Source organism: Chiloscyllium plagiosum, unplaced genomic scaffold (genome assembly GCF_037043375.1).
Source record: "Chiloscyllium plagiosum isolate Xiang-an unplaced genomic scaffold, Cpla_swu_hap1 HiC_scaffold_2, whole genome shotgun sequence".
NCBI classification, from domain to species: Eukaryota; Metazoa; Chordata; class Chondrichthyes; order Orectolobiformes; family Hemiscylliidae; genus Chiloscyllium; species Chiloscyllium plagiosum.
Window position 1 is genome coordinate 136,758,775 of NW_028270140.1, and position 72,089 is coordinate 136,830,863.

At 42.5% G+C, this 72,089-nt stretch overlaps 1 protein-coding gene across 2 annotated transcripts; it reads right to left on the bottom strand.

Annotated features, from left to right (window-relative positions):
- Positions 1 to 642: 642 nt before the first annotated feature.
- Positions 643 to 44,427, bottom strand: neil3 (nei-like DNA glycosylase 3). Of its 2 annotated transcripts, XM_043704855.2 has the most exons (10): positions 44,256 to 44,424; positions 37,677 to 37,801; positions 35,294 to 35,428; positions 27,988 to 28,201; positions 24,211 to 24,285; positions 21,259 to 21,425; positions 15,535 to 15,704; positions 14,445 to 14,892; positions 9,224 to 9,395; positions 643 to 1,174 (listed from the first exon to the last, which is right to left on the bottom strand). In XM_043704855.2, exons 1-10 carry the CDS (start codon positions 44,346 to 44,348, stop codon positions 992 to 994), a joined length of 1,782 nt encoding a protein of 593 aa, XP_043560790.2. In that variant the 5' UTR covers positions 44,349 to 44,424; the 3' UTR covers positions 643 to 991. The 2 variants fall into 2 exon arrangements, with proteins under 2 accessions (XP_043560790.2, XP_087829891.1); XM_087973765.1 differs by lacking the exon at positions 9,224 to 9,395 and having other exon boundaries at positions 979 to 1,174; positions 44,256 to 44,427.
- Positions 44,428 to 72,089: the final 27,662 nt, after the last annotated feature.

Here is a 72,089-nt window from a genome sequence, read left to right on the forward strand (position 1 = left end):
GTTCTGCAATACTCCCCAGGGACCTACCAATAAGTGTACAAGTCCTGCCCCAGTTGCTTTACCAAAATGCATCACCTCACATTTATCTAAGTTAAACTCCATCTGGCACTCCTCAGCCCATTGACCCATTTGATCAAGGTCCTATCGTACTCGGAGATAATCTTCACTATCCACACTACCTATTTTGGTGTCATCTGCAAACCTTACTAACAATGCCTCTGATAGTCAGATCCAGATCATTTATATAAATGACAAAAAGCAGTGCAACCAGCACCGAACCTTGAGGCACAGTGCTGGTCACAGGCCTCCAGTCCAAAAAGCAGCCCTCTACTACCCCTCTCGGTCTCCTAACTTCAAGCCAATTTTGTATCCAATTGCCGAGCTCCCTCAGATCTTATGTGATTTAACCTTGCTAACCAGTCTACTATGCGGACCCTTGAATGCTTTGTTGAAGTCCGTGTAGACAATGTCTACCTTTCTGCTTTCATCAATCTTCTTTGTCACCTCTTCAAAAATCTGAAATCTACAGACCTTATTGAGGTACATAATCCTTGGATTAAGTCAGAATCTGAAATTTCAGTTGAGGAAATTCACATTCTTTTGCTTATTACACCTTTAATAACCTATAAAATCAAGTGTGTTTAAAAACAGATTCTCCAATTTATTAATCTTTATTACAAAGATACACAGAAAAAGCCAGGTGACAAGGAGGATCTCATCATTTACTGAAACATATTACAGAATGATACAGAGATAAAATAAAGAAAAAAAGACATTACTTAAAAATACTAATTTTGAAAAATTCACTTGACATGGTCAGCGCTAAGGGAAAAGTTAGGAATGATGGGAGGAATAAATATAATCTTGATTCAAAATAAAGATTTCAGAAACAGTTATACATTTTTATAAACACTTAAAATTGTAATTCTAAGATTTCTTCATTTTCCAGTCCTATTCCAAAAATGCTTGCCTCAGCAATACTAGTGGAGTTTCAGCTGTCTGGCATGATCTTGATGCTTGATCCATTCTCTGCCCATTGAAAGAAATTACACTGTTTTCCTATTCCTTGTGAGCACACATAAAAGTTACGTCCGTTATTGGGGCCAAGTTTCAGCACTGTCCTCATGATGCATCGCTTTCCATGTTTGCAGAATGGAAAATGTAAATCAGCCCACTATGAAATACAAAGTAGAGTTAATTCTCAAGAATTTGCACATAATTGTTTACTTCAAGTTTACAAAATCAGTTTCAAATACTTCAAGTGCTTACTGCATTTCTTTCCACATTGCAGTACAGAAAATGAACATAATTGTATGACATAAGTGAATATTTGTGAAGTGTTTGCAATTTTCAGCAAAACAATGATGACCTTTTCATCAAAGATGAAATCTCAAGTGATATGTAAAGCTTACAATATTTGCTGTTTACATTTAACAATAATACCCAGGATCCAAACGCTCGCTGACTTACAATAGTACTATGTCCAACAAAACATCTTTTTAAAAGAATCATCCCTACTTTCAATTTATAGAACGGTTACAGCACAATTATACCTCATTCAATCTCTCACATCCCTTCTGGCACTCCAGAACAACAATTCGCTTTATCAACCCCACCTAAGTCTTATCCCCATTGTTCTGAAAAGATCTCTCTTTGGGTAATTGTTGAAGTTATAATTGAATCACCACACTCTCAGGTGGTACAGTGTGGAGCCTAACCACTCAATACTGTTACAATCCCGGTGGGACTGAACCACAAAACAATTTAATCATATTTACTAAAGGACCCCAACAGAAGAAATTACCACAAGATTCCAATTACTTCAGTACTGCTGAAAATAAAGGCATTTTGTCAAAGCCTTTCACATACTGGAAGCTTTGTAATTAATGCACAGAGACTTGTTCTTTGTCTTCAAACAACATGTGCACACACTGCCTTGATTTCAACTCTGATTCATTTCTCAGAATCAACCTGCCTGGTTTAAAATTCAGACAAATCTTAGCAATTAACTGTCAGTCATCATTTAATTGTTGTATTTTCTAATGATAATGCCTCTACCTATCAGAGTCCACTTACCAACCAATCAGCGCTCTCGACTTACACTGTAGAAACATTGTTTTCTCTTTACTTTGGTATATCTTGTAAATTCCTTGAGTGTAAAAAGCTTCCACAAAATGTGTTTTTATTCAGCATTCCACTTCCTGGTAACTTACCTTAATACCAATCAGAACCATGCAAATTAAACATGAAATAACAGCAAAGTATAAAAGACAAAATTTCACTTCAAATAGCCTATACAACAAAGATGCATCTTAAACGACCTACATTACTGGTTATTCAAAAAGTATCACTGCATACAATTGCACAATAGCTGTCCAACTCAATTCAGCTCCCAATTCACATTCACAGGCAGATGCATTCCATGTGAAGTCCTTGACATGATTAGCACTGACATGGCACATTACTATCCGGCCTTCTCTTAGTCAGATCATGAGAGTCTTGATGGAATAGCCTTCCAGCATTACCTTTCAACCAACCCTAAGATTTTATCATGGTTAACCCACTTAACCTGCACATCGCTGCACACTATGGGGCAATTTTTAACATAGCCAATCTACTTAACTTGCCCATCTTTGGACTGTGGGAAGAAAACCCACACTGACAGAGAGAATGTACAAACTCCACACAGACAGTTAGCCAAATTGAACCCATCGTCCCTGGTGCTATGAGGCAACAGTGCTAACAGTGTGCCCACCCGCCTTTAGCTCGCTTATACATCGTTTCCCCAAATGGAGATCCTGAAGTTCAATTTTCCTTCTTGCCAAATAGAAAATCGATCTTTTTGTGGTATTTTGCTGGTTGCTTCTCACACAAACTCCTTGTTCCACTTTATGTCTGCCAGTCACTTTCACCATCCAGCTCTCCTACCTGTGGCTTTCACTATGGTCTGATCTATTTCTGATCTTAATTTCTTTGCTGTTGTGCAATTTCTCAGTCAAACATCACCAGATTACATATACTAGTATTTCATGCTATCCAAGAAAATTGAAATCGATTCGTTCGCAATTGCTGCAAACTCGTAAAGGTCCTTTTCACACATGCTAAAAAACTATTACAGACTCTACAGACATTTTAAAGAAATCTCCAATACTAATCTGGTAATGTTTCTGCATCAAAAATCATCACTCCACATAACAGACTATTCTTCCCCTTGTCACTTAAGGTAGGCTCGCCAATTACTCGGCCTTGCACTCCCTTGTCAGGTCCACATCTCCCCACCAGACAACCCTTCCCTCCCGGTACCTTCCCCTGCTACAGCGGGAATTGCAAAATCTGTGCCCACACCACCCCCCTCATCTCCTTCCAAGGTCCCAAAGGAGCCTTCCACATCCATCAGAGTTTTACCTGCACTTCCACACATCATTTACTGTATCTGTTGCTCCCGATGCGGTCTCCTCTACATTGGGGAGACAGGATGACTCCCCAGAGCGCTTCAGAGAACATTTCCGGGACACTCGCACCAACCAACTCCACCACCCTGTGGCCGAACACTTCAACTGCCCCTCCCACTCTGCCGAGGACATGCAGGTCCTGGGCCTCTTCCATCGTCACTCCCTAACCACCTGACGCCCAGAGGAAGAATGCCTCATCTTCCGCCTCGGGACCCTCCAACCCCACGGCATCAATGTGGATTTCACCAATTTCCTCATTCGTCCTCCCCCCACCTTACCCCAGTTCCAAACTTCCAACTTGGTATCGCCCTCATGACCTGTCCTACTTCTCCATCTTCCTTCCCACCTATCCGGTCCACCCTCCTCTCAAACCTATCACCATTACCCCCACTTCCAGCTACCTATCACATTCTCAGCTACCTCCCCACCAGCCACATCTCCCTCCTGTTTATCTCTCCACTCCCAAGGCTCCCAGCCTCATTCCTAATGAAGGGCTTTTACCTGAAATGTTGATTTTCCTGCTTCTTGGATGCTGCCTGACCTGCTGTGATTTTCCAGCACCACATTCTTGACTCTAATCTCCAGCATCTGAAGTCTTCACTTTCGCCTTGCAACCAATGAGAACAGTCCTCTTGGACAAGGTTTCCAGTCAGCTGCGGGATTGGGATTAGAAGTGGGTAGGCCCAAAGTTTTGCATTGCTGGCTACAGTGCGAGTTTAGTATTAAATTCTGACCCTGAGCGAATTTCAGAGTCTTTTTTGGAATCAAAACAGCCAATTAGTTGCAAATGGCAGGTAGCCAGTTGAGGAAAACAGGGCCATATGCTGCACCCACTAAAATTTACAGTTAGCACACAAGGTTTGCACCTCAGACCAAAACCCAGTAACTGCATCATGGTTCCCTCATGGTAGGAATGCTGGTGGGGAGGGGAGGGGTTTTGCATTTAATTTCAGGAAGGGCAGTATGTCCCTTCTGTGGAGGAGTTTCTATATTTTCCCAGTATCTTGGTCAATGCTTATTTTTCAGTCAGAATCACAAAACAAAATCTGATAACTATCACACTGCTGTTTGTGTAATGTGGTATGCCATTTGGCTGCCAAATTTTCTACTTTAGTGACTATGTATTAAAAATACTTAACTGCTGTAAAGTGTTTTGAGACCTTCGATGGCAGTGATAGATATACACATTAAAAAAATGCAAGACTTTCTTGCATTTACAAAATTCTGTATGACTGTCATATGTACATACTGGTTTTCTTCTTAAATGCACAACTGAACAAGTGATGATTAATTCAGTCCTGGATTATCATTCCTAAAGATTTCCTACAAGGTTAAACTGACTGGTCTGTAGGCACTGACTTTTAAACTCAGCCTCCATTACCAACACAGAAACATTTGAAATTCTCCAGTTCCTCTTGCACCTCTCCCTGTTGTCATTAACTTCTCCAAACTTCATGATCCACACCATGCCAAATCTGGCCTCTTGCATGTCCTTCGTGTCCAGTGTTCCAGCACTGCTAGTCATTTCTTCAACTATCAAGGCATTAAGCTCTCAAGTTTTCTACTCACACCTCTCTACCTCCATTTCTTCCTTAGGATGTTTCTTAAAATCTACCACATTAACCAAGTCAACTGTCTTAGTATCTGTCTTTTGAGGCTGAATGAAAAACATTTGCTTGATTATTATCTGTCAAGTACCTTGGGATGTTTGACTATGTTAAAGTTGCTGTATAACTGCAAGCTGCTGATATTGTGGTATTTACAAAGGAGACAGTGAATATGATCAGAACTCACCTGCAGGAAAGTTGTGAATTTGCTGTCCCGATGTAATTAATCTCTACATATTAATAATTGCTCCATAGTACAGAACTTAAATATTGTTAGAAGGAGATAAGAAGTTGAAACTCTTCATCTCACCCTTTTAGGGATTAAGATGCCAGAAACAGACATGAAAAGGGAACACACTGGTTTATACAGCATGAGAAGAAGGTGCTGACTGGTTGGTCCATCATTAGCATGGATGTGCTGCAAGACCAGTTAGCTAGCAATCTTTGGTTTCAGATCAATGAGGTAGACTCTGATTGTTCAAGGTGTTATCAAGGATATGCAGCAGAGATTGGCAAAATCCAATGTTGGTTGCTATTTCATTTTGCCTACATAAAACAGGGCCCTGTGTATTAATATATGTAGCTTCCAGCATGCACAAATGAATCACACTGCGAGCTTAACTATTGATTTTAAGTTGGTTCCCAGTGTAACTCTCAACACAGTCCTGATTATTTAATAAATGATTTCCAATAGGAGAATCACATCTAATTATGGGCATACCTTTGAAGTTTGCCAGATTAGGGTGGTTGAGCACAATCTATATATTGCCCACAATGATTAGTCAATGGGACCTGCTGTTTGGTATGGTTTGCCAATTGGAACATACTGCTTGCATACTGGCATCACATGTACAAACTCCACACAAGCAGTCGCCCAAGGCTGGAATCGAACCTGGGACCCTGGTGCTGTGAAGCAGCAGTGCTAACCATTGAGCCACCGTGCCACCCATAGTATTTGCAAGCCTCAGAAAAGAATGCCATAATTTAAGATGATTCTGCTTTTGGACATCTTTATTAAATAATACCAAAAGAGAAAATGCTGATAAATCTCAGCAGGTCTGGTAGCATCTGTAAGGAGAGAAAAGAGCTGACGTTTCGAGTCTAATGACCCTTTGTCAAAGCTGAGATTTTCCAGCATTTTCTCCTTTGGTCTCTTTTGGTTTCAGATTTGAGCATCCGCAGTAATTTGCTTTTATTAAATAATAGATTGCTCTAAGAGTCACACTGGAAACAAATTTAAAATCATCAAAACACTTCTCAGAGCTGCTGAGTTGCTCTAGCGTACTCCATTTTGTTTCAGAGTTACAGTTCTTTGTGATTACCTCTTCATCATATTGACAGATAACTCGCTATATCACGCTGCCAATTATGATCCTCATGTTGTCTAAATTGGTGTAACTGTTTTTTAATCTACTTCTTGCATCCCAATCTTGATGAATGCAATTCAAAAACCTTCTCATCTCTTGTTTTGCAGATAATTATTTTAATTGATCATTTTCTGTATAACATGGCTGATGCAAACAAGTCTATTTCTATAGCAGTTTTCTAGATGTGTAAAATATATTCAGATCTACATAATTAAAATTATAATCTTCAGTTAATTAGCAAAATCTTTTTGATTTGCAAACATATTATACAAATGATGTGTAACTGAGCTGAACAAATGTAATTAAATTATAAATAGTAGAAACACTGTTCTACACAATTTACTGTAACATATTACTCAATTATATCCATTACCTAGTACAGATAGCAATTATTGCAATTTCAAAGTAATTTTGAATAGTTCAATCAACAGTCTAGCTACAGTGCCACTGAGGTTTAAAGCAAATTCTGTATTAATTCATTTGCAATGGGATATAAGTCATAGTAAGTCTTGAATACTGTGGTTATTCACCTTCAGGTTTTTGAATGGTGTTGAAGTGCCCTCTGGAGGCTATTTAGTGTAATGGTACATAATCATGAGAGGTATCAAAGTGAATTAAATTGAGATTACACTAAACTTAGGTTGTGACATTGCAATATTGGACTTTTTAAAAATGAAATCTGTTGTTAATTACTGTCGGACATCGATAAAACTGACTTCAGGTTCACAGATTCTTTTTGCCATATTTAGCTGAAATAATAAAAATGTTCAATGAAAATCATAAACTGCTCATGTTCAAATGACTATTGTGTTTTAATTACCACAGAATTTTTCCTAAATTGATAATGTCACACAGTGTAACCTGGTATCTTTGATTGTCTCAGAATTGATGGTCTGTAGGATTCAAGCAGTTTCTTAAAAAAAAAATCTCTTTTCTTTTCACTATTCAAAGTTTCCTGTGCACTTGTCTGCAGTTCCAGCTGTGAATCCTGATACAGAACTGACAACTTCGGCTTTGGGACTGGAAAGCCAACCAGCAGATCTAAAGTTGGTATATATTCAGCTGCAATAATCACCTCAGCAACCTTGGCAGTGCTGACCTTAGTGAAGCTGTTGATATGAAAATCTGTACCACTTGTTTAAATGAGGCCTGTCCCGCTAAATAGAGTCAAAGAGATGAACAGCACGGAAACAGACCCTTCGGTCCAACCCGTCCATGCCGACCAAATATCCCAACCCAGTCTAGTCCCACCTGCCAGCACCCGGCCCATATCCCTCCAAACCCTTCATATTCATATACCCAACCAAATGCCTCTTAAATGTTGCAATTGTACCAGCCTCCACCACAGCTCATTCCATACACGTACCACCCTCTGCGTGAAAAAGTTGCCCCTAACATCTCTTTTATATCTTTCCCCTCTCACCCTAAACCTATGCTCTCTAGTTCTGGACTCCCCAACCCCAGGGAAGAGACTATGTCTATTTATCCTATCCATGCCCCTCATAATTTTGTAAACCTCTATAAGGTCACCCCTCAGCCTCCAACGCTCCAAGGAAAACAGCCCCAGCCTGTTATGACTCTCCCTATAGCTCAAATCCGCCAACCCTGGCAACATCTTTGTAAATCTTTTCTGAACCCTTTCAAGTTTCACAACATCTTTCCAAAAGGAAGGAGACCAGAACTGCACACAATGTTCCAACAGTGGCCTAACCAATGTCCTGTACAGCCGCAACATGACCTCCCAACTCCTGTACTCAATACTCTGACCAATAAAGGAAAGCATACCAAACGCCTTCTTCACTATCCTATCTACCTGCTACTTCACTTTTAAGGAGCTATGAACCTGCACTCCAAGGTCTCTTTGTTCAGCAACACTCCCTAGGATCTTACCATTAAGTGTACAAGTCCTGCTAAGATTTGCTTTCCCAAAATACAGCACCTCGCATTTATCTGAATTAAACTCCATCTGCCACTTCTCAGCCCATTGGCCCATCTGGTCCAGATCCTGTTGTAATCGGAGGTAACCCTCTTCGCTGTCCACTACACCTCCAATTTTGGTGTCATCTGCAAACTTACTAACTGTACCTCTTATGCTCGCATCCAAATCATTTATGTAAATGACAAAAAGTAGAGGGCCCAGCACCGATCCTTGTGGCACTCGACTGCTCACAGGCCTCCAGTCTGAAAAATAACCCTCCATCACCATCCTCTGTCTTCTACCTTTGAACCAGTTCGGTATCCAAATGGCTAGTTTTCCCTGTATTCCATGAGATCTAACCTTGCTAATCAGTCTCCCATGGGGAACCTTGTCGAACGCCTTACTGAAGTCCAAATTGATCACATCTACTGCTCTGCCCTCATCAATCTTTTTTGTTACTTCAAAAAACTCAATTAAGTTTGAGAGACATGATTCCCCATGCACAAAGCCATGTTGACTATCCCGAATCAGTCCTTGCCTTTCCAAATACATGTAGATCCTGTCCCTCGGGATTCCCTCCAACAAGTTGCCCACCACCGAATAGAGTGGATACTTATTTCAACACCAGCTCTGAAGTAGAGGGGCTGTTTCTGTCACTGTGGCGAGTATTCTGGCATCATTCTTTGATCAATAGCAGGTTCAGTAATCACTAAGATTGGGAGATTGTGAGGCAACAAATAGAGGTAACAAGGAGGAGCTAAAAAAATTGGATAATATTATGGCAGCTTTTAGAAGTATATTTGGGGCTTCAATCATTCTGGAAGAACGTCACGTCAAGGATTTCAGACAGACTACTCTAAAGTATAGCAACACACTCACTTGAAAGTAGTCACACTGGGATTCTCGAGGAAGGGAGCACACATAGAACTGCCTCCCTTTGTTCTCTCCTTCTTTCTTGACCAACCTCAATGTGCAGGGACGACTGTGCTTTTTGCAACGTGGAGTTTCAGGATTTACAACTGCAGGATCATCATTCATAATAACAGCACTCCTGTGAACACATGATTTTCTTTTATTGATCTAACGGCATACTTTTATCAAAATCCTACAATAAAGCTGCCTTTTGTGCAATTTCAGGCATCAGTGCTTGTTGGACAACCAGATTGCAGGCTGAAGCTTGATAAATATCACCATTTTGCAGTAAGAAGTTACTGACCTTCAAAATAATTATAAATGATACACCATTTTAGAATTATTTACTCTATGACGTTAGCTTGCCATTCAGATTCACTCAGGGGTTATGGTAAAGAAAACAAATGCATGGTATTTTTCAAACCCTGACATTCAAACTACTTTATGACAGTCATTTTTCTCCTGTCTGTTAAACTATTTCAATTTTAACTGCAGGTAAATCTCTGACATTTCAGCAAGCTTTATCCACATCTCTGCTACTGAAACCATATTGCTTGTAGATTGAAGGAAGGCATATAATTCACCAGTGACACAAAATTGCAAAGCCTTCAATAAACGAGAGCCAAATCATATTGAAGTGTGACCAGTCCTCATATGACATCCACATATACTTCGAGGTAGCAATAAGAACCTGGAATTCATTAAGATCTTTGCATAAAAACAATTGCAGGCAGGAGAAGGCCTTTAGCCCATCTAGGTAAAAAAAGGACTGCAGATGTTGGAAACCAGAGTCTAGAGTGGTGCTGGAAAAGTATAGCAGGTCACGCAGCATCCAAGGAGCACGAATATCGAAGTTTCAGGCAAAAACACTTCATCAGGAATAGAGCCTGATGAAAGGCTTTTACCCAAAACGTCGATTTTTCGGCTTTAGCCCATCTAGGCCAACTGGTCAGAGCATTCCATTGGTATATTTCTAAATACCTATCTGTGTACTACTATGTTGTTGGCTAACAATCATTTACCAATCAATATTAATACATTCACATCTATCTCATGATCCTGAAACTCATAATAGCCTATTGGATGAATGTTTCCCTGAAATCTAGGTAGATAAAATCCACTGCCTCTTCCATCAATATCAACTGGATCTGTTAAGATTAGATTAGATTACATTACATTACTTACAGTGTGGAAACAGGCCCTTCGGCCCAACAAGTCCACACCGACCCTCCGAAAAGCAACCCACCCAGACCCATTCCCCTATATTTACCCCTTTACCTAACACTACAGGCAATTTAGCATGGCCAATTCACCTAACCTGCACATGTGGGAGGAAACCAGAGCACCCGGAGGAAACCCACACAGACACAGGGAAAATGTGCAAACTCCACACAGACAGTTGCCTGAGGCAGGAATTCAACCTGGGTCTCTGGCACCATGAGGCAGCAGTGCTAACCTCTATGCCACCGTGCCATCCACAAAGCATTAGCTCCACAAAGTGACCCGTAAATCTTTTGAGCATGACACCTGAATGCTAAAACAATGGCACGTGTCTCAGTTTAGGTCAAGAAACTCCTTTGTATTAATCCCTCTTATTACTAACCAAGGGATAGTAAGAATAACAATAGAACTTCAACTGGGGCTCGTCTAACAGCAGTTACAGACCAAACCCAAACCTAGGTCCGGCATAGTCACAGCAAGAGTCACTGATCAGTTCAATTTGAGTTAAAGTTACTCGACACCAGGGTAGTTCGAGGATATTACCCAAGTGCTGCATTTTGGATGAGGCGCTATCAGTTGTAATCGACTAGGCTAGTCGCTTCTCATCACTATTCCAAAAACAGGAATTCTCATTTCCTGGCCCATGTGACATCATTGCACAACCGAAAGCAAAAGTCGATTCACACTTTTACTCACAAAGTTTTGGAAACCCAAGGTTGTGATATAATTTCAATCTCTTTCCATTTGAACTAAGCAGCATTTCGCAATAACCCGCTCAGACATGCAGTTTGGATTCTGCCAAGGCCACTTAGCTCCTGACCTCATTACAGCCTTGGTCCAAACATGAACAAAAGGAGTTGATTTCCAGAGGTAGGTGAGAAACATTGTCCTTGACATCAAGGCCACACTTGACCAAATGTGGCATTAAAAAGCTCCAGCAAAACTAAGATCAATAGGAATCGGGAGTAAACCCTCTCTGGTTCAAGTCAAACTTGGCACAAAGGAAAATGGTTACAGTTGTTGGAGACCAGTCAAATCAGCTCCAAATCATCTCTACAGGTAGGATCACTGGATCCCCAACTATCAACATTTAGGGGTTAGCACTGATCAGGAACTGAATTGGACGAGTCATATAAATACTGTGGCTCCAAGATCAGGTCAGAAGCCACAAATCTTGCAGTGTATAACTTACCTCCTGGCTGCCGAAAGATTGTCGAACATTTACAAGGCATAAGCTAGGAGAATGATGGAATACTCTTTGTCTGGATGAATGCAGTTCCAACAACAATCAAGAAACTTAACACCATCCAGCACAAAACAGTCTGCGTTAATTGCACCACATCTACAAACATTTTTACTCCCTCCGCCACTGATGGTCAGTAGCAGCAGTGCGTATTATCCACAAAATGCTCTGCCAAAATTCTCTAAGACTCGTTGGACAGAATATTCCAAACTCAAGAATACTATCATCTAGATGTCAGGACAGCAGCTACATGAGATCACCACCACGTTCAAGTTCCCCTCCGAGCGATTTGTCATTCTTGTTTGGAAATATATTGCCGTCCCTTCATTGCCCCGGTTCCAATCCTGGAACTCCCTTCCTAATGCAAATGGACTGCAGCAGTTTTAAAAAGCTGCTCCTTAATAGCAACCTCCTCAATAGCAACTACAGAAGAACAAAAAATGCTGACTCAGCTAACAATGCCCAAATCCCATGAATAAAAATAATTAAGGAAGCTTTCATTAAATTGACATCCACCTTGAAAACAATACTAGTCTTTCTGCCGTGCTCATTACACAATTGAAACTGCTCTTAATTTCCTCTTTAGTTTGTTCACAGCACGCAGCTGCCATGTTTTGATTTTTGTATCATTTCGGTATTTTAAAATGTGTAATAATGTTTTAAACAAACCACTGACAGAACATTCAACCCATGTGCAAACATAAGAAAGAAAAAGATCTAAAAGTAAAAATCTGTACTTATAAAAACACAAGACGTTTTTTTTAAATCGCATGCTACATGTAGAAAAATAATGTGGTCTGCATATATCAGATCCAGTGCCGTAAAAATTATTAGAAGCTGCTCAGATATGAAGTAAGCAGTTCAAAAGTTGACGATATTATCTTCATTCGTTTTGCAGAAATTAAGTTGCAGGGGTAGATAGAGCAATCATAGAATCGTACAGTACAGAAGAGGCCTTTAGGAGTATCCAGTCTGCACCAAAAAACTACTCTAAATCTACACTGGCCCCACTTGCCAGCATTGTTTTGACATTTGAAGTGCTCATCCAATTACTTTTAAAAGGTCATGAGCTGTTTTTTTTTTTAATCCACCTGTCTCTACCCTCTCAGACCCCTTTTAGCCTTCTCTGCACCAAAGAAAATAACCTAAGCTCATCCAGCCTCTCTTCATAGCTAAACTATACCATCCATGCAACATCACTGTGTGTCATGACTGCACCCGTTCCAGTTTAACCATATTCTTCCCATAGTGCAGTGACCAGACTGCACACAGTATTCCAGCTGTGGTCTAACCAAAGACCTTTACAGCTCCAACATTAACCTCCTGCTCTTATAACATACGCCACAACTGTTAAATACACATGTCCCATTTACCTTAACTACCCTAGCAACCTGTCCTGCCACCTTCAGGGATCTGTGGACAAGTACCTTAAGATTCCTGTGTTCCTCTGAGCTTTTTAGTGACCTGCCATTCATTGAATACTCCCTTGTCTTATTATTTCTTCCAAATGCATTACTTCACACTTTCGAGGATTAAATTCTGTCTGCCACTGATCTGCCCATCTGACCATTAATTTATATCTTCCTGTAACTCGGATCTCCTTCTTTACTGTTAACCATCCCGCCAATCTTTGTGTCATCTGCAAATGTTCTCATCATTCCACTAACATTTTCTTCTACATCACAAACAATAAGGGACTCAGGAGAAAGTGAGAACTGCAGATGCTGGATATCAGAGTCAAGAGTGTGTCGCTGGCAAAGCACAGCAGGTCAGGCAGCATCCGAGGAGCAGAAGAATTCACCTTTCGGGCATAAGCCCTTCATAGAAGGGACTCAATAGTGATTCCTGTAGTACATCACTGGACACAGCCATCCAGTCACACAGTTATCTACCGTCACCCTTCTGTCTCCTACCACTGAGCTAATTTTGGATCCAACGTGCCAAGTTATGCAGCATATCCTGTGCTTTTCCCTTTGTTTATTAACCTTCCATCTGGGACCTTGTTGAAGGCTTTTCTGAAATCTATGTAAACTGCATCAACTGCACTACCTTTACCTGTACAACTTGTCATCTCCTTGAAAAATTTAATCAAATCTATTAGCCATGACCTCCCTCTGATAAAGCCTGATCAAACTTTGCCTCTCCAAATCGAGATAAATTCTCTCCTTCAGAAGTTTCTCTAAAAATTTCTCTACCATTGACTTAAGACCCATGGGTCTGTAATTCCCTGTTTTGTTTCTATCACCGTTCTTGAAAAGTGGAACCATATTAGCCATTCTCCAGTCTTCTGGCACCTTTTCAATGGTCAGAGGGAAATTAAAAATTTGTGTCAAAGTCCCTGTAATTTCCTCTCTCCTCTCACAGCAGTCGGGAATACAACTCATCCGGACCGAGCGATTTGTCCATGTTTAAACTTGCCTAAACTTCCAATACCTCCTCACTCCCATGTCAAACTGCTCACGAACCTCACAGATTCTCTTCCCAAATTCTGTACCTAAATCCTCCTCAAAAATGAAGACAAGCGTGAAATACTTACTTAACACTCTACCAATATCCTCCAACTCCATGCAATGTATTCACCATAATATTTGATTAAATGTAAATGTCCCAAGGTGTGGAAAACATTCAACAGTTCTATCATGCAGCTAGCTTACTTTAACAGTGACATTTCACAACAACTTTCTGCATTGACATTTAATTTAAATAGATAAGACACGGGCGTACCTGGCAACGGAAATTTTATCTGTTGTCTGGGAATCAAAAGACAAATTATGGTCAGTTTTAATTCTTTTGGGAGGTTGATGCAATAAACTTTGGTTTGTACAAGTTGTAGCTATTGAATTGCTGGCCATTTGGTTTGCATAGCTATTAAAGGGGCCATTCATCTTGAGGCTCCAGCTCATTGCATTTGCAGAACTGCTTTTAATCAAAGACAAAGCTTGGCGTGAAGTGTTTCCATGTGATAATGGGGTCTTCCTTTTCATTTCGTCATCAACTGAGGCAGTGGCTTCAGGGCTTTCTCCAGGACTCCTTAGCGATGTGAGAACTAATGTTGATGTACCAAATGCTGCCTTTCGATTCAGTTTCCACTCAATCTTTGGCTTCCCAAAACTATTACATGGGTATTTTATGAGATCAGTGTCAAAGTCAGACATCTTAGGTGAGGTTTCCTCTTTAAAAGATGCAGAACACACAGTTAACATTGCAGAAAGAATACACAGTTTACTCTGATAAACATGATAAATCTTGAATGTCATGAATGGAAGTTATTTTTAAAGTTTCCTGTTGCAAATTAAATATTATACTTTCATATGAGGTGGCAAAGGAGATTGTATAGATTAATTTAGTTGTGAATAAAATGTTCATTACGATGTTAAATACTCAGCTCAACAAAATGCAAGTAAAGGACTCAGCTACAATTTTGAACGTTTTGCAATTTTCATTCACCTTTGCACCACAAAGCTATTAAAATTGCTATTATATCTACAATAGAACTCGTGCCTGAGAGGGGTATGGTAAAGCTACATCCCAGAGGTGAAGGAAATTCTCATATGTAAACAGTCATCAATATCTTGTTCGTGGTGTAAATAAAATTTAACAATTTGAAAACTTCAACTGACCTTTTAAACATTGCCTCTAAGTTCATGCAATTTCATGTTACATTTCCAAAAAGTAATACATCTCTTTTGATAGATATTGATTATGCTACAGGGAGCTAAGAAACTGGAGACATTAAATCACAAACATACCAAAAATAAATTAACTTGATAATGACACTAAGAGTTTTGGTCCACTTGCTGAAGACTACACTTACTCACAGGCCTTGGCGTTAGGCAGGCATTGCACGACTTGGACGATGGTGCATTTATTAATGTACAAAGCGAACATGTCCATTCTTCCTCCTCTTTTTTGGCAACGTTGTCATTAGAATGATGTCTAAAGGCATGTGCCCATCCCATCAGGCTATTCCGTTTAGGCAAATTACTGTTTAAAAAATACATTTGAAAACATGAGAAAAGTAGTTTTGCTGTGATTTAAGTAGACATTTACATAATAAAAATGTGACATTCCATTTAAAATGTTAGAAATCGTTGACAACAAGATTCTTAAGCATTAGCATGTTGTAAATGTATGTTTTGCTTACAATTAGGAGAATGTGAAAAAAAAAAGGCCGCTTGTAAAGAAAATGAGAGTGAACTTTGGTACACAGCAACAATACTGTTTCTAGAACACAGCGCAATATAAGCCCTTCAGCCATCGATATTGCACTGACCTGTGGAACCAATCTGAAGCCCATCTGACCTACACTTTTCCATTCTCGTCAATATGCCTATCCAATGACCATTTAAATGCCCTTAGGCTTGGTGAGGCTACTACTGTTGCAGGGAGTGCATTCCATGCTCCGACTACTCTGAGTAAAGAAACTACCTCTGGCATCTGACCTATATCCATCACTCCGCAATTTAAAGCTACGCCCTCTCATGTTAGCTTTCACCATCCGAGGATAAAGTCTCTCACTGTCCAACCTATCCAACCCTCTGATTATCTTATATGTCTCAATTAGGTCATCTCTCAACCTTCTTCTCTCTAATGAAAACAGCCTCAAGTTCCCCAGCCTTTCTTCGTAAGACCTTCCCTCCATACCAGGCAACACCCCAGTAAATCTTCTCTGAATCCATTCGAAAGTATCCACAACCTTCCTATAATGCGGTGATCAGAACTGTATGCAATACTCCAAATGTGGCCGCATCAGAATTTTGTACAGCCGCAGCATGATCTCAATGTTCTGAAACTCAATCCCTCTACCAATAAAAGCTAACACATTGTATGCCGTCTTAACAACCGTATCAACCTGGGTGGCAACTTTCAAGGATCTATGCACCTGGAAACACTACCAAGAATCTTATCATTAGCCCAGTACTCTGCATTCCTGTTACTCCTTCCAAAGTAAATCATCTCACACTTTTCTGCATTAAACTCCATTTGCCACCTCTCAGCCCAGCTCTGCAGCTTATCAATATCTCTTTACAAAGTTTACAAACGCTTTTCGGAACAGAATATGTAACAATCTTTAAATGTAGGACAGATTTCAGGAAGAGTTTCATAACCACAAAGAATGACCAATCTGCTGAATACTTTTCCAGATAAACATGTGAAAGAAAAAATCAAATTATTTGAATATAATAGATGTTGACATGGAGGATAAAAAGGAGACTAAGTTTTTTTTTCTGGATGGATGAATCAGAACAAGAGAATGAAAACTTCCTACTTGTTTATGCTGTAAAGTAATCTTGCACCTCACTGAGGGTATTTAAATAGAAACATGCATCAGATACAAACATCATGGTTACTACAGCACATCAGAGTCTGGATTTTTATGGAAATTGGCTCACTTACTGACCACCCCAAACCCACTACACAACTACAAGGGACAAATCTCTACTTGCATAATTAGATGCAGGTTGTAAATGTAAATTTGCTCGCTGAACTGCAAGGTTCATTTCCAGACGTTTCGTCACCATACTAGGTAACCTCATCAGTGAGACTCCGGTGAAGCACTGGTGGCATGGCCCACTTTTTATTTATGTGTTTGTGTTTCCTTGGGTTGGTGATGGCATTTCCTGAGGTGATTTTATTTCCAGTTCTTTTTCTCAGGGGGTGGTAAATGGGATCCATATCAATGTGTTTGTTGGTAGCGTTCCGATTGGAGCGCCATGCTTTCTAGGAATTCTCACACATGTCTCTGTTTGGCTTGTCCAAGGGTGGATGTGTTGTACCAGTCGAAATGTTGTCCTTCCTCATCTGTATGTAAGGATACTAGTGAGAGGGGGTCATGGAAAGGCAAGGACTGATTAGGGATAGTCAACATGGCTTTGTGCGTGGGATATCATGTCTCTCAAACTTGATTGAGTTATTTGAAGTAACAAAGACGATTGATGAGGGCAGAGCGGTAGATGTGAGGTATATGGACTTCAGTAAGGTGTTCGACAAGGTTCCCCATGGGAGACTGATTAGCAAGGTTAGATCTCATGGAATACAGGGAGAACTAGCCATTTGGATACAGAACTGGTTCAAAGGTAGAAGACAGAGGGTGGTAGTGGTGGAGGGTTCTTTTTCAGACTGGACGCCTGTGACCAGTGGAATGCCACAAGGATCAGTGCTGGGTCCTCTATTTTTTGTCATTTACATAAATGATTTGGATGCAAGTATAAGAGGTACAGTTAGTAAGTTTGCAGATGACACCAAAATTGGATATGTAGTGAACAGCGAAGAAGGTTACCTCAGATTAAAACGGGATCTTGATCAGATGGGCCAAGGGCTGAGAAGTGGCAGATGCAGTTTAATTCAGATAAATGTGAAGTGCTGCATTTTAGGAAAGCAAATCTTAGCAGGACTTATACACATAATGGTAAGGTCCGAGGGAGTGTTACTGAACAAAGGGAGTGCAGGTTCATAGCTCCTTGAAAGTGGGGTCGCAGGAAGATAGGATAGTGAAGATGGCGTTTGGTTTGCTTTCTTTTATTGGTCAGAGTATTGAGTACAGGAGGTGGGAGGTCATGTTGCGGCTGTACAGGACATTAGTTAGGCCACTGTTGGAATATTGCCTGCAGTTCTGGTCTCCTTCCTATTGGAAAGATGTTGTGAAACTTGAAAGGGTTCAGAAAAGATTTACAAGGATGTTGCCAGGGTTGGAGGATTTGAGCTATAAGGAGAGGCTGAACAGGCTGGGGCTGTTTCCCCTGGAGCATCGGAGGCTGAGGGGTGACCTTATAGAGGTTTATAAAATTATGAGGGGCATGGATAGGATAAATAGACAAAGACTTTTCCCTGGGGTCTGGGAGTCTAGAATGAGAGGGCATAGGTTTAGGGTGAGAAGGGAAAGTTATAAAACAGACCTAAGGGGCAACGTTTTTGCACAGAGGATGGCACGTGTCTGGAATGAGCTGCCAGAGGAAGTGCTGGAGGGTGGTACAATTGCAACATTTAAAAGGCATTTGGATGGGTACATGAATAGGAAGGGTTTGGAGGGATATGGGCCAGGTGCTAGCAGATGGGATTAGATTGGGTTGGGATATCTGGTTGGCATGGACGGTTGGACTGAAGGGTCTATTTCCATGCTGTACATTTCTATGACTCTGTGTCTTTTTGTGGCTAGTTGACGTTCATGGGTCCTGGTGGCTAGTGTTCTGCCCATTTGTCCAATGTAGTGATTGTTAAAGTTCTTGCAAGGTATTTTGGAAATGACATTAGTTTTGCTCGTATGTGTAAGTCTTTCAAGTTCATTAGCTGCTATTTTCATGTGTTGGTGGGTTTGTGGGCTAACATGATGCCAAGATGTCCGAGTAGTCTGACAGTCATTTCCAAGATGTCTTTGATGTAGGGGAGAATGGCTCGGGTTTCTGGATGGTGATTTTCCTTTGCTCTTCAACCTATCGTCTGAAAAATATCACCACACAGTGTATTCAAAAAGAACGAGTACCCAATTAACACAATCCGCAGATTTATCAGCAAAAACCCAAAGAAGCAGAGAAAACGTGTACAGAAACCCCAGCCACTCTCCCCTACAACAAAGATATCTCGGAAATTACTCAGACCTCTTGGCATCATGGTTGCCCACAAACCCACCAACACACTAAAACAGCAGCAAATGAACTTGAAAGACCCTATACAGACAACAAGCCAAACTAATATCATTTATAAAATACCTTGCAAGAATTGTCACGAACATTACATTGGACAAACAGGCAGAAAACTAGCCACCAGGATGCATGAGTATCAACTGGCCACAAAAAGACATGACCCATTCTCATTACTATTTATACATCGAGGAAGGACCACTTCGCCTGGGGACAACACATCCATCCTAGGACAAGCCAAACTGAGACACACGCGAGAATTCCGAGAAGCATGGCACTCCAACCGGAACTCTATCAACAAACACATTGACTTGGATCCCATTTACCACCCCGAGAAAAAGAATAGGAAATTACATCACCACAGGAAATGACATCACCAACACAAGGAAACAAACACATAAATAAAAAGCAGGTCACACCAGCAGTGCTTCACCAGAGGCTCACTGATGATGTTACCTAATATGGTGACAAAACATCTGAAAACGAACCTTGCAGCTCAGCAAGCAAACTTCCATCCAGTTACAAATCTTCTTAAAACTTGCTAAGATACAGGTTTAACAATATTAAAGAAATTTGATGTCATCCAGGACAAAGCTATCTACTTGACTGGCAACAATCCACATGCTAAAACATTCACTTTCTCTACAAGAGCCATATCCTAGAAGCAGAGTACATTATCAGTAGCCTGCATGGATGCAACCCGCCAAGGGACCTTTACATATACAACCTGCACCATCCATAAGAATATAAGTGCAGGTAATACAGGTATTTCTTCCATAATACCCATTTCGTCAATGCGAATTGGCTATAACACACTTGATGAATTGTGGACATTGTTTGCGTAAAATGAACTTTCTGCTGAATGGGTTTAGCGGGATTTCCATCTTCTACAGCGTGATTTCTATTGCAGTTTCCCATAACATGATTTTCTATAGCATAAGATTGCAGAAGAACACAACTAGCATGTTATAGCAGAATGCCTGTAGGTACCGAGGCCAGAATGATCTACAAGTTCTCCTTAAAATCATACACAATCCAGAACTTGGATGTCTCCCAGCATGCTTATTGTTGTTAGAAATCAAAGTTTTGCAAATCTCATACAGGCATTACAATGAGATTATAGTTATCTTGTTCATACATCATACAACTTAACAACAAAATTCTCAATGGACATTTTGGCCAGGTTCATTCAAAGTTTCACATTGCAACGATTCAGAGAGCTCAGCACAACCTTCTCAAGGGCAGCAAAGATGGACAGTATTGGCCAGTGATGGCACACTAAGATTGAAAATAACTTCAACAGGCATCAGTGTAATTCATTCACTCCATTGACTTAGATCGTGATTCCGAAAGAAGGTCATTAAGAGGGAAGGGTTAATAAAAAGAAAAGCAATGAGTAAAGACCAAGGGTAGCTGGTCTAGTCAGAGTTTAAAATACTGGCTCTTTATTTGAGATTTGCAATATTTGAACAAGCCATAAGAAGTCAAAGTAAATGTTGAATAAATAGGTGAAGAGATATTGAGTTAAGGGAGGCAACTACTGATGAGAAGCAGTAAGTACACAATAGAGAAAATGGCTGAGAGTGATCAGAAATAAATAGGGGACAAAAGCATTCAAAGTGGCAACGTATTGGGGAGCAAGAAATAGGAATGAATATTACAAGATTTGGAACTGTTTAAAATAAGCTGGGAAGATAACTATAGATTGAAGGAATGCCTTCAAAAGGAAAAATGAGTTTGTAATAAAACTCAAGTCATGCAAGTTTGCCAAGTGTTGTATAGTCTGATCTAAAATTTATCTAAATTACAATTTTGAAATGATAGACAAGTTCATATTGTCTCATCTTTGCTTCATTTTCAAGACGTATGACAAAATAATGTATTTTGTACATATTCAATACCTAATGTTAATCTGACTGGGATCTTCCTTCTGACAGCACGAGCAGAAATATGTCATTCGTTTATTCTCCCCAAGACGACAGACAGTGATTTTACCATTGCACTGTCCACAGGAGGAACGCTTGTATACTTTGTAATGCTTATACAAAGCTGACCCCATCTTACGACACTAAAATGTCAAAAGAAAAAGAATTAAATTATAACTGATGATGAAAAAAAAACAAATCTTCCAGTATTTTGTATGAGCTCAAACTGATAAATACATGTAAATGTTTATCAGGCTTAACAGTCATTCAGGATCAGAAGTGACAATTTTGATACTTACCTTGTGTAAAAGTTTTCTCGTTTTCCCCCCACATTTGATTTTCATGGAAACAACTAATGACAACGTTATTCAATATTAATGTCTATTTGTATACCATCTTTAATATAACATTAAAAATAATTCAAGTACATCAAAGATAAAAGACGTTGAATTGCAGGAAAGCAATGGTAACAAAAAGGAAGAATATAAAGGAAGGATAGGAAGCAGTAAGAAAACAGGGCTCAAGTAGAATTCTCCAAACATCTGCTTCAGCTGAGCCAGAAGCTTGTAGGTTCAAGCTCCACTCTAGAGAGTCAAATAATCTAGCTGGACAATTAGATGGGACGATAAAGCAAATCCAGTTTATCTTTTCACTTGTATACAAGAGATTCCTTGGTATGCCTTGAAAAAGTTAAAGGATTCCATCTATCCTAGTTAACACAAAACATTATTACAACAAATTAGCTGGTCATTATTTCATTGCTGTTTGTCAGACCTGGTTTTGTTGAGATTGACTACCACACTTACCCAGTCTATAAAAACAACTTTACACATATTGACTGAAAGCCTTTGAACACAAGACCAAATAGAGTGTAAGGAGGCCACATACAGAATTATAAATGAGGATAGGATTTTGTAGTCAATCTCCAAGTGCATTGGTAAAGATGCCCTTCAATTGCATATCACCTTAACTCTCCTCAAGGCGTAAGCAGCCAAATTCTACAACACAGTCCGATAAACAACAACTTGTTGGATGAGGAATAAATATTGGCCACAACACTGGGAGAAGTACCCAGAGTAATGCTGCCCAGGTATCTTGAGAGTTCACTTGAGTAGACATCATATCAGCAATTTGAATGTTTTAGTGCTCACTCAGTAAAATGCTGAAGTATTAATCAGGATTCTAAGCTCATGGTGCCAGAATGGATCATGAAGCCGTAACTGCCCTTCTTAGAGTCAAGAGTCATACCAAAGAACATGGACTGCTATTGCACAAAGGTTGGCGAGTGCAGCTGTGATAAAGCATGAGGAAGGGCATCTTTCATGGCCTAGGAACGTCTCAACACCAACGTACTACAGGTGAAGTGCAGTCAGTGTTGTAATGTAAGGAGAAGCAGCTGTCAAAGGTGCTACAGACAACAAAACGATAATGACCAGATAAACATTTTTAGTATTTTTGGTTAAGGAGTTAATATTGACAAGGTTGATGGGAAGAAGTTTCCTGCTCTTCTTCAAGATACAACCTTGTTCTTTTTTAACACTGATCTGAGGAACAGATGGAGCATTGATTTATTGCCTCAGTTCAAAGACAGCATTAAGTCATTCTTTAACACACTGGAATGTCAAAATATAGAAATTGGATTTAACTGAGAAAACACCTGATTGTGAGATAAGAATGCTACCAATAACTCATACCTTGCACTCACGATAGGGGAACAGCCCTTACGGTACATAGGACAATGGGTAGCAGGGGCTTGTAGGGGTTGTAGTTTGAAAAAGGATATGACTTGTAAAGTTAGCAAAAAAGGCACTAGAATAACAATCTGGAAGTAACAAGAACATGGATTGATCTTCATTTGACTCCAAACTACAACAATGTGGTCTTAATGGCCCTCCAGGCAATTAGGCATTGTCAGTAAATATGGGCCTAGCCAGTGAAGCCCACATCCCATAATGAATCTTTGAAAAAAAAGTCTTGAGTGATGGCATTATCCAGAGGCATGACTTTGTAAATCCATGATTATCATTAAAGTCAGGATGAAGAAGGTTATCAAAAGTGGAGTGTTGGGACAAACTCAAGGTGGAACAAAATTTATTTCAGGTAGTATATTGGCTGTAAAATTGCAGTAAAACATTAAGCTGTACTAGGACAGTGAAAAAGAGGAACTAGAAATTATAGTGCTGATCATATCTACAGAAGGTGCTGAACTTCCTATTTGTTTATTTTTCTGATTTATTCCAAGATCCTGTACCTAGGAACCTTTGTGCCTAAGATGATGGTGACCTTGTAAACCTTTCACTGCATTCATGTGAGTACATGTTACATTAGACCTAATTCTAAATCTAATTATAATTGGTACCTTCTGCTTCTGAAACAGTAACTATTGTGGTGCCTTGCTATGTATAAATAAACAGGAACAGACACAAATGCCAAGCAATAAATTTACAATGAGATTCCTACAGAGAATTTCGATGTCTTAGCTAAGACAAGTTGGAGATAATCAGCTTTATAATTGTCAAGCTCAAGAAAAATACAGGAAGTTAAATATGACTTATGATCCCTTTTTATAATTTGTTCATGAAAACAGCTATGAATCTGACAAGATATAAATTGAAAAGCTGTTTTAAAGTCACAATTTTTGATTAAATCATTCCTACGTTGCAAGATTCAGTAATGCTGAGTTTGGTCTAAGTAGTTTAGCAAAGATATATGGAAAATCATAGGTGTGAACCATTGCACTGTCACTACTTGACACATACCACAGTAGATACACAAGCTTACAGCTTGAAAAGAATTTTTCAAATAAAACAATTTAATAATGCTCAAGTGAAAGTAAAGCTTTTGTCAACTTCAATTCGAGGGAGTTAGTAGTCATTTAGATGATGTGAACTGTAGTTTTATTTCCAACAAATAGATACACATTCTTACCTTATAGAACAGAATTGTGAAGTCATGTGTCACTTTTACAAGATGGTGTATTTGTTCAGCTGATAAGCGCCAAATCTATGAAAAAGGATATACGTCTGAGATAAGTACTTTGAAACAACCTGCTTGGAGATGTTGTGAGACACTTTTAGTATAGGTTCAACTTGAATCCTGTCTTCTGGCCCAGAGACTGGGACATTACCACTGTACCACAAGCACCAATGCATCAGAGATATTTTCTAATCAATCAATGACATTATGGCATACCTCTGGAGGAGGCTGGACTTAACTAGGGCCTTCTGACTCAGAGGTACGGACATTATCACTGCATCAGAAGAGCTCAATGTGTCAGAGATGTTGGTTTACCTCAAATCATTTACAGTTGCAGTTTGATTTTAAACTTAACTTGAAACAACTAACTGGCCTTACAGTGCCTTTTGATATCACTAAATGAAAATACTCCAAATATAAGTGCAAACTTTAACCACCACTGTAGTTTCCTTCAGGTGCAGGTGTTGCCTGGAGCATGTGTCTGAACAGGAGGTTGGCCAGAGATTAATCTTTTAATTTAAAGTGGTCAGAGAACTTCTTGACAAAAAGAGAGACAGGTCTGAAACACAGAAATAATTAATTAAAATTAACCCTCACAGGTTTACATAATTTTGTATCTCAGTTTAAGTGTAATGGATAATTACACAGCATTATGTGCAGCATTTAATAGAGGCCTCAAAGATTATGTCTGCCAGTTGGATAGCCAGCAAGAGCACTGTACCACCTCCCTGAGGGAAGGCCTGCCATACCTTTGGCACTCAGGCACTTAACTGGATAATGGCAACCCTTTCCAGGACAGAGGTTCTGCCTACCAAGAGGTGCTGGCCTTTCAGAAACCAGCAATTTTATTTAACAACAGCACCACAAGGGAGCTGGTGCCTGTTGTTAGTAAATCCCAATGCCAAGGCAAAATGATTTCGCTGGATCGCAGGCCTCAGGTGAATACTGGTGAGTGGGTATCACAGAGTAAGAATTGTGGAGGTGGTGGGGTCAGCAGTAAAGAAAGGGGTGCAGCTCTCAGCTGGATCCCTTGTTGAGGGACTAAGGAACTTTGAATGAGACCCACCTCTGGAGGTCTGCAGCAATCCAGCACTGGGATTTGTGCAGTGCCTTGGGACATTTACTACGAAAGCATTAAATGATTGCAGTTTGCTCTTGCATTTGAAATCAAACATATGTGTGCATGGAAGACTGCACAAGTGGTTAACCAAATATTTAAGAAGTTTATCAAATGCCATAGAGACAAGTCCCATTTAGAATTGCAATTCAATTACAGAATTAACAAAACATTCAAAATCAAATGGCTAAACTGTGTGGAATGTATTAAACACACAATTAAGACTGTAGCATTCTGCATTTGACAGAATTTTAGAGTGTTGTATAATTCTGAGACCAAAGCTTTGAAGTTTCTGGGATCTGTGCAATGATTAATTGAAACCGATCTCCTAGCAATCGGCCAGTTGAGAGACTGGTCAACAGGATAGCTCGGGGAGAAAGCTATAGGAAGGGTCTATGAAGATGATGCCCAGTAAATGTTCATGTGGCAGTGGGGAGACAATGGGAGAGAGAGGTGCTAAATAAATAGGTTGCAGTTTGGGTCGAAGGGATGGTGTGTCGGACAATCCTTGCAGTGGATTGCTTAAGCAACCGGTGGGGGGTGGGGGGGGGAGAGTAGTGAGTGAATGAGAAAGGTGAGTGCATGCTTGTGTTGCTCTCCAAAGCATTGTTGAAAAACACTCACTTGCTTGGTCCATCTGTTCTGGTCTCCTTTTAACTTCTGGGTTTCCCTTGCTCTAGGAAACCTAGAACGCCAGCATAAATTCAAATGCTCTCATAATCTGATTTAAAAGGCAACCTAATTGACAAGTTTCAATCATGGATCCAACACTACAGAGTGGACCCTGAACAAACATCTAATGCCCTTTCAAATGAAGTCACTCCTTTTTTATTCATCCCATCCTCTGCCAATGAATTAGCTCTCCTCCACATGTAACACCACTTAGACTACGTACAGACAGTAGCAACGGCCCAGAATGTATCATCACCTCAGTAGTATATATATCTAGGTGAACTTGCCAAGTCCTAAAGGATAGGACTGTTAAACTAGTTTGTAGCAAGGGTTCAGGAAATCAACTTTCAGTAAAACATTTACTTGACCTAATCTTCTGAAATCCAACGACAGCAGATACATCTGTCCGTGGAATCATCAACAGAAGTGACCTTTGCAGAACCTTTGTGAATACAAAGTTCCACTCTCATAGGGAGCATATTCCCACATTCTGTGACACTCATAATGCACTAATTAGGTTAGACAGATTTTGGAAAGATCTAGCCTCTTAAGGCTTGGTATCCATGACCCATTTTTGGGCAATCAGCAGCAACTGAACTGTATTCTACCACAATCTGTAACAAAATAGTCCAGAATACCCCAATCTAGCATCATTACCAAGCATATCTTAAAAATAAAGGTGTCATTCTGTTGCATGCCAAGCAGCATAAACAGCATGCAATAGACAGAGCTAAGTGATCCCATAACCAATGGATTAGGTCCAAGCTTTGCAGTCCAACCACATCCAGTTGTGAATGGTGGTGGACAATCAAATAACTCATTTGAAAGAGAAGTTCTACAGATATCCCATTCAATTATGGGAGGTAGGGCGGGTTGGAATCCAGCATATCAGTACAAAAGACAAGGCCTAAACATCCACAAGCATCTTCTGCCAGAAATGCCTATCATTTATGCCATCTCAGATTCCTCTTCCAATCCTTAACATTACAGACACCAATTTTCAGCTTATTCTATTCACACCACTTGATATCAAAAACTGTTGAATGCACTAGGATAACGCAAAACATATGAATCCTCAAATTATTTCTGCAACACTACCAAAGACTTGTGATTCAGAACTAGCCACACCTGTAGCCAAGCCTAGGTAGTACAGTTACAACATTGGTATGTACCCAGCAATGTGCAAAACTGCCAGGTATATCCTGTCAACAAAAATCAGAACCATCGCAATCTGGCCAATTACTGTCCAATCAGTCAAGTTTCAATCATAAGCAAAGTGATGAAAGGGGCCATTGACGTTGCCTTGAAATGGTATTCACTCAACAATAAACTGCTTATTGATGCTTAGTTTGGGTTCCAACAGGCTCGCGCAACTCCTGATCTCATTACAGCATTTGTCCAAATATGGTTTCAATTAATTAATTACGGACAAATGAGCGAAACTCCAGAGAGGATGTTTGATTTCCTTTGAAATCAAGGTAGTACTTGACCAAGTATGGTATAAAAAAGACTATGCAAAATTGCAATTAATTATATCAGAAGAAAACTTTCCATTGATTGAAGTCATAAGTGGCACAAAAGAAAATGAGCATGATTATCAGAAGTCAGCCATCTCAGCGCCAGCACATCTTTGCGGGAGACCCTCAATGCAGGCAGAACCAACTTCAGCTACTCCATTAATGACTGTCTTACCATTGTAAAGTAAGAAGTGGGGATGTCCACTGATCATGGCACAACGTTCAGAACTATTCATGACTTCTCAGGCACTGGAACACTCCATGACCAAATGCAGCTAGGTGTGAACAATAACCAGGGAATTCGGGAGACAGCAATAAATGCTGACGCAGCTAGTGACAGCAATGAATTAATTTTTTTAAAAATAGCTGATCAGTTTCAATTAATGGCACTCAAATATGGACTCTGCTAAATAAGGCTTGTACCTTCACAGCAGGATGTAAGCTGCTATCAAACATGGATTCATTTTTAATGATATTTCCCACTCCAGGAAACACAGTCTGGTCCAACAGCACATCACAAATCATGCGAGCACCATGTTGCTTCAATTCATTCTCAGCTCGGGAATGACTGAATCTAGCCGAACAAACATCCAGTTCTTCCAACAATTTTAATTTCTGTTCACACTCAGATGTATTCCTGATTGATGAGAAAACAAAATCAGTGTTAAAAATTACATACAATTTCCCCCTACACTATCCCATCATCATCCATGTGTTAATCCAAGGATTGCTTAAATCAACCTAATGCGGCTGAGTTAACTACATTGACAGGTCATAGAGTCATAGAGAAGTACAGCATGGAAACAGACCCTTCTGTCCAACCCGTCCATGCCGACCAGATATCCCAACCCAATCTAGTCCCACCTGCCAGCACCCAGCCCATATCCCTCCAAACCCTTCCTATTCATATACCCATCCAATGCCTCTTAAATGTTGCAATTGTACCAGCTTCCACCAATTCCTCTGGCAGCTCATTCCATACACGTACCACCCTCTACGTGAAAAAGTTGCCCCTTACGTCTCTTTTATATCTTCCCCCTCTCACCCTAAACCTATGCCCTCTAGTTCTGGACTCCCCGAGCCCAAGGAAAAGATTTTGCCTATTTATCCTATCCATGCCCCTCATAATTTTGTAAACCTTCTTGGTCACCCCTCAGCCTCCGACGCTCCAGGGAAAACAGCCCCAGTCTGTTCAGCCTCTCCCTGTAGCTCAGATCCTTCAACCCTGGCAACATCCTTGTAAATCTTTTCTGAACTCTTCCAAGTTTCACAACATCTTTCCAATAGGAAGGAGACCAGAATTGGACGCAATATTTCAACAGTGGCCTAACCAATGTCCTGTACAGCCGCAACATGACCTCCCAACTCCTGTACTCAATACTCTGACCAATAAAGGAAAGCATACCTAACGCCTTCTTCACTATCCTATCTACCTGCGACTCCACTTTCAAGGAGCTAGGAACCTGCACTCCAAGGTCTTTTTGTTCAGCAACACTCCCTCGGACCTTACCATTAAGTGTACAAGTCCTGCTAAGACTTGCTTTCCTAAAATGCAGCACCTCGCATTTATCAGAATTAAACTCCATCTGCCACTTCTCAGCCCATTGGCCCATCTGGTCCAGATCCTGTTGTAATCTGAGGTAACCTTCTTCGCTGTCCACTACACCTCCAATTTCGGTGTCATCTGCAAACTTACCAACTGTACCTCCTATGCTCGCATCCAAATCATTTATGTAAATGACAAAAAGTAGAGGGCCCAGCACCGATCCCTGTGGCACTCCATTGGTCACAGGCCTCCAGTCTGAAAAACAACGCTCCACCACCACCCTCTGTCTTCTATCTTTGAGCCAGTTCTGTATCCAAATGGCTAGTTCTCCCTGTATTCCATGAGATCTAACCTTGCTAATCAGTCTCCCATGGGGAACCTTGTTGAACGCCTTACTGAAGTCCATATAGATCACATCTACTGCTCTGCCCTCATCAATCCTCTTTGTTACTTCTTCAAAAAACTCAATCAAGTTTGTGAGACATGATTTCCCACGCACAAAGCCACGTTGACTATCCCGAATCAGTCCTTGCCTGTCCAAATACATGCACATCCTGTCCCTCAGGATTCCCTCCAACAACTTGCCCACCACCATGGTCAGGCTCACTGGTCTATAGTTCCCTGGCTTGTCTTTATCGCCCTTCTTAAACAGTGGCACCACGTTTGCCAACCTCCAGTTTTCCGGCACCTCACCTGTGACTATCGATGATACAAATATCTCAACAAGAGGCCCAGCAATCACTTCTCTAGCTTCCCACAGAGTTTTCGGGTACACCTGATCAGGTCCTGGGGATTTATCCACCTTTAACCGTTTCAAGACATCTAGCACTTCCTCCTCTGTAATCTGGACATTTTGCAAGATGTCACCATCTATTTCCCTGCAGTCTATATCTTCCATATCCTTTTCCATAGTAAATACTGATGCAAAATATTCATTTAGTATCTCCCCCATTTTCTGTGGCTCCACACAAAGGCTGCCTTGCTGATCTATGAGGGGCCCTATTCTCTCCCTAGTTACCCTTTTGTCTTTAATGTATTTGTAAATACCCCTTTGGATTCTCCTTAATTCTATTTGCCAAAGCTATCTCATGTCCCCGTTTTGACCTCCTGATTTCCCTCTTAAGTATACTCCTACTTTCTTTATACTCTAAGGATTCACTCGATCTATCCTGTATATACCTTACATATGCTTCCTTCTTTTTCTTAACCAAACCCTCAATTTCTTTAGCCATCCAGTGTTCCCTATACCTACCAGCCTTCCCTTTCACCCTGACAGGAATGTACTTTCTCTGGATTCTTGTTATCTCATCTCTGAAGGCTTCCCATTTTCCAGCCATCCCTTTACCTGTGAACATCTGCCTCCAATCAGCTTTTGAAGGTTCTGGCCTAATACCATCCAAATTATCCTTTCTCCAATTTAGAACTTCAACTTTTAGATCTGGTCTATCCTTTCCCATCACTATTTTAAAACTAATAGAATTATGGTCACTGGCCCCAAAGTGCTCCCCCCCTGACACCTCAGTCACCTGCCCTGCCTTATTTCCCAAGAGTAGGTCAAGTTTTGTACCTTCTCTAGTAGGTACATCCACATACTGAATCAGAAAATTGTCTAGTACACACTTAAGACATTCCTCTCCACCTATACCTTTAACACTATGGCAGTCCCAGTCAATGTTTGGAAAGTTAAAATCCCCTACCATAACTACTCTATTATTCTTACAGATAGCTGAGATCTCCTTACAAGTTTGTTTCTCAATTTCCCTCTGACTACTGGGGGGGGGTCTATAATACAATCCCAATAACGTGATCATCCCTTTCTTATTTCTCAGTTCCACCCAAATAACTTCCCTGGATGTATTTCCAGGAATATCCTCCCTCAGCACAGCTGTAATGCTATCCCTAATCAAAAATGCCACTCCCCCTCCTCTTTTGACTCCCTTTCTATCCTTCCTATAGCATTTGTATCCTGGGCATTCAGCTGCCAGTCCTGCCCATCCCTGAGCCATGTTTCCGTAATTGCTATGATATCCCAGTCCCATGTTCCTAACCATGCCCTGAGTTCATCTGCCTTCCCTGTCAGGCCCCTTGCATTGAAATAAATGCAGTTTAATTTATTAGTCTTACCTTGTCCCTGCCTGCCCTGACTGTTTGACTCACTTCTGTTCTCAGCTGTACCCATCTCAGAGCGATCTCTTTCCTCTCGATCTCTTTCCTCACCATCTCCCTGTGTCCCTCCCCCCACCTTACTAGTTTAAGTCCTCCCAAGCAGTTCTAGCAAATTTCCCTGCCAGTATATTAGTCCCCTTCCAATTTAGGTGCAATCCATCCTTCTTGCACAGGTCACCCCAAAAGAGATTCCAATGATCCAAAAATGTGAATCCTTCTCCCATACACCAGCTCCTGAGCCATGCATTTATCTGCTCTATCCTCCTATTCCTGCCCTCATTAGCTCGTAGCATTGGGAGTAATCCAGATGTTACTACCCTTGAGGACCTCCTTTTTAAATTTCTACCTAACTCTCTGTAATCTCCCTTCAGAGTCTCAACCTTTTCCCTCCAATGTCGTTGGTTCCAATGTGCTCAATGACCTCCTGCTGGCCCCTCTCCCCCGTGAGAACATTCTGCACCCTCTCTGATATATCCTTGATCCTGGCACTAGGGAACCAACACACCATTCTGGTTTTTCTCTGCTGGCCACAGAAACGTCTGTCTGTACCTCTGACTACAGAATCCCCTAACACAATTGATCTCTTGGAAGCCGACGTACCCCTCATTGCATTAGAGCCAACCTCAATACCAGAAACTTGGCTGTTTGCGCTACGTTCCCCTGAGAATCCATCATCCCCTACATTTTCCAAAACAGCATACCTGCTTGAAATGGGTATATCCACAAAAGACTTCTGCTCTCGCTGCCTACCTCTTTTACCCTTCCTGGAGTTAACCCATCTATATGACTGTATCTGAGACTTTCCCCCCTTTCTATAACTGCCATCCATCACATACTGTTGCTGTTGCAAATTCCTCATCGCTTCTATCTGTCTCTCCAACCGATCCACTCGATCTAATAAGATTTGCATCCAACAGTATTTATAGCAGATATAATCCGCAGTAACCCTTAAACTCTCTTTAAACTCCCACATCTGACAAGTAGTACATATCACTGCAAAAGCCATTTTTGCTCCTTCACAATCTACAGACCCAGAAAATAACACCATCTTATTCCTCTACAAACACTGCCCCAGGTTAAATTAATAGCTATGGCTTATATTTTAAGTTTAATCAAGAGACTTATCTCCAAAAACATATAATCAAGAAAGAATCCACTGTACCCACTACTGCAACCTATTCTTGGACAGACTTAAAACAATAATTAACTTATCTGATTCTGTGCTGTGAACTTCGCACAACAGTTCCTCCAAGATTAGTTGTGAATTTCAGTGTTTGTTAATTTTCCCAGATGCACTCCGATGTCCAGCGATACACGAATTCAAACAGCAAAGGCGGTAACTGTGCAGTCAGTCCCTACTAATTTGGTTTTCTTTCAAAAATATTTTCATTCTGCATTTTTTTGTGCCAAACAATTTAAATGAACCAACTCAATTACTCTGGTTGCACTATTCCAGTTCGAGTTCATTTTATAGATATATTTAAGATATTTTTATCTTACGCTACAAAGTGTAATATCAAAGGGATAATTGCCTTTAACTTCAGTTATTTCACTTTTTTCAAAATCTCAAGTCACATTGAGCTTACGTTTTGCACTACATTTTCCCCCTTATTTTTTCTGGACATATGTTTGCATTTGTGCAATTTTTTTCTCATTACATACTTTGCATGTTATCTTTTCATTCTGAGTGCATCATACTTGCCATTTTCCTTTGCACAAACTGTTCTCCTTCTGCACTCTTGATCAAAATTAATTAAGCTCTACTTTGTGTTTCCTTTCCTACACAAGTGCATGCCACTTTTTGTATTCTCACAGCATTGCATTTTTTGCATGTTCTCTTCCTGCTATGTGCTATATTACTAAACCCATCTATGCTGCTCAGGAGAACTACCGAGAGCTGCAAAGGCAGAATGACAAGATGGTGAAATGGATTGAAAAAAAAAGACAGATGGATTTCAAATGTGAGACTGGAAATATAATAAAAAGTAAAAATAATTACGGTTGAAAAACTGGATGAAGAGGAGCAAAATGTTTGCGTTCATATTCTCATGTAGTTAAAAGCAGCACCACAAGTGATAAGGTTGTAACAAAAGCCAATGTTCACCAGTTTTAAGGCAAGTAATATAGAATATAAAAAACAAGATACATTTGTGGATCTATATCAAATCCTAATTAGAATACAATTGAAGAAGTTTTAAGAGTTACAGATTAATTTTGTTTAGTACATTAAATGATCCAGGCAGAAATGTAGAGGGTTTGATCAGTAAGTTTGCAAATGAAACGAAAATTGGTTGTGTGGTAAATAACGTGGAAGAACACAGGACAATATAAATGGTCAGATGCACAGAACAATGGCAAATGGAATTTAATCCATGGAAGTGAGAGATGATATATTTTGGAAGGGCTAATAAAATAAGACAGTACACACAATGAGTGATAAGAACCTATGTAGTTTAGAGGATCAGAGGGACCTTGGTGTACATGTCCACAGATCCTTGAAGGCAACAGGTCAGATGGATAAGATGATTGAGAAGGCATATAGGATACCTGCCTTTATTGAATAAAGGCATTGAATACAAGAGCTGTGAGGTTATGATAGAACTGTACAAGATGTTAGTTAAGCCACAACTGTAAGCAATTCTGATCGCCACATTATAGGACGGATATGATTGCTCTACAGACACCATAAAAAAAAGTTCTGTAGAATATCTGTAGCTCAGGTTGTGGATTAGGTTGTTGTATTGCTCGCTGAGCTAGTGAGCTTGTTCGCAGACATTTTGTCACCATTCTAGGTAACATCATCAGTGCACCTCCGATAAAGCATTGGTGTTCTGTCCTTCTTGCTATTATGTTCCCTGGTTTGCTGGAAAGCATGATATCACTTCCAGTTTTGTTTCTTAGTGGTTCGTATACATGGGCTCTAACTCTACATGTTTGTTGATGGAGTTCCAGTTTGAGTGCCAGGCTTCCAGGAATTCCCGTGCATGTCTCTGTTTGGTTTGTCCTTGGATGGATACGTTGTCCCAGTCGAATTGTTGTCCCTCTTTGTGTGTGTGGACACCAGTAATAGTTAATCATGTGTCTTGGTGGCGAGTTAGTGTTCAAGTATTCTGATGGGTAGTTTTCTACAAGTTTGCCCAATGTAATGTTTTTGGCAGTCTTTACATGGTTTTTAGGAGAAAGTGGTTTTTGTATATAATTGTTGGTTGTGGCTACGGGAACTTTTATACTCACTGATGAGTATCAAATCTGTGCTATAAAAATCTTTTACTCTATGAGTTAATGGATCTTTATTATATAATATTCAGAAAGTGAAGAGGATGCAGCACAGATTCACTGGGATACTGCCTGACATGAGAATACATATACAACAGAGAAAATTTACAGCTGACACGGCAAGTACTTAAAACTATGAACAGTGCACAGACAACGATATGATAATAAAATTGTGGACATTTTTCATAAGTAGTGGCTTGATAACCCATACTTCAAAATGGCATAGGAAATAAATGTGTGGAACGAAAACACACAATTATACAAACACATGAACAAAAAACAAAAGTAGGCCACTGGGCCCTTTGAGCCTGCTTTGCCATTTAATAAGACCATGGGCTGATCTGAATTTAACCTCAACATTACATATATTCAATAATCTTTCAGCCCTTGGTGTAAAGAATCTATATACCTCTGCCTTAAAAGTACTTAAACATTCTACACCCATTGCCTTTTGACAAAGGGGATTCCAAAGACACTCAACCCACAAAGAAAATATGTTTCCTCCACTCTGTTTTAAATGGGCGCCCCTGCATTTTTAATCTATGACCCCTAATTCTAGATTCTACCATAACAGTAAAATGTTTTCACCATCCACCCATCAAATTCAGTGCTAAAGTTCAGACATTTTGATAAGAAACTTGTGATTTACTTTCAGAGATTAAAACACCATATAAATTGATAAATAAAATTATAAAGACTATCTCAAAAATAAACAAAAAAATTAAGTTTATACATATTTACCTGACATCCACTGTGGAGTCAAAGAAGGAAATCAAATCATTGGTCAGCTGGATTTCTAAAACTGCTGCAGCTCCATCCTTGTGCCTTCTCTCAGATGAATTGATACACACTGAACCATGCATACCAAAATGTATCCTGTAATGGCATATGAATGACATTTTTACTTATTTCAAACTAAGGGCATGCCAGAATTTTCCTTGAATGCCCCTCTTGACAAACTCTCCAAAGTGAAAGACAAAATCAAATCAAAAACTTTTGGTTATCCTTAACCTATGTTCATATACTGGTGTCTGCATTAATGAAAAATTACTCAGGAAAATATTTTTTTTAAAAATAATGATACACTCACTTTGAAATAAACATTGAATTGATGAAAATTTTCAAATACGGATTAGTCTGCAAGTCTGCAGAGCCAGAGAACTGAGACAAAATTAGACATTGCAAGCAGATATCAGCAGGTCTGGGAGCATCCATAAGAAGCGTGCAGAGTTAACATTTCAAATCTGGTGACTCACCATCAGAACTGATAATAGATAGGAAAAGGCAGTATTCATGCTGACAAAGAGGTTTGGTGGGTAGGGTGCTGTGTGTAGGGGCCAAAGAGTTGTGGGGATAGTTTGCGAGAAACACCGTGCAAGATATGAAAGATGAGAGGTTGGGAGGATGTGGAGGGAGTTTGGGAGGCACAAGGAGTGGTGGTTGTTTCTTGACAGTAGACCTGAAGAGAAGAGAGGCTGAATAAATGATAATGACAGCTGAGATTAGGAAAGAATGGGTTGGCTGCACTGCATCATGTCATGACAGGGGCAGGTTGTGGGGGTGGGTAAAAAAACATAAAAAGACAGAATTATGGTTTAAAGTGATTGAACACTGCGTTGAGTTCTAGAGTCTACAAGGAAATGAGAATGTGTTCTTCAAGCTTTCGCTGAGAGTAACTGGAACACTACAGCAGCCCTGCGACAGAAATGTAGGAACACTGGTGTGTCGAAGTGGCAGGAAACTGGAAGTTTGAGATCATATCTATGGACAGAACGTAGATGTTCTCCAAAGCAATCACCCAGTCTGCATTTTGTCTCCCCAATATAGAGGAGACCATATTATGAACAGCAAATACAGTAAACTAGATTGAATAATGTGCAGATAAATCGCTGCTTCACCTGGAAGGTATGTCTGGGGCCTTGGATAGTGAGAATGAAGGAAATAAATTAGCAAGTAATACACCAAGACTCTTAAGATATCTTAGGGCTGTAATTTAGGAGAGGTGATAGCCTATTGGTATTAGCACAGGACTGATAGTTCAGAGACCCAGGTAATGTTCTGGGGACCAGGGTTCGAATTCCCCCCACAGCAGACGATGGAATTTTAATGCAATAAAAATCTGGAATTAAGAGTCAAATAATGACTATGATCCATTGCCGATTGTTGGAAAAACCCATCTGGTTCACTAATGTCCTTTAGGGAACCGCTATCCTCACCTTGTCTGACCTATATGTAACCACAGACCCACAACAATGCCGCTGACTCTTAACTGCCTTCTGGGCAATTAGAGATGAGCAATAAATGCTGCCTAGCCAGCAATTCCCGTGAATGAATTAAAAAAAACAGTAGACTATCAAGGTCTAGTGGAACAAGTCAGATATAAAGATCATGTAAATGTTGGAACTGGCATTGTTTGAGTTGGAGTTCAGTGTTTTGTTCACAAACGGTCAAGTTCTATTCTCAATACAAGCCAAAGTACTGACATGCAAACACATTCCAGATATCATTTATCCACAGCAGTTCTACTGTATGATTTTTGAAGTTAGCACTGAAGCTAAACTATGCCTTCAAAAAATGGTTTTCCCAATTTTTCTTCAATGATACAAGAACTGTTCTTACTGGCTCAATACATTATAAATAAAACACTGCAATTAATTTGATTCAGCAATAACTACATTCCACAAAGCAATGAGAAAGAGACTATACTTACTATTTGATCTCTATATTGATACATTGAGCAATATATTATGGATACAATGACTAAGTAATTAAACCATGCAATTCAATACATTGCAGCAATATTTTTAAACATTTTAAAAACCTGCAGCTCACTAAGATAACCCTCAGCACTTCCTAAGCACTTCTTATTTCAAAATTCTTGCGTGCATATTTATGACTGCTCCAACATAGGTGGTGATTAAGAGCAACAACCCAGGGCAGGGCTCTCAGTCAATACTTGTCCTTTTCAGAGGACTCAGCGGAGACATTATCATTGAATTCAGCCACGGAAAAGTTGAACTTGAATCTTACATTTCAGTGTCCAACATTTTTGCAGGATTATTACAATAAACAGAGTCTTTCAACAAGGGTGTACTTTATTCAGTTAAAAAAAAAGACAGACTACCTTAGCGTAGTTAGGCCAAAGAAAATGAAAAGTTCCTTGCCCAATGTCTTCACATCAGTGTAAACCTTTCCTTTGAGGAGTAGGATTCCATTCTGACAAGAAACAGATCCATTAATTTGAGTGATCTGGAGAAAGAATAAAAAAGTAAATCGCCAAGTTTATTTTTCAGTTCCAATAAAAGATCATTGATCTGAAACATAATCTTTTAACCTCTCTCGCTCATTTGCAGTTCTGAAGCAGAACATAACTAGGGCATTTACATTTTTATGTGCTTAAAGAGTTCAATCATTTAAATTAAGCAACTTAACTCTATCCCCATTTTAAAGTCATATATCTTAGGCATTTTAAAATGATATCTCAACTATAATTAGAAGTCAGAAGAAAATGTTAAGAGTACAGGAACTATGAGAGGCCATTCAGCCCTTCAAGCCTGTTCATGGTTTACTTGTACCTTAACTCATTGACTTGTACCTTTGAGTCCCTTTGCTAAACATAAATATACAAATCTCAGCTTAGAACAGGACATAGTCTGAGAATAAAGGGGTGCAAATTTAAGACTGAGATGAGGGAGTATTTCTTCTCTTGGCAGGCTGAAAGTCTTCTGAAATACTGCCACAGAGAGCTGTGGAAGGCAGAGTTCTCATGTACATTTAAGGCTGAGATAGATAGATTCTTCATCAGTAGGGGAATCAAGGATTATGGGGAAAACATATGAAAGTGGATATGAGAAACCTTAGGTCAGTCATGATCTTATTGAATGACAGAGCAGGCTCAAGGGACCAAATGGCCTACTCCTATTTCCATTTCTTATGGTCTTGGTGCTTTTGATTTTACTCATCCTCAAAAGGTTTTTAGGGGAAGTAACAGATTTCTCCTGACTTTCGTAAGTGAGTTATTTTGCTGACATGAATGCAGAACAGCCTGATTTTAATTGTTTTTATATGCCTATTCCTGGATATGGGCAGAGCTGACGAGGCCACCATTTACTGTCCATCCCCAAAAGCCCTTCAAAAGATGGTGGTGTCTTCTTGAAATCCACAGACAGACTGCTAAACATTTGCAGCTCAGGTGGCCATTCAACTCATTGCGTCCGCACCGGTCACAACAAAGATCCAACTACACTAATCCTGATTTCCAGCTCCTGGGCCATGTCCTTATAACTTTTCTGATCTAGTGTCACTGAAAGAACAGCACTACTGTTTGAAATCAGGATGGTAAGTAGCTTGGAGGGGAATTTACAGGTCAGATTCCATGCAACTGTTGTCCTTGTCCTTCACGGCGTTACAGATCACAAGTGTGGAAGGTGCTGTTGGGGGAGATTTAGTGCTGCAATATATCTTGCAGATAGAATGCGCAGTGGTGAAGGGAAGGAACGTAGAAGGTGGTGAATGGGGAGTCAATCAAAGGGGGTGCTTTGTCAAGCAATGTGTTGAGCTTATTATATTGTTGGAGCTGAACTCATGCAGGGAAGTGAATGATCTAAAAAGCACAAGTCTGAAATGTGATGGAATATGCCCAACGTGCCTGGACAAATGCAGCTCCAACAACCTTTATTGACTGTCACTGACTACAGTCTACCGCATGGACAGTGACGGTCAATAGAGACACCATCCCTGTATTGACAAACACTACATGTACTGCTACTATTTTGACAGACACTTTCCATACCTTCCCTTTATTGAGAGGAGGTGTTGGCCGAGCGGTATTATTGTTGGACTGTTATTCCAGAGACCAGATACGCCTATTCCACCCCTACACCGACAGTCCCTGTCCACACCGCCCCTACACGGACAGTCCCTGTCCACACAGCCCCTACACGGACAGTCCCTGTCCACACCGCCCCTACATTGACAGTCACTGTCCACACCGCCCCTACATTGACAGTCCCTGTCCACACCGCCCCTACATTGACAGTCACTGTCCACACCGCCCCTACATTGACAGTCACTGTCCACACCGCCCCTACATTGACAGTCACTGTCCACACCGCCCCTACATTGACACTGTCCACACCGCCTTTACATTGACAGTCCCTGTCCACACCGCCCCTACATTGACAGTCACTGTCCACACCGCCCCTACATTGACAGTCACTGTCCACACCGCCCCTACATTGACAGTCACTGTCCACACCGCCCCTACATTGACAGTCACTGTCCACACCGCCCCTACATTGACAGTCCCTGCCCACACCGCCTTTACATTGACAGTCCCTGTCCACACCGCCCCTACATTGACAGTCACTGTCCACACCGCCCCTACATTGACAGTCACTGTCCACACCGCCCCTACATTGACAGTCCCTGTCCACACCGCCCCTACATTGACAGTCCCTGTCCACACCGCCCCTACATTGACAGTCCCTGTCCACACCGCCCCTACATTGACAGTCACTGTCCACACCGCCCCTACATTGACAGTCACTGTCCACACCGCCCCTACATTGACAGTCCCTGTCCACACCGCCCCTACATTGGCAGTCCCTGTCCACACCGCCCCTACACGGACAGTCACTGTCCACACCGCCCCTACACGGACAGTCCCTGTCCACACCGCCCCTACACGGACAGTCCCTGTCCACACCGCCCCTACACGGACAGTCCCTGTCCACGCCGCCCCTACACGGACAGTCCCTGTCCACGCCGCCCCTACACGGACAGTCCCTGTCCACGCCGCCCCTACACGGACAGTCCCTGTCCACGCCGCCCCTACACGGACAGTCCCTGTCCACGCCGCCCCTACACGGACAGTCCCTGTCCACGCCGCCCCTACACGGACAGTCCCTGTCCACGCCGCCCCTACACGGACAGTCCCTGTCCACGCCGCCCCTACACGGACAGTCCCTGTCCACGCCGCCCCTACACGGACAGTCCCTGTCCACGCCGCCCCTACACGGACAGTCCCTGTCCACGCCGCCCCTACACGGACAGTCCCTGTCCACGCCGCCCCTACACGGACAGTCCCTGTCCACGCCGCCCCTACACGGACAGTCCCTGTCCACGCCGCCCCTACACGGACAGTCCCTGTCCACGCCGCCCCTACACGGACAGTCCCTGTCCACGCCGCCCCTACACGGACAGTCCCTGTCCACGCCGCCCCTACACGGACAGTCCCTGTCCACGCCGCCCCTACACGGACAGTCCCTGTCCACGCCGCCCCTACACGGACAGTCCCTGTCCACGCCGCCCCTACACGGACAGTCCCTGTCCACGCCACCCCTACATGGACAGTCCCTGTCCACGCCGCCCCTACACGGACAGTCCCTGTCCACGCCACCCCTACATGGACAGTCCCTGTCCACGCCGCCCCTACACGGACAGTCCCTGTCCACGCCACCCCTACATGGACAGTCCCTGTCCACGCCGCCCCTACACGGACAGTCCCTGTCCACGCCACCCCTACATGGACAGTCCCTGTCCACGCCGCCCCTACACGGACAGTCCCTGTCCACACCGCCCCTACATTGACACTGTCCACACCGCCCCTACATTGACAGTCACTGTCCACACCGCCCCTACATTGACACTGTCCACACCGCCCCTACATTGACACTGTCCACACCGCCCCTACATTGACAGTCCCTGTCCACACCGCCCCTACACGGACAGTCCCTGTCCACACCGCCCCTACTGTCAATGTAGGGGCGGGATGGACAGGGACTGTCAATGTAGGGGCGGTGTGGACAGGGACTGCCAATGTAGGGGCGGTGTGGACAGGGACTGCCAATGTAGGGGCGGTGTGGTTAGTGACTGTCAATGTAAGGGCGGTGTGGACAGTGTCAGTGTAGGGGTGGTGTGGACAGTCTCTGTCAATGTAGGGGCGGTGACAGTCCCGGTGCACACCGCCCCGACCTGGACAGTCCCTGTCCACGCCGCCCCTACATGGACAGTCCCTGTCCACGCCGCCCCTACATGGACAGTCCCTGTCCACGCCGCCCCTACATTGACAGTCCCTGTCCACACCGCCCCTACACGGACAGTCCCTGTCCACACCGCCCCTACACTGACAGTCCCTGTCCACACCGACCCTACTGTCAATGTAGGGGCGGGATGGACAGGGACTGTCAATGTAGGGGTGGTGTGGACAGGGACTGTCAATGTTGGGGCGGTGTGGACAGGGACTGTCAATGTTGGGGCGGTGTGGACAGGGACTGTCAATGTAGGGGCGGTGTGGACAGGGACTGTCAATGTAGGGGCGGTGTGGTTAGTGATTGTCAATGTAAGGGCGGTGTGGTTAGTGACTGTCAATGTAAGCGCGGTGTGGACAGTGTCAGTGTAGGGGTGGTGTGGACAGTCTCTGTCAATGTAGGGGCGGTGACAGTCCCGGTGCACACCGCCCCGACCTGGACAGTCCCTGTCCACGCCGCCCCTACATGGACAGTCCCTGTCCACGCCGCCCCTACATGGACAGTCCCTGTCCACGCCGCCCCTACATGGACAGTCCCTGTCCACGCCGCCCCTACATGGACAGTCCCTGTCCACGCCGCCCCTACATGGACAGTCCCTGTCCACGCCGCCCCTACATGGACACTGTCCACACCGCCCCTACATTGACAGTCACTGTCCACACCGCCCCTACACTGACACTGTCCACGCCGCCCCTACACTGACACTGTCCACGCCGCCCCTACACTGACACTGTCCACGCCGCCCCTACACTGACAGTCCCTGTCCACACCGCACCCAAAATTGAGTCACTGTCCACACCGCCCCTACATTGACAGTCACTGTCCACACCGCCCTCACATTGACAGTCACTGTCCACACCGCCCTCACATTGACAGTCACTGTCCACACCGCCCTCACATTGACAGTCACTGTCCACACCGCCCTCACATTGACAGTCACTGTCCACACCGCCCTCACATTGACAGTCACTGTCCACACCGCCCTCACATTGACAGTCACTGTCCACACCGCCCTCACATTGACAGTCACTGTCCACACCGCCCCTACATTGACAGTCACTGTCCACACCGCCCCTACATTGACAGTCACTGTCCACACCGCCCCTACATTGACAGTCACTGTCCACACCGCCCCTACATTGACAGTCACTGTCCACACCGCCCCTACATTGACAGTCACTGTCCACACCGCCCCTACATTGACAGTCACTGTCCACACCGCCCCTACATTGACAGTCACTGTCCACACCGCCCCTACATTGACAGTCCCTGTCCACACCACCCCTACATTGACAGCCACTATCCACACCGCCCCTACATTGACAGCCACTATCCACACCACCCCTACATTGACAGTCACTGTCCACACCCCAACATTGACAGTCACTGTCCACACCGCCCCTACATTGACAGTCACTGTCCACACCGCCCCTACATTGACAGTCCCTGTCCACACCGCCCTTACATTGACAGTCACTGTCCACACCGCCCCTACATTGACAGTCACTGTCCACACCGCCCTTACATTGACAGTCACTGTCCACACCGCCCTTACATTGACAGTCACTGTCCACACCGCCCCTACATTGACACTGTCCACACCGCCCCTACATTGACAGTCACTGTCCACACCGCCCTTACATTGACAGTCACTGTCCACACCGCCCTTACATTGACAGTCCCTGTCCACACCGCCCTTACATTGACAGTCCCTGTCCACACCGCCCCTACATTGACAGTCACTGTCCACACCGCCCCTACATTGACAGTCACTGTCCACACCGCCCCTACATTGACACTGTCCACACCGCCCCTACATTGACAGTCACTGTCCACACCGCCCCTACATTGACAGTCCCTGTCCATCCTGCCCCTACATTGACAGTCCCTGTCCACACCGCCCCTACATTGACAGTCCCTGTCCACCCTGCCCCTACATTGACAGTCCCTGTCCACACCGCCCCTACATTGACAGTCCCTGTCCACACCGCCCCTACATTGACAGTCCCTGTCCACACCGCCCCTACATTGACAGTCACTGTCCACACCGCCCCTACATTGACAGTCACTGTCCACACCGCCCCTACATTGACAGTCACTGTCCACACCGCCCCTACATTGACAGTCCCTGTCCACACCGCCCCTACATTGACAGTCACTGTCCACACCGCCCCTACATTGACAGTCACTGTCCACACCGCCCCTACATTGACAGTCACTGTCCACACCGCCCCTACATTGACAGTCACTGTCCACACCGCCCCTACATTGACAGTCCCTGTCCACACCGCCCCTACATTGACAGTCCCTGTCCACACCGCCCCTACATTGACAGTCCCTGTCCACACCGCCCCTACATTGACAGTCACTGTCCACACCGCCCCTACATTGACAGTCCCTGTCCACACCGCCCCTACATTGACAGTTACTATTTAAATTGCTTTTATATTGACAGAGTTGAAACTTTATTGCTGGAACAGCACAGCAGGTCAGGCAGCATTCAGGGAACAGGAGATTCGACGTTTCGGGCACAGGCCCTCCTGGATGCTGCCTGACCTGCTGTGCTGTTCCAGCAATAAAGTTTCAACTTTGATCTCCAGCATCTGCAGACCTCACTTTCTCCCTTTATATTGACAGAGTCTATTGTGATATCCTCCATCCCTGCCACTCACCACGCTCCCTCTCAGCTCCACTACCCGCTGCCCTTGCTTCACTCGGCTCCTGATCTTCTCCCCATTTAAGGTACAACCAGGGCCTTCCACCATGTCCAACGAGATCAGTGAACAACAGGAACCAGCAGCGAGACAGAGAGAAGGAACCCGCCAAAACCAGTTAAACCGGGCAGCCGGCATCGAGCATGCGCCCAGCGATCAGTCCACACAGCGGCCGGCACAGAGCATGCGCCTCAGCGAAGTAACGTGACCGGATTAAGGACGGGGCATGCGTCTCAGGTATTACCATGAGAACCACTGCCGGTAAGGCGCATGCGCGTGTGCGAAACATTTGACCCGTTGCAGCAATGGGCATGCGCAGTGAAAAACCCGCCGAAACAGTCAAACGTGGGGTGGACTGCGTCTGCGCAAGTTACGTGTGGGTCACTTTGATTTTATTGTGGACCTGTTGCTGCAGGTAACTGAAGCTGAGTCCATTACAAAAGAGTTTTTATTGACCACTTAAGTGAAACAAGGAACTGCGGATGCTGGAAACCTGAAACAGAATCATAAATTGCTGTTTTTGGTCCTGGATGTGAAGTGCCCCTTTGAGGTAGTATCAGTTTTCAGCACCTTTCTGATCTGCCTCTGCCTTCACATACTGCCCTGTCCTCATCTTACCTCTGCCTTTCTGCCCCACAACAATATTGCTATCAGCCCACCTCACACTCAACCCCCACATACCCCCTTATTCTGTCTGCATCTTACATGTGGCGTAGACATTCTCACTCAGGAGTGGCAGGAGGCTGGGAGTACACAGCAAGCCAGGCACCGTCAGGAGATGGAGAAGTTGATGTTTTGGGTGTAACCCTTCTTCAGGACTCCAGCATCTGCAATTTCTTTTTGTCTCTAAGTAGCCTGACTGGAACAGGAAACCTGCAGAAAGGATTTTAAGCATGTCCAGTAATTATTATCTGCAAGATGTAAGAAGCATCTAGCTCCAGCAGTGGCATAATGATGAAGTCATTGGAATAGCATTCCATTGTCCTCGGATACAGACGTGGGTTTGAACCCCACAATGGCAGATACTGAAATTTGAATTCCACAAAAACCTGATTCCTCCTCCCCCCTCATTATTCCCAGTCCTAACCTTCCAACTCGGCACCACCCTCTTGACCTGTCCATCACCCTTCCCATCCATCTGCTCCACCCTCCTCTCCTACCTATCACCTTCTCCCCAACCTAATGCATTCTTAGCTCGCTCCCCCTGAACCCCAAGCCCTCCCATTTATCTCTCAACTTCCCTGGCCCACAAGTCTCATTCCTGATGAAGGGCTTATGCCCAAAACTTTGACTCTCCTGCTCCTTGGATGCTGCCTGACCTGTTGTGCTTTTCCGGCATCATACTCTCAACTTAAAACAAAAACTGTCTCGTGGTGATCATTGTGATAAATAGTGTAAGTACCCATCAAATGCCCTTTAAGGAGTCTAATCTGCTGTTCTTACACGGTTTGCCCTATACATGACTTCAGACCCACACAATGTGATTGAATCTTAACTGACTAATAAAATGAGCCAGCAAAGGCCATTGGGATGGGCAACAAATGGTGGCAAGCCCCCATAAATTAATAAAAAATTCCTCATGTTGAAGTCTTATCCCTGAAACTAGGGTTACATTTTGCTGCACTATTTCCAGGACTTGAAATGGCTCTTGTGTTTGTTTGTAATGAGGTGGTATAATCACATAACATGATATGTATGGATGCATGTGGATGTCTTTGGAAGTTTTAAAAGTTATACGAATGTATTTGCTTGCATTGAATTATTACTCAAGCAAAACACAAGAGAATTCAGATTAAGAAATAGAGTTGAGTTGACCTTTGCTCACTCTGGGATATGAGTCTGCCTATCAATTTAGTTAAATCAACATACAAAACAAATTATCATTTGTAATTCAGTATGGTGTATGCCAAATAAATGTACTTTATCAGTTCAGGTTATTGCAATAGATGGGTCAGACCTAACATTTGGGTATGTGTCCTTCAACTCACACTGAACCCAAACTCAGATTTTCAGTGACATTTTTTCCAGTAATCTATTTCTCATTAGAGTTGTTTATTCAATTTTTTAATTCACTTCTCATAATGCTTTAATGATAATTTGGCTTCTACTCACTTGATCCTGTTCTGTATCATTTTGTTTTTGACAGCTCTGGTGGAATAGTGCTTCTATTGACTATATTTTATTATTTAATTGAACAACTTAACTAGTTTTTGTGACTTCTGTGCTGAACAGAGGAGAGAACATCAGTGCAAGGGAATAGGTAAAATTTGGATGTAGTGTGCAATGTATTGCTTAAACTTAGAGGAATGGTGTCAGTTTTGCTCACCTCCAGCGTAACTGCAATATTCATTTTTCCAAGGCTAACCAAGCTTACGGTCTCCTCTTTCTCTCTTAATAACTGCTTAGTTTTGGGGCAAAATGCATGCATTACAACAGGCTTCTGGAGCAAGTGGGACTCGAACCTAGGCCTCGTGGACCAGAGATAGCAACACCACCATGCCATATTGAAATCTACAAGGTTCTTTGGGGACCTGATAGGAAGAAGTTGTTTTCCCTTGGAGTGTCTTGGACAAGAGGGCATTACCTCAAAATAAGAGATGGCGCAGAATCAGATGTTGTCGAATTTGTGTAATTCTTAATCACAGAAGGCTTTCAAGACTGGGTTGTTAAGTGTATTCAACGCTGAGATAAGCAGTGTTTTAATCAGTAAGGGAATCAAGAGTTATGGGGAAAAAGCAGGAGAGTGGAGCTGATAATTATCAGATCAATCATGATTTGATTGATTGGCTGAGCAGACTTGATGGGATGAATGGCCTACTTCTGTTCCTATGTTTTCTACTCTTATTTCTAGTTTTGTAGTAATAAGCAATTTCTTTAAAATTTTAGAGAGCATTGATAGCTATCTGTAAGCTTTGCAGATTTCTTCTTAACAAAGTTTCCTTTAGTTATGTTGCTATTGTCCCAGCTGTTGTTACAATTGAACAAGTCAGGTCTCAGAATGAAATCTGGCCTGAGATCATATTTTGATTTGTTTACTTTTAAAAGTGTAACTTTATGGTCTTTCGCTGAAACATTGCTTCATCAATGATTTTACCTCCATAATAAGGTTAGAATTCGAGATGTTTGTCAATGATTGCATAATATCGAATGCAACAGTAATTTATTGTCAGTTGTATTTTTAATATTTTTTGTAAAAATATACTGTGAAAAGTGTTTAAATAGCAGTACTGCAGCACCATTTTAATAATATTACATATGTTAAAGAAAACGAAACAATTAAGACAAAATCCATCTTGGCCCCAGGGCTGCTGAGGTTCAGGAAACCCAACATTGCAGCATCAACAAGGAATCCCAAGCCACTGCCAGAAATCAACGCCAAGGATGCCAAAAGCCACCGTAAGGAATCCTGGGCCAGACCCACTCTGACACCAAATAAGCTGCTGCAAGGAATCCCAGGCCAGGCTGGACCCTCCATGCTGCCGAAGATGCTGCAGAAGCCACTATAAGGAATCCTGGGCCATTGCAATCCCTGATCCAGATCCACCTCATCACCGAAGCAATCTACCACATCATAGGACTCACCAGGACACGATTGCAATGGCCACAAGGTACACCTGGATCCGCACTGCATTCTCCACAGCAGCAGCCTCATAATACCCCCTGTTTAACTTGCTGCTGACGTTTGTATATCCAAATCATTGGAGTTTAAATTTGTCCAAGAACTTTATAGAATACTCTAATCATAAATTTTATCAGCTTACAGGACATAAAATAATAATTGGTAACCGAAAATAATATGTTTCTGTGCAGTGTTTGTAGTTTAGAATCCCTTGTTCAGCAACCCAGCGTTCAGCATTGTTCATGACTCATACTGAAACAGTCCAGGGTTCAAATGTTGCAGGGTCTGGACAATATTTGGGTTTGGGCTGATAAGTGGCAGGTATCATCCACACCACACAAATGCCAGGCAATGACCATCTCCAATAACAGACAATCTAATCACCACCCCTTGACATTCAATGGTGTTAGCATCACTGAATCCCTCAGTACCAACATCCTGGGTGATACCATTGACCAGTAACTCAACTGGACTCGCCGCATGAACGTGGCTACAAGAGCATGTCAGAGGCTAGAAATACTGCAGCGACTGACTCTACAAAGCCTGTCCACCATCTAAAGGCACATGTCAGGCGTAAGATGGAATACCCCTCACATGCCTGAATGGGTGTTGCTTCAACAACACTCTCAGAGCTTGACACCATACAGAACAAAACAGCTCACTTGAATGGCACCGTATCCACAAGGTTTTAGTCCCTCCACCACTAAGGGTCAGTAGTGGCACTGTTCACTATTGCAAGATGCACTGTGGAAATTCACAAAAGATCCTTAAATAGCATCTTCCAACCCACAACCTCTTTCATCCTGAAGGACAAGGACAGCAGATACATGGGAACTCCACCACCAGCTGCAAGCTCCTTTCCAAGCCACTCGCCTTCCTGACGTGGAAATATATCACCATTCGTTCAATGTCATTGGGTCAAGATCTTGGAATTTCATTTCTAACATCTTTGTGGGTCTGTCTACATGGACTGCAGTGGTTCAAGAAAGCAGCTCATCACCACCACCTTCTCAAGGGCAACCAGGGACAGGCAAGTCAATGATGCCCACATCCCACAAGTTAATAAAACAAAACTCACTGAATACAATTTTTTAACTTCCAGATGAGGTGTGTTTGTTTAAAGTTTTGCAGATTATTAAAAGACTGAGAATGTTTAAGCTCTCAGTTGTGTGCGTATTTAAGGGGAAAAGCTTCACAGCTCACAAGACCATAACTGAGATAAAACAGCTAAGTCAGCATTATGTAATCATTGGTAACATCTCCACTTCTGACCTTATAATGGAGGGGAGGTTGTTGATGAAGCTGCAGAAGATGGTTCATCTGAGGATACTACTCTGAGGAATTTCTGCAGATGTGGCCTGGAGCTGAGATGACTGATCTCCAGTAACCACAGCCATCTTCCTGGTGCAGGTTTGACTCCAACTAGTGGAGAGTTTTCCTGCTGATAACCGTTGATTCCAGTTTTGCTTGGTTTCTTGATGCCACGTTCGGTTGACTGTAGCCTTGATTTGAAGAGCTATTTCTCTCATTTCACCTCTGGTATCCAGTGTACTTAATCGGCTCGGTTAGATTTATCCCGTGTTTTGTGTACAGGACACACAAAGGCAATTTTCCACATTGCCAGGTCGGTGCCTATGTTGTAACTACTGGAAGAACTTGGTTGGGAGTTTGGCAAGTTCTGGAGCACACGTCTTCAGTACTATTGCAGGAATGTTGTCGGGCCTGTGATATCTACAGTATCTGGAGCCTCTAACCATTTCTTGATATCATGTACAATGAATTGAATTGCCTCAAGACTGAGGATCACTGGTGAAGGCTGAGATGAATCATCCACTTTGCACTTCTGACTGAAGATTGCTGGAAATGCTTCAGACTTTTGCATTTATGCGTTAGGCTTTTTCATTATTGAGAATGAGGATATTTGTGGAATTTCCTTCTCCATTGAGTTGTTTAATTCTCCACCACCATTCGTGACTGCAGAGTCAGAGTCATACAGCACAGAAAAGGCCTTTCAGCCTATTAAGTCCACACTGATAATAACTATCACTAAAAGCGTGCTAATTCGAATTTCCTCCACTTGTCCATATCCTTTAATATTATGATATTTCAAATTCTTATGCAAATATTTTTTTAAAGCTGGTTAAGTTTCCAGCCTCTGATACCTTCGCAACCAGTGCATTCCAGATTCCCAGCATCCTGTGAGTGAAAAAGATTTTCTCAATTTTCCTGTGAATTTCCTGTCCTTTACCCTTAAACAATGCCTCCTCCTGATTGAACGTCAACCAAGGGGAATGGCTGTTCCCTACTCACCTTGTCCATTCCCTTCATAATTTTACACACCTCAAACACGTGCCTTCCTCAGCTTTCTGTGCTTAAAAGAAAATGATCCAAGCCTATCACGTCTCTCCTTATAGTTCAATTGCTCCATCCCTGGCAACATCCTGGTGAACCTCCTCTATACCCCTCCAGTGCTATCACATTTTTCCTGTAGTGAGGTTACCAGATCTGCACATAATACTTCAGCTGTGGCCTAACAAGCTAACTGTATAACTGTGACATTGTGTTTTCTTCTTGCCATGACTGATGAAAGCAAGTACCCAATTTAATTTGAGAACGTTCAATCGGAATCATCTGAACTTGGTTCTTCACTCTGTGTTGTACCATGTTCTCTTTTTATTTTCCTTCCCTATCAAAATAATATCTGAGCATAATCACATGACACACTCTGTGAGTTTTCCTTCTATCTGGCATTCTTATCAAATAATTCACCTCACTCAATTTCCTTTTCATTTATTAAGACACACTTAACCTTGCTTTGAAAGGTTTACTTACCATTGGTAATAATACTAACACTTCATCTCCCCTAGCAAAGTTATGAATTTTTGATTTCTCATCTACTTCCTGTTTCATTACATGCTGCGCTACTTTCAAATGCTGTCTAGCCAACTCCCCCACCCAACTTAATCTTTCCTTAAAATTTGAAACGTAGTCCAAATATGGGCGGCACGGTGGCACAGTGGTTAGCACTGCTGTCTCACAGCGCCAGAGACCCGGGTTCAATTCCCGCCTCAGGCAACTGTCAGTGTGGAGTTTGCACATTCTCCCCGTGTCTGCGTGGGTTTCCTCCGGGTGCTCCGGTTTCCTTCCACAGTCCAAAGATGTGCAGGTCAGGTGAATTGGCCATGCTAAATTGCCCGGAGTGTTAGGTAAGGGGTAAATGGAGGGGTATGGGTGGGTTGCGCTTCGGTGGGTTGGACTTGTTGGGCCGAAGGGCCTGTTTCCACACTGTAAAATAATCTAATCTAATCTAAACAAAAATCTAAAAATATGTGGTCTCTGAACTTTGTCTTAACAATTTTTTACTTAACTAATTTCAATGGTCCTCAGCTCAGGCCTGAAAACTAATTCAAATGGACTGACTTTAGTTGATTAATTTGATGCATCTCTAATTGCAAAAAGTGCAAGTGGAATTCCATTATCCCATTCCTCTGGATAGTCTTGATGAGAAGCCCTCAACATGGCCTTTGTGGTTTGATGCCACTGTTCTAGATGGTATGCAGTTAATTTAAATTGTTCTTTTCCTAAGCAATCCATAACTTCCTTAAACAATTTTGATGTAAAACTTGACTTTGAACTAATAGTATTTCTGTGTGTAGCTGGTATTTAATTTTTTAAAAATTGAGTAGCTCTTTTACAATCCTCTGAGCTGTGATGGTTTGTAATGAAATGGCCTCCAGAAATCTAGCAGACACATCCATTTTGGTCAACAAATATTGATTCCCATTTTTTTTGTTTTAGGGAGGGGTCCAACACAATCATTTAATACTCTTCAAAAAGGTGTCTCAAATGCTGGAATAGTTGCAGGTAGTTGTTCTGTAACGTGATGGTTGCGTTCTTGTGCAACCCTTCATTATAGAAAAATCGCACTTTAGAATCAGCGCTTAAAGTATTGGCGATGTAATCATGTTACAGCCGGCGCATGCTTTAAAAGTTTGCGCTGTTGAAACAATGTCTCCAATTTGTCAACCGTGTTACAACAAATCCGCATTAATGAAGTGGGTGTTATAGCAGAATGACCTGTATTAAGGATGCTTGTGTTTATCACTGCCTGAGGTTTTCCTGTTATCTGACAAGTGTGATATATCTGGCAAAGTTCAACTGCGTCTGTACACAGTCCAGGCCCAAAAGATGTTTTTGTATTTTGGCTTGAGTTTTCCTTATTCCCAAATGACCTCTTAATGGCACTGATGAAGTTTGAGAACCCCAAAAGTAAAAAAAAAAAAATTCTAGTTTACTGGCTTATCATAGTGTTTTGGAGTATTGGCAACTCAGTAGTTAAAGATCCCCTATTAGAGTGACTCACTATATGTTTGATTGTGTACCTGTCCTTTGATAGGCTGAGACCGGAAATCACAGTGGATGTCTGGCTACCTCCAAACTGTCAAAATCATGTGGAGCCGTAAGTGTGTATTTTGTTCCCAGCCCCGGACAAAGACATTTGTTTCCCTGACTAAGACTCTCAGCCCTGATTATAAATCTTATTAACTGCCTCCTGTTCCTATTAACACACCTCCTTGCCTATGAACAAGGGTATGTGAAGACCAACAATGAGGACAATACTAAATCCTAATATCCACCTCCTTTCTTATTATCATACAATTGTGAATAATACAATAACAAGCTCCTGTGGACAATTTGAAATCTGTCACAGGAAGGTTGCAATCATTAGTCATTGTAAGATTGAGAAACACCTGTTTTAACAACATAACAGCAATCAGCCATGTGATGTTACGAACTTTGTATTAGTCATACCTGAACACGGTATAAAATATACTGCTTGCATGCAATGTTCAGAGATTCATCGAGGATTGCAACCACAAGAAGGCTACAAGACTCCTTTTGGTGTCACCCTGAATCTCTCGCCAGCTGTTGAGTGTCTATCTTTGAACTGAAACTTGTGTTGTCCAGAGTTAAGACTCAACATTTGGTGCCATGACTCGGATCTTAACATAGGGAACATCTCACTGGGCTGAATAAGTGGCCTGAAAGTCTGAATTGAACAGAATAAATAGTAAGGGCAGCCCAGGGTATCTTAGCCCAGACCACTCCTTGTGTTCGGCCAGACAATCTGTCCCTTGCCCAGTGGAACTGGTACCTTGAAAAGGTCGAACGAACTACCTGGAGCCAGCTTGTAAGGTGGAAAAGTTGTATCCGATTGCTCTATGTTGCTGCGTGGTGACATTGGTTACTCTGTATTCTTTCTGTAGGAGAAATGTCAGGACTGGGTACTCTGGTCAGGTGTTGCTGGAAAAGCGCAGCAGGTCAGGCAGCTTCTAGGGAACAGGAGAATCGACGTTTCGGGCATTAGCCCTTCTTCAGGAATGAGGAAGGTTGGTCCAGCAGGCTAAGATAAAAGATAGGGAGGAGGGACTTGGGGGAGGGGCGTCGGAAATGTGATAGGTGGAAAGAGGTCAAGGTGAGGGTGATAGGTCAGACTGGGGTGGGGGCGGAGAGGTCGGGAAGAAGATTGCAGGTTAGGAAGGCGGAAATATACAATGCAACACCCCAGGATCTGTTTGCCTTCTGTTGTATGCTCTTGTCACCAGAAGAAGTTACTAAGTGGCAGGAGCAAATGGGCGAGGGTGACGGAAAGGGACCGGTCCACACCTATGATGATTTAAATGACAGATTCAAAGATGACATTCAAGCAAACCAAATTGTCCAGTCGTTAGAGCGCACCCTGCAACAGCCTATCAATAGTAGTAAGGTCCTGGACTGCAGACCTAAGTCGGAAGAGTCCGGAGCAACTTTTGGGAAAGATTTGTTCCATGTAATGGAATCTTTGCTGGGGATCAAGTTCTTAACTGCGGAAAGGACTCACCATTGTTTAACTCTATGCTTTTACAATGTGTCCCCTCGAGTGTCACGGACATTATACACACAAATAACATGAGAACACCAGGTTGCAGATGAGGAGAGCCCTTATTTACTACTGGGACAACCAGAATGACCCCAACTCATGCTCTAAAGGTCAGACAAAAACTGAGCTTGATCCGCTGCTCCAAGATTACAATGCACCTTCAGTCAGTACTGATGAGTTTCATTGGGACCGCGATACCCCGTGGGGACACAATCTCCCTCAGATGTCTATTCCACGGCCCATGCCATGTGGCCATTCCCCAAGGGGACCCCTGGAGAGGGGGTGAACCGTGGGTGTCCTATGATGTACCTTGGAAGAGGGGGAGACGGGGTCGATATCCAGTTAGGCAGACAGGCCTGTGTTTCAGCTGCGGGAAACCTGGTCACTGGAGGGCTGAATGTCCCTTTCGCCCAGAGTCCATCAAATCGCTTCCAACAGGTCTGCCACCCCAGAATCCTTCTACTCCAATTCCTTCGCCTGACGTCCGAGCTGGGATCTCCCAGTCATCAGTACATCCCCCCCAGCAGGAACCAAACATTACCTTATAGGTGGCTGGAGTTCCAATCCTGTTTTGATTGATACGGAGGCAACCAATTCCACCCTCGATCCGAAAATCATGAGGGATGAAGGATTTGTTATCGGGTGAGACTGTGGCTCTTCTTGGGTTTGAAGGAACAAATGGAATATATTCTAAAACAGTGCCGCAGGATGCTGAGTTCTATAGACGGGTCTGTACTATCGCTTTCATGGTAACAATTAAGATTGGATGGAACTTGGCAGGGAGGGATCTGCTCTGTCCCCTAGGAGTTGAGGTCATCTGTATGGACGAGGGAATAACTTTGGGACTACACGGCAGAACGCACTATCCCCAGTTTGCGGTTACCCCATGGTGGGGGCTCAGCATTGACCGCTGTACTTTCACACCGCCGATCCCAACACCGGACCCTCTAGTGATGGTTTGCTCTGATTCCACTGGATGCTCAGCTGAACATAGCCAGTATTACACTGTTCAGGGGTGTGTAAGTCTCCATTTCGGTTATTGGTGATGTTGAAGGTAAGAAAGGCTCTGCTTATCTTGTTCGGATCCCAGATTACTTGTGGCAGCAGACGGGGTTGGTAGTCCCACATATTACTTGAACCGTCGACCTTGAGTATAAGCCTAAAGATTTGGGTCATCTTGCCTACACCCTGACACAACTCACTTCAGACACCAAGGGGCTGTGGCAGCACTTTACAGGGGGTTGCTTGAAATACTGGGAATTCCCACAAGAGAAAATTGGCACTCTGACCCACCACACATCTTCTGTGGACCCAACCAGAGAAATTGAACTCCAGTTGTGGACTGCCTCTAGGCACGAAGTTGGCTATACCCCTTGTGTTCCAGTAAAGATAAAACTAAAAGATAATCAGACTCTGCCCTCAATCCCACAGTATCCCATTAAGCTGGAGGCGGAGCAAGGAATCCAGACCCTTATTAACTCTTTGCTGGCACAAAGTATTCTGGTCCTGTGCAAATCACCTTGCAACACCCCGATCTTTCCAGTCCCCAAATCGGGCCGGTAGGACTGGCGCTTAGTGCAGGACTTGAGGAAGATTAACAGTATTGTTGCACCCTTACACCCCCTTGTCCCAAACCCAGCTACTATTTTCAGTTGCATACCTGCCGATGCCTGCATTTTTACAATTTTTGACCTACAGCACATAGTTTTTGCTGTTCTGCTACACACGGACTCATTATTTGTTTGCTTTCACCAAATAGGGCCAGCAGTACACTTGAATCTGCCTGCCCCAGGGTTTTGTCCACTCTCCAACTCTATTCCCACAAACCCTCCATGGTCAGTTACAGACCCTGCAATTCCCGCAGGGATCGACAGTTGTCCAATATGTAGATGACCTGTTCATCGCCAGTAGCAGCTTGTCCACTGCGAGACTGGCACCACAGTACTGCTGAACTTCTCGCACTCCCTTGGGTGTGTGGTCCCACCCCATAAGGTAAAGCGCTGTCAAAAATAAGTGAAGTTTTTGGGACTTGTCATCTCTGCAGGGGAACGGAAACTGACAGAGGACTATGCATGGTTCATTGCTGGGACCCTGCTGACTACCACCCTAAACAGGCTTGTCTTGCACATTTGATTTTCTGCAGGCAATGGATTCTGAACGTTGCCCTCCATACTCACCTACTGGCACCACTGGCATCAACCAAAGCTCCTCCCAGCTTTACACTTCTGGCTGAGCAACTGACAGCCTTTACAGAACTGCAGAACTGCTTTCTGCAAGCCCCGGCCCTAGGTCGATCTCTACACGACCAACCGTTCCAGTTGTATGTCACCATTAAAGATGGGTGTGCCACTGCTGGCCTCGCCCAAACGCACGGTGACAGGAAACGACTGGTGGCATATCATTCAACGAAACTGGACCTGGTGGCAGCTGGCCTCCCGCCCTGCTCACAGATACTTCCTGCTATACATGTCCTCATATTGGCCGCCTCAAATATAACCCTACATTAGTTGATTCTGGTTTTAATACCGCATTCCATTGTCAACTTCTCCTGTCCTGACCATGACTGCCAACTACAGACTCACCTTCTCACCTCTGTTTGTAGCGATTTAGCAGACCTGCCACTTGAACATGCGGATTTCACTTTTTAAGTGGATGGCAACTCCTTTGTTTCACCTACAGGTCAGCGATGCTCCAGATATAGGATTGCCACGGATTCTGAAGTAGTTGAATACGTGGTGTTTGAAACTCCACTGTCAGCACAGAAGGCTGAATTATTTGCCCTCACATGGGCTTGCATTTTGGTGGAAGGGAAATCGGCCAATATTTATACGGACTCTCATTATGCTTTTTGCATTGCCCATGATTACAGCACCTTATTGGAGCATAGGGGATTTTTAATCTCCATGGGGCAACCCATTAATAATCTAATAATCTCTTGCAGGCCTTACAGTTACCATCCAGCCTGGTGGTGAACAAATATTCAGTTCACACTTGTACTGCTGACAGAGTCTCTAAGGGCAATGCGCACGTAGATGCAGGCAGCCGCACACCCCGCTGTCCTGGTCCCATTGGGTTCACAGCAACACCTCATTACAAAGAGTATGAGGATGGGTATGCCAGACCTGGGTGAGAATAAGTCACTTACAGGGGGGACCACAGGCTATGGTCACAGATGGGGGGGTGCTCCCTTGACATTCATACCAAACTCTGGGGACAGGTCTGTGTTCCTTCTTTGCATTTACCAATCTTGGTGGATTATGTACATAACTGTATACACCTAGGCAAGGATGGGACCTTGCTACAAACCTGGTGGCACCCTGATTTCCAGAAAACAGCTGAGAAGTGAGCCAAAACATGTTTGGTCTGTAAAAAGACAAATGCTGGAAAAGGGATACCATGCGGTTCTGGGACTACTCCCTTGCCTGGTGGGCCTTTCAATTGTCTACAACTAGATTCGATTGAACTGCCTGGAGTACAGCGCTATAAGTATTGTTTGGTAATAGTAAATGTCTTCAGCAGATGGATTGAGGCAATCCCAACAATGGACAACAAGGCTACAACAGTGGTAAAAATATTGTTGAGGGAAATTATTCCCCCGGTATGGACTCCCAGAGACAATAAGCTCAGACAATGGGCCACATTTTGTGGCTATAATTAACAAAGAGATCTGCAAGGAACTGGCTATAAAACAATTCTGCTGCACTCACCATCCAAAGGCAGCCGGGTTGGTGGAACGAGCAAATGGTACCTTAAAAAATAAATTGGCAAAACTAAAACAGGAAACAGGCCTGAACTGGTTGAAGGTCCTACCCTTGGCTCTGTTCCATATGAGGGTTACCCTCTCAGGTAAGACAGGTTTGTCTCCCGCTGAGGTTGTTTACAGAAAGCCCATGAGGACGCAATGGGGACCTGGGATAAGCCGGCCACCCCTCCCTGAAAGATTAGATATGAACACTCTGTGGGAGGAAGTGGGGAGGTAATTGCAGAGGTTAACCAAAACTCTCCAAAGTTTGCATCTGCAGGTACGCCAAGCTTACTGAGAGAGTGACGTTCCGCCTGAAGGGGACTAACCCACTACCGAGCCTGGAGATTTCATCCTGATAAAAAACTGGGACCAAAAGAAGCTGGAACCAAGGTGGTAAGGACCATTTCAGGTGCTGCTGACCACCCCCATGTCTGTGAAAGTGCAAGGACAACCCCGGTGGATTCACAGAACTAACTACGAAAGAGTCCATGTGGAAAAGCACAGTGATTAAAGACAAAGATGTATTCCTATACTTGTGACTTTGGTGTCTTTGGGGGATGTGACTTTGGGAGTAGACGGGTTCCAAACTAACACTAATACCTTTTTGCATTTGGCCTATCAGATGGCCCGTGTGTCGGGGAGAAACACTCATTGTTGGATATGTGCCCCACGTGCCACCCCACTCGATGGGGGTATTCCTCTGTGGCCCATATCTTTTCACTGACACGAGGTGGCCGAATGGCAATTGTGTCGGAGCCTTTCCACTGATCCTGCTAACACTGATGATGCACGGAAATGGCAGTCGGCAGGGTGTAACATGGCCTTATTCAGGGATTGGTATCAGTCTAACTACAACAGAAATCCTCTAAAGGCACTTATGTGGAGTTGCGTAAGTGCTTCTTTGATATCCCATGTGTTGAGCCTATTCAGAAGTTATTGGAATATGGCTAATTTGTGTTTGATTGGTCTGCCATCCCAAATAACACATCAGGCTCCCTCAGCAATGACCCTGCTTCCAAGTTGTGGGGGGAGGGGGTGCAGTCTTCAACTTAACATCTTACAGTGACATATATTTTATTTACGGGCTAAATGCCTACCCATTGTTTTGCTCCGATTGGAGGAAGTCATGTTAAATGGGGTATTTTCTACCTCACATCCAGGTTTTGGATAATTTACCTTCACCCCCATGACGCAGAAGGTCCCTCACTGGGTTCCTCACCTGGGTTGGAATGTTTTCTCCTCCCACAGGGATCTATTTATAGGCCCAAGAACTTAGTAAGATCAGGACAGTATGGAAAAGGGTTGCCAATGACACTGCCAATGCCCGAAATGGAATTAATGCTGAACTACTCGCAGTTAGGACTGTGGCCCTCCAGAATCACTTGGCCTTGGATTTCCTACTGGCCAAGAAGGGTGGTACTTATTCTATCATAGGGGCGGAGTGCTGTATCTACATCCCTGACAAGCCTACCAATATCACCGATCTTTCTAAGTACATCACACAGGAAATCTGGACCCTCCATACTATTGACTATGGACTTAATAGTGTCACGGGTTGCCAATGACACTGCCAATGCCCGAAATGGAATTAATGCTGAACTACTCGCAGTTAGGGGGCCATTTGGGGGCCTTCTTGGAAAAATTGGGGGCGTGTTGCTACATTACAGGATTGCTATACTTATTGTAATCGCCTGCATTCTCGGGCTTCAGTGCTTATGGCCACTGTTCTCCAATTGTTATCATTATAGACTCTAAGAGGTCATTGTTGATCATCAAATGATTAATAGGAGGGAATGATGAAGTTCGAGGACCCCCCAAAAAAAATCTAGTTTACTGGCTTATCATAGTGTTTTGGCCATTTCTCATCTGCCTGAATATGTAATGAGATCTCATTTTTAAGCTAATAAAATTCTGGCATATGCTCACATTCTCCTGTGTATGCTTTTTGATACAACTGCTTTTGTTGTTCATCTTTCTATTGTAATTCAACTAATTTCTCTGAACTGTAAGTGTCTACTTTGTCCTCTACCTATTTTTTGTTTCTCTCAACGATTTGATTAAACATAGTTTCTGATAATTGAACTTCAACTTCAACTTCCTTACCGTTATTCTTTGATTTCCCCTGTTTCAACCTGTGGCTTTATAACTTTGTTATCACACAGTCAGAAAAAAATTCCAGGATATTTTTCCTGTGACATCTCAGTTGCCTGATTTTCCAGTGGCATCATTCCCACCTGTGATCCAGCTATATCATTACCAATTGTATCTCCAGGACAGAGAATTTCTCTAATACCCCTACCATTATTTACCACTTTTCACCAGTCTCCCCACCTTCATCTTATACAGTGGAACACTGATCCTTTCACCTTGTATTCCACATATTAACACTTTTTCTGATAATGTTCTTTCCATCGTTCCATCTTTCTCGCCATCAAAGATTGACTTGTTCTTGTAGCTGTTAAAATCTTAATTTCTTTACCTACTCCTCCTGGTACACATGAGTAAACCTTACCCACACAGGTAAATTGTTTAAAGAGATCTGGTACTTTCTGATTAACTAACGCCTGATCAGGTTATACAGTCTTTTGCAGCTCTTTAGTTTCCACTAGAATCTCCTTTACCACTTTAATAAGCCCCACTGGCTTATTCTGTTTCACCACATCTGTCTTTCCAGTGCTTTTTGTCAACCACCAACACTGACTTCAAGCATCCTACTTTATTACAATGAAAACATCTGAGGAGTTTTACTTCTCTTCCCTCCTCATGGGTTTCCTTTTAAACTTAGGTTAAACTGTCTTTACTATCTTCAATGAGATCTCATTTTTCTTTTCTACCTGAGGATTTCTCTTTTTCCTAATTTCTATCCCTCACATTGAAATTGATGTTGGATGCCAAACAGTCCTTCCAGGTGAGACAGAGGTTCACCTGCCTCTTTTCCAATCTAGTTTACTGCATCAGGTGCTCCTGATGTGGTCTTCTCAACATCGGGGAGACCTAACATAAGCTTAGGGAATGGTTCGCCGAGAATCTCAGCCAGACCAGGAGAAAGTGAAGTCTGCAGATGCTGGAGATCAGAGTTGAGAGTGTGTTGGTGGAAAAGCACAGCAAGTCAGGCAGCATTCGAGAAGCAGGAGAATCGACATTTCGGGCCGGAGCCCTTCATCAGGAAGAATCGACATTTCAGGCCAGAGCCCTTCATCAGGAATGGATGTGAGGGAGGTCTCTGGCTCAAAATGTCGATTCTCCTGCTCCTCGGATGCTGCCTGACTTGCAATCTCAGCCAAACCTGCTGGGGCTGACCTGACCTTCCAGTCACCGTCCAATTTAATTTTCCTTCCCACTCCCATTCCTACATGACAATCCTTGGCCTCCTCCATTGCCACAATGAGCCAAACCGCAAATTGGAGGAACAACACGGGTGGCTAGCACTGCTGCTTCACAGTGGCAGAGACCCGGGTTCACTTCCCGCCTCCTGTGTGGAGTTTGCACATTCTCCCCGTGTCTGCGTGGGTTTCCTCCGGGTGCTCCGATTTTCTCCCACAGTCCAAAGATGTGCAGATTAGGTGAATTGGCCATGCTAAATTGCCCGTAGTGTTAGGTGCAGGGGTAAATATAGAGGAAGGGCCTGTTTCCACACTAATTAATGTAATCTAAAAACACCTCATACTCCATCAGGCAGCCTACAGCCCAGAAGACTCAACATTGAGTTCTCCAATTTCAAATAGCCTCACTTCCCTTCCCTTCCCCCTCCAACTCAATTCTCAGCCTCTCCTCACCCCCCCCCCCCCACTTCCACTCCTCCCAGCTACTTACTGGACTCATTCTTCCCATTGACCAACCAGCTTGTATCCTGTGCCTGTCTTCACCTATCCCCGTTTCACCATCCTGTCCTCAACACCCCCTTTACGTGCAGCTCCCCTACACCCACCCCCCGTCCTGAAGGAGGGTTGCACCCGAAACCTTGACTTCACTCCTGACACTGCTTCCTGTGTTTTACCTGTCTACCTTGGATTCCAGCATTTGCAGTTTTCTTTCTGACTCCAGTCAAACAATCTCTGAAATGCCCTCAAGTTTTCTAAACCAAGTTCAATTCTTGATTTTACTGAACTAAATTTGAACTAATGGCCTTCAATGTTTGCTCCAGTGGTCTTAAATCACTCCAGTGTAAACAGTTTCCAATTAACACTCCAGCGGTTCCTGCTCTCTGACACATTTTGGATGAGGTTACCAGATAGATTTTTTTAACCTAGTTCTCTTTTTTTTAAGAAAGCCTTCTCCAAAAGTAACCAACCAATATGCCAATATTTTAAAGTCATAAATCTAAAATTGAAATCAAAATATATACAGCACACCCTTTTAATTAGTGAGGAAAGCTGGCTAAGCTGCCCTACTTGTCTTTCTGAAAGGAAAATGATTTTGCTGAGTTACGGGCAAAACCAGTTTGTTCTTTTGAAAGAATGATTGAAGAAGCATCTGAAGATTGCATTTTCTGACAAGCTGTTCTACAAGACCTTAGAACAATGTGTCTGATTAGAGACTTGACTACATTAACCAGAACATCAGAGCAACAGACTCTGGAACATTCTGTACTTTATCTTTTTGCCATCATGAATGCCACATTTGCCAAAGGGATTTTTTTTCAGTAAACCAATCTTCAGAGAATTCTGTTTGTTACTTTTCTTGAAAAGAGACAGTGCATGTGTATTTGTGTGTTGTTTTGGGAGCATTTAGAAGGTTAAGCATTTGTACTTGTGTATTAGTGACTGTATTAAACAATTATTGTATCTTTATTGAATAATTTCTGCTACAGTAATAAACCAATAATTGTATTGATTAAGAAACTTGGTTGGTAGATCTTGATATAGATAATCTATTTAATATTCTTGGGACAAGAGCTGGCCAGCATTTTATTGCCATTCTGATTGTCTTTGTGAATGTGGTGGTGAGTCGCCTACTTGAACTGCCACATTCTTGTGTGATGTAGTAATCTCCAGAACGTTTTTTTTCTCTGTAGCAGTTTCGTAAGGCTGTGTAGTTTGCTAAGCGATTTGAAAGGCCAGCTCAGAGTCAACTATACTGCTGTGGATTTGGAGTTAGAGGGAGGCAGATTTCCCTCCTCATTTCATCTGAAGTATGTGAGCAAACCAGATGGGTTATGTGAGTCCCAGTATGTGGTTTTCAGTAGTTGAAGAAGACAACTCCTTATCACTTTTCAAGGGGGATGAGGAAAGGGTAATTATCTCTTAACATTGTACTTTTTTGGACTGATAAAGCAACTCATGAACTAAAATAAAAGACAGGACGCTGCAAGTTTGTAATAATCTATCAGCTAATTGTTGCAGCCTGTTGCAATTTTAGGACTTGCCTCTTAGACTCCAGTTGCGTTGTCACATCTGTAAGCAGTCTAGGCAAATTAATTTACAGTGATATGCCGATACTGCATAGCTTCTGACTATATAAATGGAGAACTTAGAGGCATAATATGGATTTCCCTTGTAATTGGAATAAGTATTCAAATGAAACCTAAGGCCCAACTTAGAATGAGTCTCAGACTTTCAAGTTTCGGCATGCACTGTCTGCACGTTGTTGGTTAAGAGCCCAAAACTGGACCATAATTAATTCAGACGCACGGGTTCATTGATCATGACCAGAATCTGTCAGATTACATGTCCAGATTTAGTTGTCCAGATTTATTGTTTTGGAACTTCATATTCCATACTTCTTTTAACTATTTGAAATTGTGTAATTACCAAAAACATGTCCAACATAGCTCATAATTGTTGATTTTTAATTTCTAACATAACAAGAATTTTTGTGAAGTAAGAGGGAGGCAGTGTTTAGATATCCTTGGGCCAGTATTCTTGTTGAAGTTCGTTTCTGGAAGTTGGCAGCTGTGTACAGGATATCCCAATTAAACTTCAAAGCATGCTTATAACAGGATATGACCAAGTGTGATTTGAGAACAGAACAGGGGGAAAAACGAATATACTAAGTTAGGGTGGTGTATAAATTGATAACTTATTATTGTACCATGAAATGGATAACATTTTAGGATAAATATTTTAAGTTTGTACCTGACCATATAATGGTACAGATTACAAAAGCAAGAAGGATATGTTAAATGGTCGAAAACATTTGGACAGGTACATGAATGGGAAAGGTTTAGAGGGATATAGACCAAATGCAGGTTAATGGGATTAGTTCAGATAATGAAACCTGGTCGGCATGCACAAGTTGGGCTGCATGCCTCCGTGACAATGTTGAGATCTCAGTTATAGAGTCTTAGATTTGTACAGCATGGAAACAGATCCCTTGGTCCAAATTGTCCATGCCAATCAGATATCCTAAATTAATCTAGTCCCATTTTCAAACATTTGGCCCATATCCTTCTAAACCATTCCTATTCATGTACCCATTCAGATGCTTTTTAAATGTTGTAATTGTACCAGCCTCCGCCACTTCCTCTGGCATCTCATTCCATACACGCACCACTGTCTGCATGAAAACGTTGTCCCTTAAGTCTCTTGCATATCTTTCCCCTCTCACCTTAAACCTCTAGTTTTCGTCTCCCCTACCTTGGGAAAAAGACCTTAGCTATTTACCCTGTCCATGCCCCTCATAATCTTACAAGCCTCTATAAGGTGACCTCTCAGCCTCCAACGCTCCAGGGAAAATAGCCCAAGGCTATTCAGCCTCTCTCTATAGCTCAAACTCTCCAACCGCAGCAACATCCTTGTAGATCTTTTCCGCACCCTTTCAAGTTTAAGTTGGAATACTGTGTACAGTTCTGGGTACCACACTTTAGGAAGCAGGTCAATGTATTGGACAGAGTTCAGAAGAGTTTTAAGAGAATGAGTCCAGAGATGAGAATCTTAGTTAGAAAGATAGATTGGTGAAGTTAAGACTCTTTTCCTTAGAGAGTAGAGGGGTAAGAGAAAATTTGACTTAATTTTCAAAATTACACATAGATTAGACTGATGTAAGGTCTTCCAGCTCATAAACAGATGAAGAACAAGAGGTCATAGATTCAAACATAGGAAGTAGAAGCATGAGTATTCCTCCTGCGCATTGAGTCTGCTCTTCCATTCAATATGATCATGGCTCTTTCTAAGTCCTGTCACCCATACACTCTCCATACTCTGATATCTGTAGCTTCCATTTTAAAAAAAATATGTTGAGTAACTTTGCTTCTGTAGTAGAGATGCCAGCGATCTAATGAACAAGTTAAAAAAAAACATCTACCCACTCACTCAATTTGTCTAAATTGCCCTGAAGCCTTCAGCCAATCCCACTTAATTTTGTGTCATAAGCATTCATTGAAATATTTGATTCCCTCATCAAAATTGTTAATATGTGTATCAGCTATGAATAGCTAGGGGCCAAACACTGATCCCTATGGTACTCTACTTGTCACTGCCTTCTATTCTGAAAACAACCCATTTGTTGCCATTCTCTTGCCTGTCTGCTAATCAATTCTCAATCCATGCCAGAATATTATCCACAACGGGCGGCACGGTGGCTCAATGGTTAGCACTGCTGCCTCACAGCACCAGGGTCTCAGGTTCGATTCCGGCCTCGGGTGACTGTCTGTGTGGAGTTTGCACATTCTCCCTGTGTCTGCGTGGGTTTCCTCCAGATGCTCCGGTTTCCTCCCACAGTCCAAAGATGTGCAGGTCGGGTGAATTGGCCATGTTAAATTGCCCATAGTGCCATGTGCATTGGTTAGAGTGAAATGGGTCTGGGTGGGTTACTCTTCGGAGAGTTGGTGTAGATTGGTTGGGCCGAAGGGCCTGTTTCCACACTGTAGGGAATCTAATCTAATCCTATGTATGTTGATTTTGCACTCTAACCCCTTAGGTAGGAGTTTGTCAAAAACTTGCTGGAAGTCCAAATACATCTCATCCCACCCTGCCCCTTATCACTTGATCCCTTCAGGACTCTATCAACCTTCTCCTTGAAAACACGTAAATATTTTGGTCTCAACTACTTTCTGTGGTATTGAATTCCACAGTCTCACCATTGCCTGGGTGAAGAAATTTCTCATTCTCAATCCTAAATGGTTTATCCCTTATTCTAAATAATGACCCCTGGCTCTGGACTCCCTGACAATCAGGAACATCCTTTCTGCATCTGACCTGTCTAGTCCTGTTAGAATTTTACAGGTTTCTATGAGAGTTCCCTCGCATGCTGAACTCCACTAAATACAATGCTAACTGACACAATCGGTCCTCATGCATTACTCTTCCCATCTCAGGAATCAATGGCTTGCTAGGCCATTTCTGAGGACGATGAAGGACACCCCTTTATCCACATTGCTTGTTACGTCTGAAAAAACCTCCAATAAATCAGTCAAATATGATTTCCTTGATATAAAAACCTGTTGATCTTGCTTGACTGCAACGCAATTATCTAAATTCCCCACCATCGCCTCCTTAATAACCTTGGCATCAACCTGACAATGTGGGGAATTGCTCAGGTATGTTCTGTCCACGGAATGTAGGATAAATCCAGCTCAGGTAATTACTGCTGTATCAGTCTATTCTTGATCATCAACAGATTCATAGAAGGAGACATTAAAAATGCTATCAAATGGTACTTGCAAATGAATAACCTGCTTGCTGATGCTCAATACGTGTTCCAGCAGGACCACATAGCTCCTGAACTCATTACACCCCTAGTCCAGATATGGAAAAAAAACTGAGCTCCAGACACAATTTGAGAATTAATATCCTCATCATCAACATTTGACCATGTGTGGCATCAAGGAACCATAGGAAAGATGGAGTCATACAGTCATAGAATCATAGACCTGTACGGCATGGAAACAGACCCTTCGATCCAACTCATCCACGCGACCAGATATCCTAAAGTAATCTAGTACCATTTACCAGCATTTGCCCCATATCCTTCTCAACCCTTTCTATTCATATACCCATCCACATGCCTTTTAAATGTTATAATTGTAGTCACTTCCACTACTTCCTCTGGCAGTTCATTCCACTCATGCACTACCCTCTGCATTAAAACATTGCCCCTCAGGTTCATTTTAAATCTTTCCCATCTCACCTTAAACCTATGACGTCTAGTTTAGGACTGCCCTACTCTGGGGAAAGGACCTTGGCTATTGAGTCTATCCACGTCCCTCATGATTATATAAATTTCTGTAAGGTCACACCGTCAATTGAAATCATGTTTAGAGTCATGCCGAGAGAAAATGCAAATGATTATTGGAGGTCAGTTATGATTAGATTAGATTCCCTACACTATGTAAACAGGCCCTTCGGCCCAACCAGTCCACACCGACCATCCCAAGAGTAGCCCACCAGACCCATTTCCCTCTGACTAATTCACCTAACACTATGGGCAATTTAGCATGGCCAATTCACCTGACCTGCATATCTTTGGACTGTGGGAGGAAACAGGGAGAATGTGCAAACTCCACACAGACAGTTACCCAAAGCTGGAATTGAACCTGGGACTGTGAGGTAGCAGCGCTAACCACTGAGCCACCGTGCATACCTTGAGTTCTTCAAAGGAGTATCCTAAGCCCAGTCATCTTCAGTTGTTTCATACTGACCTTCCCTCCATAATGAGGTCAGAGGGGAAGATGCCTGTTGACGATTGCACAATGTTCAGCCACATTCGTGGTTGCTGAGAAACTGAAGTAATGTATGTCTATAAGCCAAAAGACTTGCACAACACTCAGGCATAGGATGAGAACTAACAAATAACATTTGTGCTATACAAATGGTAGGCAACGACCATTTCCAGCACAACATCACTCCTTGATGTTTTAAAGGTATTGCCCTGGCTGAATCCAATGCTAGCAGCATGCTGGGCATTACCATTGACTTGAAACTAAAATGGACAAGCCCCATAAAGTACTGAGGCTATAAAAACAAGTCAGAAGCTTGGAGTTTTTCAAACCCCTTTTTATAAAATGTCATATTTTCCCACATTTCTTGCCATTGCACACACCGCTTGAAGGCTGGGAAAATTCCATCCAGTGTCCCTAAATTTTTTTCATTTCATAATCTTAGTGCATGTTGACCCGAATAAGAATGCTTTTACTTCTGAGAATTCACCATTTTTGTTTATATTTTGAACTTATATGTCCCTGACTGATTAATCAATTACTGTGAGAAGCAAAACAAGTTGGGTCAGGATCATTACTTTTCAAGCTCTATTTTCAGTATGAAATAAGCGAGAGATATTCAGTGGGTGAAATTCAATGTAAATATTGCGGCATGAAAAATATTGGAAACTGCCTTGGATTTGAATTCTGCAAAAGTTTGAGAAAAACAAACAAGGTCTAAACGTGTAAGAAAGGGGACCGGTAATAAAAACACTTCTTAAAATAAGTGTAGAATTATTTTATACATATTTTTAACTTGCCTGTTCAGGGATATTATGACACATCTCTGGAGCAGTTGGAGACTTGAACCAGTACCTACTACTTTGGTCCAACTAGTCCACACTGACCATGTTCCCAAACTAAACTAGTTCCATCTGCCTGCATTTGGACCATATCCCACCAAACCTTTCCTATTCTTATCCAAATAACATTTTTAAACATTGTAACTGTATCTGGATCCACCACTTCCTCTGGCAGTTCATTCCACTAACCATACTCTGTGTAAAAAAGTCACCCCATGTCATTTTTAAATCTTTCTCTTCTCACCTTAAAAATATGCCCCCTAATTTTGAACTCCCTCTCCCGAAGGAAAAGACTTTTGCTATTCACTGTATCCAAACCCCACATGATTTTATAAATTATAAGGTCACCCCTCAATCTCCTTTGCTTCAGGGGACAAAATCCCAGCCTCTCCAACCTCTCCCTATTAGTCAAACCCTCCAGTCCCTGCAACAGCTTGGTAAATCTTTTCTGAACCCTCTCAAATTTAATAATGTCCTTTCTATAGCAGGATGATCAAAACTATACACTGTAGTGGTCTCATTAACATGCTGTGCAACCTCAACATGATGTCTCAAATCCGTTACTCAATGGGCTGATCAATGAAGGCAAGCGTTTTAAACACCTTTTTAACCACCCTGTCTACCTTTAATGCAACTTTCAAAGACCTATATACCTGAACACTTAAGTCTCTCTGTTTGCCAACACTATCCAAGCCCTACTTTGTAAGTCCTGCCCTTGTTTGCAGGGGAGGCAATGGCCTATCGGTTTTATCAGTGGTCTATTAATTCAGAAACTTCAGTTACATCTCTATGACTCTATGTTCTTGGGTCCTGGGTTCAAATCCTATCATGGAAGATGTTGGAATTTGAATTCAGTGAAATAAAAATCTGTAATTAAGGGTCTAATAATGATCATTAAGCCATTGTCATGAAAAACCCATCTGAATCATTAATGCCCTTTTGGGAAGGAAATCTGCCTTCCTTGTCTGGTCGACATGTGACTCTGGACCCAGCAAAGTGGTCGACTTTTAACTGACCTCTGGGCAATCCAGATGGCCAATTAATGATGGTGTAGCCAGAGATGACCTCATCCTGTGAATGAATTTTTAAAAATGGAATTTACCAAAACATAATACCTCGCGTTTATCCAAATTAAGTTCCATCTACCACTCCTCAGCCCATTAGTCCAAATAATCAATATTCCTTTGTACTCTTAGATAACCTTCTTCACTTCTACCATAATTTTGGATCTTTGGAAAATTTCTGCAGTTCGCGTTGTAGAGAATTAACACTAATGCTACTGAGTGTCAGTGGTGGCATGACTGAATGTTTCGGAATGTGGTACCAATCAAGAGGGCTGCTTTGTCCTCATGGTGTCAAGTTTCTTGAATGTTGTTGGAGCTGCACCCATCCAGGCGAGGATGGAGTTTTTCATCACAGTTCTGACTTGTGCCTTGTACTTGGGGAGTCAGGAGGTGACCTGTTGACCTGTTCTTGTAACCATGTATTGATATGGCAAGTGCAGTTCAGTTTCTGGTCATGGTAATCTACAAGACGTTTATAGTGGAGGATTCAGTGGTGGTAATACCATTGAATGTCAAGGTTTGGTGGTTAGATTGTCTCTAATTGGAGATGGTCATTGTGGATGGCATTGAGGTGGCATTTGTGTGGCACTCATGTTGCTTGCTTTGGAAGCACATAATTAAATAGAACAAGCTCGAAGGGTGCAAAAGTTGCAACCTATTTCTGATGGTGTATGTAAAAAAAGATAAACAGTATATGATGAGTTTTTACAGAAGGTGCTATTGACTCCAGCAGCATCACTTTGGGAAACTAAATAGAGTCAGAGACCAAACAGACAACACAACATGGTGGTATCAGAAAGGGGAGGAAATAAGCAACAAACTCAGCAACTGAAGTGAACTTCATGGTCAAGAAGTCAAAGAGTGTGGTGCTGGAAAAGCACAGCCGGTCAGGCAGCATCCAAGGAGCAGGAGAATCAATGTTTTGAGCATAAGCCCTTCATCATGAATCCTGCCTGACTGGCTGTGCTTTTCCAGCACCACACTCCTTGACTCCGATCTCCAGCATTTGCAATCCTCACTTCCTCCTCATGGTCAAGAAGAAAATAAAAAGCTTTTCTACAAGACTTACCCAAACATTTGGTTTATCTTGGTACAACAGAAGAGGACAGCTGCAGAGAGCATTGGCTTGAAGCAGCGTGCAGTGGAATAAACATGATTGTAGGTGCAGGAACAGCTTCAGAGCTCAGATGAGGAATGGAGACTAACCTATCATTCCCAAGACACTCCAGGGAATTGAGGTTCTGCAACAAGCCCAGGAATGGAAGGTTTTGAAGTGAAGTTGTTTTCGAGATAATGAACAGTTTTAGGATGACAGAAGAAAGACCTGCTCAATAGATTATGTAGTGGGAACCATTGCTAATACCCATTGATGAGAATGCAGAAGCGGTATTGCAAGTATTTTATGTTTAGTTCGCGTTCAGAGAAAATTAATTCTTGCGCATACAAAGTTAAATGGAAGAAAGCCGAGCCCTGATGAAAGTATGGATTTGTTGACAAGTAATCTTTATCGGTTGGTAGGAATTGCACTTATGAAGTGACTGGACCACGGTCAGAGTGTCAGATGAGGCTTTGTTAGACCTTTTACAAGCCAGGGAGAAAGAAAATACTGCCAAGAAAATACTGTAGATTGGTAGGCAAACTGAATTTCAAAAAGCTGGACAAGGGCAATGCGATGGACTATGAAATAAGCAAGTAGGTGTTTCATTCTGTAGGCTTCAAGGGAGAGAACAAGCAAAGAAAGTTTTGGAGACTGCTAACATTCTGGCATATTCAGATTAATTCCTGCGTTCAATCATCTTGAAATATCTCCTTTGAGGGTCATTTGTCATTGTACTGTTTTATTGCCTTGGGTGCGAAATTACATTAAAGTATCTATATGAATATAAGTTGTTTGTGTTGCTTGTGTTGAGTGCTCCTGATTAGGCTTGTATGGAGATTTCATAATACCAGAGTAAATACGACTACATTTTGTGCTTTTAAAATCAAATCTGTAATGCAGTAATCACATAGTGACTGTAGAGGGAGCTATTGGCATGGATTTTCACATTATTTCTCCACGTCATGACATGATGTTAAGAAAGAACAAGTAACAGCATCATCTCTATTGCTGTCACATACTGGCACAATGGAATGTAGGGTTTATCCATGATCGCTTGGAAACATGGATGAGAACAAAGAACTGTCGAGCTGTCATTTCCAAAGACAGCAAACTGAATGAAAGCAGAAAAATCTGGGCAGACTCAGCAGATCAGAGCCACATTGATGAGAGAAATATTTCAATATGTGAACATACAAATTCAGCCTGCTCCACCATTCAGGATTGGTTTGGCTGATCATCAAATTCAGTACCATACTTTTGCCCTATAGTAGAGAGTGTGGGGCTGAAAAAGCACAGCTGGTCAGGCAGCATCCGAGGAGCAGGAGAATTGACATTTTGGGCATTAGCCCTTCATCAGAAATGAGGCCCCGTAGGCAGGCACTGAGGAAGGAGATGTGGCTGTGGTAGTCAGTCTGCTTCAGGATGTGGCTGAAGAGCTTAAGGGCAGAGGAGATGACCTGGGGGTTGTAGTGAGAGAGAGACTCACTGAGATCCTTGTAGAGAGAGAGGGAGAACTTCTTCAAGATAGGCATCCTTGTAAGAGTCTTCGCAGTAGAGCTAAAATCAACTAGGAGAAAGTGAGGGCTGCAAATGCTGAACATCAGAGTCGAGAGTGCGGTGCTGGAAAAGCACAGCCGGTCAGGTAGCATCCAAGGAGCAGGAGAATCAGCGTTCAGGCATATGCCCTTCATCAGGAATGAGGCCTGATACCCATTTTGCCCCATACCCTTTGATTTATTTAACGCTTAAAGTGATATCAAAGTCCCTGGCAACATTCAATGTTTTGGCCTCAACCATTTTCTGTGATAGAGAATTCCAAAGGCTCACCACTGTCTGGGTGAAGAATCTTTTCCTCATCTCAGTCCTAAATGGTCAACCCCTTATATTTAGACTGTAACCCTTGGTTCT

Excerpts from the sequence above, each read along its gene's own strand:
- neil3 (XM_043704855.2), bottom strand. The coding sequence starts at position 44,348 with ATGGTGGAAGGCCCTGGTTGTACCTTAAATGGGGAGAAGATCAGGAGC. Across the intron at positions 35,429-37,676 it reads TTTGGCCTAACTACGCTAAG|GATACATTTTGGTATGCATG; the intron begins GTAGTCTGTCTT and ends ATGCCATTACAG. Across the intron at positions 9,396-14,444 it reads GATAAAATTTCCGTTGCCAG|GAGTGCTGTTATTATGAATG; the intron begins GTACGCCCGTGT and ends ATGTGTTCACAG.